Source organism: Tamandua tetradactyla, chromosome 11 (genome assembly GCF_023851605.1).
Source record: "Tamandua tetradactyla isolate mTamTet1 chromosome 11, mTamTet1.pri, whole genome shotgun sequence".
Classification (NCBI taxonomy): domain Eukaryota; kingdom Metazoa; phylum Chordata; class Mammalia; order Pilosa; family Myrmecophagidae; genus Tamandua; species Tamandua tetradactyla.
This window is the reverse complement of record NC_135337.1, coordinates 57414365-57486453: the sequence shown is the minus strand read 5'-3', so window position 1 is coordinate 57486453 and position 72089 is coordinate 57414365. Positions and strand designations below refer to the sequence as shown.

At 36.1% G+C, this 72089-nt stretch overlaps 1 protein-coding gene across 3 annotated transcripts; it reads right to left on the bottom strand.

Annotated features, from left to right (window-relative positions):
* Window positions 1–26594: 26594 nt before the first annotated feature.
* On the bottom strand, window positions 26595–45503 carry DEPDC1 (DEP domain containing 1). 3 transcript variants are annotated; one of them, XM_077120642.1, is made up of 12 exons: window positions 45101–45503; window positions 42508–42773; window positions 38911–39067; window positions 38254–38372; window positions 37691–37821; window positions 36337–36384; window positions 33845–33985; window positions 32513–33373; window positions 31891–32063; window positions 29938–30114; window positions 28803–28988; window positions 26597–28087 (listed from the first exon to the last, which is right to left on the bottom strand). In XM_077120642.1, exons 1-12 carry the CDS (start codon window positions 45146–45148, stop codon window positions 27947–27949), a joined length of 2448 nt encoding a protein of 815 aa, XP_076976757.1. In that variant the 5' UTR covers window positions 45149–45503; the 3' UTR covers window positions 26597–27946. The 3 variants fall into 3 exon arrangements, with proteins under 3 accessions (XP_076976759.1, XP_076976757.1, XP_076976758.1); XM_077120644.1 differs by lacking the exon at window positions 32513–33373 and having other exon boundaries at window positions 26595–28087; XM_077120643.1 differs by lacking the exon at window positions 26597–28087 and having other exon boundaries at window positions 28876–28988; window positions 29934–30114; window positions 45101–45502.
* Between the last annotated feature and the right edge of the window lie 26586 nt (window positions 45504–72089).

Sequence of the window (72089 nt, the reverse complement as noted above, 5' to 3'; positions counted from 1 at the left end):
CACTTTTCTTAATATATGGAATAATAGTATACTAGCTTTTTAATATACCTTCTGCTATTTCTAACATTTGTGTGATATTTTTGGGTCAATTTCAACTGATTGAATTTTTCCCTTCATTTTGGGTTGTATTTTTCTGCTTCTTTGAATGCCAGGTAATTTTTAATTGGATACCAGGCATTTTGAATTTTACCTCATTTGGACCCTATTTATTTTTATTATCATAAATATTCCTGAGCTTTGTTCTGGGGCTCAATGTTATTGGAAATGACTTGATTTGGAGGGTCTTGCTTTTCAGGTTTGTTAGGCAGGACTGAAGCGGTGTTCAGTATAGGGCTGATATTCCCCAATACCATATTATGTGATATTATTCCCCAATACTAAGGCAAAATTGTTTTATATATTCTACCTAATTCTCCATGAATCATGTGGTTTTCTATTCTAGCTGGTGGGAACTAGAATAGAAAATAGGTTTTCTATTTCTGGTTCTGTGGGTGTCTGACACTGGTACCTCTAATACGTTTAGGATTCTTTCCTGGTCCTGGGTGATTTCTTCACATAGAAGCGTTGGTCTTTATTTCAGCTGAATACTCAAGGAAGGTCCTCTGTAGATCTTCAGAGGTCTCCCTTGGTAAACTTCTCTTCTGTGGTATTCCTTGCTGTGAACTCTAGTCACCTTGTCCTCCTCCAATTCTCAGGTTCTTCTCCTTAACTCAAGGAGTCTGCCAGGCTCTGTCTGCATTCCCTTTCTGGTCACCACACCTGGAAACTTTTTCATGGGTGCTGCAATTGGATGGCTTACCTTGTTTGTTTTCTATTTTCCAGTGAACATTGTTCTTCCTTGCCTGATATCCAGTCTTGAACACTGTTGTTTCATTTTACTTTTTGGTATGCTGTACAGTGTGTGCCACATTTCATTCTTTCTCCACGTGACTATCCCATTATTGCAGCACCTTTTGTTGACTTTTTTGGGGTGGCGTGGGAGTGGAGGTGGGAAGTGCACAGGCTGGGAATCAAACCTGAGTCTCCCACATGGCAGGCGAGAATTCTACCACTGAAGCACCATTGCACCCCCTTGTTGTTTCGTTTTTTAATTGTTTCAGGCAGTAGGATAATTCTGGTCCCTAGTGCTCAATCTTGGCTGGTAGTGAAAGTTTGCCAATTGATAAATATTTGTTTTAAAATGAATTTGAGAGACTACTTGAGATGTATATAGAACAGCCTGTAATATGAATATTTGGAAGTGAGAAAATGAGATTCTAGAATTTCATGACTGAAAGAATTAGGGATGGCAAAACTCTAAGTAAGAGATGAATAATACAGGAAGCAAGAATCCTAAGGAAGACTATTGTTAATAGTGGCATCTCATTTGGACTATCCCATTTCCCACTTGGCTCATCAACAGCCTACTGAATTGTCTCCCAGCCACCAGTACTGCCCTGCTTGAATCCATCTCCACATTAAAATCATCCTACCAAAATTGAAATATGATCCCATTAGTAACCTTCTTAAAACATTTCAATGATATCCCACTGCCTTCATATTAAAGTGCAAACTTTATACCTTATAAATGTTGACATTATCTGCTCTGACTTACTTCTCCGGGTTCTTTTCTTGACTTGTGTACTTCATTCTTTCCAGCCAGACTGAAATATTAGCAGTTCCTAGAGTGTATGGTCATCCTCACCCTGAGCCTAGGGGTATGCTCCTCTACACTGTGTTAACTTTGATTTCCTCTTTAGTATCAGCTGATAAGCATTTCTCCAAGACTGAGTTTGTTGCCTTTTGATAACTTCCTAAAGAACACTAGGTATTACCCACAATAACAATAAAATTTAATTTTTTAAGGGAATTAATGAAAATTCCACTGAATAGGCTTTGGGGCAGAGAGGGAGGGAGGGAGGGAAGAAGGGAGAAAGAGGGGTGGAGGAAGGGAAGGGAATAAATTATGTCCTCTTTTATATTCAATGAGCAGATATGCCCAAGGATGGATTTGCTGTTTCTTAGCAGGTCTTGTTTCCTGTGTTCTCCCAGTGTGAGCAACTTGCAAACTCTTGGGATAGCTTACTCATCTTTGCGTCTCTAAAGTGTGTAAAATGTCATTATATAGTACAGGCACAATAAGTGGTTTTTGAATAACTGAAAATGCAATGGCCTGGGCATTCCCTCTTAAGTAGAGTCATGTGAACTGTTTCAGTTATCTAGGACAGTGACCTCTAGTGTGGATAGTGCAAAGTGATCCCTAGGCATTTTTAATGAAAATATTGGAATTTCCATATATATTTATTGAACCTCATTCCTTAAACATTTGTATTTTCTGTGTATTTTAAATTTATTCAAATTATAGTTCAACAAGCAGTACATACACAAAATTTATAGATAAATAAACATATACTTATTCTGGGTGCATACTTAAAATTTTTTTTACACATAGGGGCACATGATCAAAAAGCTTGAAACTATTGCTTTAGGGAATATTAATAATTTGCATCTACAGCGATTGATAAACTGTTACCTGCTCTTTCGAACTTTTTGGGCTTTGCATATACTAATCCATTTTTCTGAAGCTTCCCATTCTCATATCCCTTCCCCACTAACGTCTGTCAACTCCCTTTCTACCTGTACTTTCTACTTTCACACTTTTGGCTTTACCGAATCCAACTTCAAATTCCAACTTTGATTTTGCTCCCTACTTCCCTGGTTCTCTTTTCCTTCCCCACAGGTCTAGATTATGTGGTATCAATCATTCATTTATTCATTCTTTTCAATATATTATCTGATCATCTAATATGTGTAATATACTGTGTATATGGCAGTGAACAAGACAAAGCTGCTTCCATCATGGTAGTTCATTCTACTGGAAGACAGACAATATAACCAAAAAATGCACAACATATATATTTTCCTTATAACTTTATACTCCCCTGTTATGGCATTTGTTACATGAAATTGGCAATGTATTTGTCTCTTTCTCCAACCAGTCAATGAGGCGTCTCAAAGGTCAAGACTAGAATATCGTATTTAGTTTCTTGTCCACATTTTCTAGCACAGTGTAGCACACATGTCACATATGAGTGAGTGAATGAATAGGATAAGTAGATGAAAAGTGTTGTGAACTTTTCATACCAGGGATGTCTGCCAAGGGAGTTATTTTGAATAAATAGGTCTTTGGGCTTAAAGGAAAGTGTGTAATAATAATAGATTAGGTGCTCAATATATGCTTTCTAAAATTTTAACAATAATCTAATGACAACACCAAGTTTTTCAAGTTTTTTCCATTACATTTAAGAAGTTAGCAGTATTACTTCCTGAGTTCAAAGAAAAGAGAAGCTAATTATGTGTCCGCTTGAGCATTGCTCAATAGATATGTCACAATATGGCAAAGGTAGCTCCATGATCTTTATATGAAAAGCAGAAACAATGGCAGCAGCAAATTGTGGACCATATCCCTGGCAGCAGGATTCTTGTATGCATCCCCAGAATTTAGAAAAATGCCTAGATCCTAGTGGGAAAATGAATTAATAAATAGAGTAATGAAAAGCAGCTTATTATCCTTTTCAAGTCTAATTCATTATCAGTAAAATAACTCTGAGGGCATAGCTGACAAAAGGAAGTCTTGACTTTAAATCAAGTTTGCAAAATGAGAAGTCACTTTGGGAACATCTGCCAGAGTAAGTTGCTTCTCAGAAGGCCTCTGTTTGGAATCAGCAGAATAGTACAGTGGCATAGGGGAAGAGAAGGATAAAATCCATGCATAAAAGAAAATGTTTTAAGGGCATAGATAAGTTATAGGGCTTTAATTATATTTTATAATTAAACATCTAGCAAGATGCTACATAAGAGATCAAATGTAATTATGAAAAGGTGAAATGTAGGAAAAATCAATTGAAGGTGCCCAAATCAGACATGTTGAATTACTTATTTCCAGACTCTGCTTATCTTGAATATGGAAAAATAAGATAAAAGAAAAATAAAAGAGATTAGGAGATTCTGAGAACCTACCATGCAAGCTACAATTAGTATGCAACTGCTGATAGTGGCATGAAAATGTGCATTAAAGCTGTGAAATATTCCATGAAACTGCTGCAATGACTTTTCTTGGCATCAATCCATTAATACAGAGATTTACATACAATTGGATGTGCTAGCGATAGTTATTTTTCCCGTTGTGTATGCTTCATAATCTTTCTTTAGCTAAATTAATCATATCTGCCCAGGCTGCATGCCACTAAGGTAATTATCTGAAGAATCTTGGCCTTAAAACATACTTTATACTGTAATATTCATACTTCTGAAATATTTTAATTTTTTCCTGAATCATTTACTACTGAATGAAATTTCCATGTTATTGTTTTTGCATGACAACAAGTTTTTGAACACCTTATGTATTAACTTTTTTTTTTCCTGGTATATTGCATTCTGGCAGCTAGCAAACTAGAACTTATGTATTAACTTTTGTATTTATCAGTTAAGAGGTGTTCTATTTAACTAGGAATTTACTTTTTAACAACTGGATTTAGAAGGGTTACAATTATACTGTAATTACATTTAACTAGTACATTCAAAATGCCTATCTTAGATGACTATGTCTGCATGACATCCAAACTAGCAAACCATAGATTTGAAGAGATTTAATGAGGTTAGAATTTGAAAGGGAGTAGAAGTAGCAATGGGGGTGTCATTTCTTCTCTGAAGGGCATAATTGAATTTCTCCACTTTGGAATGCGTGAAAGTGATTCCACCCAATGACTGGGCCATTGGACCCTTTCAGAGAGGCTGGAAAGAGAAGAGGTGAAGAGAAAAGAAAATGACAAGAAGTTCATTCTTACTTCTTCCCCTACATCCAAACTTGGTTTAAATGCAAAACATTAGCTGGATTTGCAAAAACAAAAGAATGGATTTCTTGATCTTAACTGATTTAACCAATCCGTACAGTGAAAATGCTATCAATTGAATAAACATTTCAGTCATATCAAGACGTCCTATTTTGTTTGGTTAAACTGACTCCTAGAAGTCAAGACATTGATCTTTAAATGCGCTTAGAGTCAATCTAGTTCAAATCTCCCATTTTACATGTTAGTAAATTAAGCTTAAAAAAGCCAATTTACCTTAAAACTCTCTATCAGTGAAAGCATAAATTCTCATTGCTTTTACTCTAAATTCAGTGGAAATTCAAATGACATTGAAATAGGGCACAACAACTAGATTTGAAGTATATGAAAACATATTTTAAAAAATATTTGTCAGTTTTATTCATTCTCTCCACCAGGAAATGTTTACTTCCAACAGCTCATAGGTGGCCCATATGATGCCAGACAGAATTTTTCCATCTCCTTTTTTTTTTTTAATTAATTAACGGAAAAAAAGAAATTAACCCAACATTTAGAAATCATGCCATTCTACATATGCAATCAGTAATTCTTAACATCATCACATAGATGCATGATCATCGTTTCTTAGTACATTTGCATCAGTTTAGAAGAACTAGCAACACAACAGAAAAAGATATAGAATGTTAATATAGAGAAAAAATAAAAGTAATAATAATAGTAAAAAAAAAAACAAAAAAAACAAACAAAAAAAACCAGACAGACAAAAAACAAACAAAAAACAAAACAACAACAACAACAACAACAAAAAAAACCTATAGCTCAGATGGAGCTTCATTCAGTGTTTTTACATGATTACTTTACAATTAGGTATTACTGTGCTGTCCATTTTTGAGTTTTTCTATCTAGTCCTGTTGCACAGTCTGTATCCCTTCAGCTCCATTACCCATTATCTTACCCTGTTTCTAACTCCTGCTGGACTCTGTTACCAATGACATATTCCAAGTTTATTCTCGAATGTTGGTTCACATCAGTGGGACCATACAGTATTTGTCTTTTAGTTTTTGGCTAGACTCACTCAGCATAATGTTCTCTAGGTCCATCCATGTTATTACATGCTTCATAAGTTTATCCTGTCTTAAAGCTGCATAATATTCCATCGTATGTATATACCACAGTTTGTTTAGTCACTCATCTGTTGATGGACATTTTGGCTGTTTCCATCTCTTTGCAATTGTAAATAATGCTGCTATAAACATTGGTGTGCAAATGTCCATTTGTGTCTTTGCCCTTAAGTCCTTTGAGTAGATACCCAGCAATGGTATTGCTGGGTCGTATGGCAATTCTATATTCAGCTTTTTGAGGAACCGCCAAACTGCCTTCCACAGTGGTTGCACCCTTTGACATTCCCACCAACAGTGGATAAGTGTGCCTCTTTCTCCGCATCCTCTCCAGCACTTGTCATTTTCTGTTTTGTTGATAATGGCCATTCTGGTGGGTGTGAGATGATATCTCATTGTGGTTTTGATTTGCATTTCTCTAATGGCCAGGGACATTGAGCATCTCTTCATGTGCTTTTTGGCCATTTGTATTTCCTCTTCTGATAGGTGTCTGTTCAAGTCTTTTTCCCATTTTGTAATTGGGTTGGCTGTCTTTTTGTTGTTGAGTTGAACAATCTCTTTATAAATTCTGGATACTAGACCTTTATCTGATATGTCATTTCCAAATATTGTCTCCCATTGTGTAGGCTGTCTTTCTACTTTCTTGATGAAGTTCTTTTATGCACAAAAGTGTTTAATTTTGAGGAGCTCCCATTTATTTATTGCCTTCTTCAGTGCTCTTGCTTTAGGTTTAAGGTCCATAAAACCGCCTCCAATTGTAAGTTTCATAAGATATCTCCCTACATTTTCCTCTAACTGTTTTGTGGTCTTAGACCTAATGTTTAGATCTTTAATCCATTTTGAGTTAACTTTTGTATAGGGTGTGAGATACGGGTCCTCTTTCATTCTTTTGCATATGGATATCCAGTTCTCTAGGCACCATTTATTGAAGAGACTGTTCTGTCCCAGGTGAGTTGGCTTGACTGCCTTATCAAAGATCAAATGTCCATAGATGAGAGGGTCTATATCTGAGCACTCTATTCGATTCCATTGGTCGATATATCTATCTTTATGCCAATACCATGCTGTTTTGACCACTGTGGCTTCATAATATGCCTTAAAGTCAGGCAGCGCGAGACCTCCAGCTTCTTTTTTTTTCCTCAAGATGTTTTTAGCAATTCGGGGCACCCTGCCCTTCCAGATAAATTTGCTTATTGGTTTTTCTATTTCTGAAAAATAAGTTGTTGGGATTTTGATTGGTATTGCATTGAATCTGTAAGTCAATTTAGGTAAGATTGACATCTTAACTATATTTAGTCTTCCAATCCATGAACACGGTATGCCCTTCCATCTATTTAGGTCTTCTGTGATTTCTTTTAACAGTTTTTTGTAGTTTTCTTTATATAGGTTTTTTGTCTCTTTAGTTAAATTTATTCCTAGGTATTTTATTCTTTTAGTTGCAATTGTAAATGGGATTCATTTCTTGATTTCCCCCTCAGCTTGTTCATTACTAGTGTATAGAAATGCTACAGATTTTTGAATGTTGATCTTGTAACCTGCTACTTTGCTGTACTCATTTATTAGCTCTAGTAGTTATGTTGTGGATTTTTCCGGGTTTTCGACGTATAGTATCATATCGTCTGCAAACAGTGATAGTTTTACTTCTTCCTTTCCAATTTTGATGCCTTGTATTTTTTTCCACCTCCTTTAATGATTAATAATAAATAAATAAATAATAATAATTTTTAATTATTAAGAAGAGTCCAGGTCTTCTCTCCCAATAGAGCTATATGCAACATGTGAAACAGAATGCCCAGAAGGAGTTTCCAAGTAAAGTTTACTTTTCAGCGTGGGAACCAGTTTTCATGAACCCAGCTTTTAGAACGCAGTGGAGCCAATTAGAATTAGGCTATAATTAAGGTTAAGCTAGACTATAGATAAGGCAATGTTTACCAAACCTACACAATCATAAGAATCACCAAGGGTAAAAATACTGATTCTCTCCCTGAAGATTCTGACCCATTGGATCTGATTGGATAAATGAGAAAAGGTTGAGAAACACTAGAATAGGGCAGGAGGGCTAGTGGAGGCAAGCAGATACAATTGAGGGTAGATGGTTGTATCAGGGAAGGAAAAGTTAAAAGAGCAGGAGTTAAGAGAAACAGGTCAAACAAAGAGGCAAAGGACCTGTGTGTCATGTCAGAGCATGCCTCAAAGTTGAGGTCACTAAGTGCCATTATTGGCTCTGACAGATCTGATGCTCTATAAGTACCTTGGTGATGGTTCCTCAAAAATTGTCGATTAGGGATTGACTTCGGTATGTCAGGTTAAACTCCTCGTGGATGTCCATATCCTGGCCTCATTTACCACTTGATCCATATTGCTGGAAACCTTATCCAGAAGAATTCTTTTCATTAAAGATGATTTTTAAAGGTTATTTTTTAAAGTCTCTGGCTGGCATGTACAAGTATCCCTTAAACAATGGTGGGACTACTTCATTCTCTCAAGTGCATTTTAGCCTCTGAACCAGGTGGAAAAGCAGAGGCTCTGTGGAGGTGCTCTTGCTGTCAGATGCTCAAGGGAGCATTAAATTCTGGTTTAATTTTCATAAACATCAGATGGCTGATCCTCTGAGATTTTTTCCTGGTACAGAAGGAAGGACCTGTTTAAATTATTTGATCTCCTTGCACCTCGGTTTCCTCATTGTAACAGTAATATAAGTATACCTACCTCAACAGTTCATTGATGGAAACTGTTCAGATAGTGTCTAGCATCAAGTGCTCAATAAATGTTTATTATTATTATCCTCACTTCAGATGAGAGTAATTAAGAGGCTAAGGATAAGAAAGAAAAGAGACATTGGACTATGTGGAAGATTGATAACACTAGTGACCCCAACTTATGTCCTATCTGTACCATTTCCCTCTACAGTGTTTTTTTACAGCTCTTCCTATCAGGGGATGGAGTCTATTTTCTCACCCTTTGAATCTGAGTGAGCTTTGTGGCTTCCTTAGACCAATAGAATGCAGTGGAAATGATGTCTGCCAGTTCCATGGCTAACCCTCTAGAAGCCTTGGGCTTTTCCACTCTGACTCTTGGCACCTTGTGTTTGCTGCAAGAAGAATCCTGTTTTTTTTCCCATCCACCTGCTGGGGGATGAGAAACCACATGAAGCAAAGATAACTCAACTCAACGGAGGCCATCCTAGATTGGTTAAGACCAGAAGAAACACACATCTGAATCCAGCTGAAATTGCTAATGTGAAGAATTAGAATTGTGAGCTAAATAAATGGTTAGTGTTTTAAATCTCAAATTCTGTTTAATATAAAAATAGTCACATGATAACAACTATAACTAAAGATAAGGGAAAGATATTGGGTGGTAAATATTTGCTTATTTGCTACTCTGAACCACATGCTAGCAGTTGGCTAATATCTAGAAAATATTAACATAGAATTTTATAATTGGGATAGGCCTTAGAGATTTCTTGGTGGAAACTCCTTGGTTTATAGATGAAGAAACTGAGGCCCCTTTAAAGAGGTTAAATGACTTGTACAAGAAATCATGTGGTGGGCAGGCCATGGTGACTCAGCAGGCAGAGTTCTCGCCTACCAGGCCAGAGACTTGGATTCGATTCCCAGTGCCTGCCCATGTGGAAAAAAAAAAAAAGAAATCTTGTGGTTAATTGGAAACCTAGATTTTCAAGGTGATGGTTAATAGAAAAGCAGAAACGGGGTAAATGCATGTTGATTTTTGAAACATAATAAAAGGAAAGCACTCAGAAATTTTTCTCCTGAAAGAGAATTGCCACCTCAGAGAGTATGAGTGGTTCAGTATGAACAGTAGACACGTCTCTCAGATCTTTCCATCAAAGTAGTCTTAAGGCTGGATGAAAATGAATACATACTCTAAGGGTTTTCTGAAGAACCAACTTCCTTTAAAATCTCCTAAAAATTCACACACCCAATCACACAAACATGTTGATATAAATGCATACTTTTTCCTCCAACATTTTGTGATAAATTGATCCTGCAAGAAGATGTGTCCTTTATATCATGTGGCTTCAGTTATGCCCTGGCATATGAACTTCCATCTGTTGGAAAAGTAGATTCGATCAATATGGTAAAGGAAAAAAGCATTTTCTATATAGGATAAAGGATAAAGTTCATAGGGCCTCAGATTCTCAATTTGAGGAGACTTATTGTGAATTCTCTCTATTCACTCACTCCACAAATATTTATTGAATCCATCTATATGCCAGACACTGTTCCAGGCACTGGGGATATCACAGCAAGCAAAACAAAAAGCCCCCTCTCAAGGAGTGTATTAGTTTCCTGTCGCTGTTGTAACAAGTTACCACAAGTGTAGTGGTTAAACCACACACATTTATCCTTTTACAGTTCTGGAGGTTGGAAGTCTAAAATGGGCCCCAAGGTAGTTTTCTTCTGGTAGGACTAGGGGGGAATTATTTCCTCATCTTTACCAACTTCTATGCCATCAGCATAGTATGTTCTGTCCTTCTTAGTTCTGCTTTTATCTTTATAGTTCCTTCACTGACTCTGACCCTCCTGATTCTCTCTTATAAGGACCCTTGTGGTTACATTGGGCTCACCCAGATAATCAAGGATGATCTTGCCATCTCAAGATCTTTAACTTGGTCACATCTGCAAAATTATTTTTTCGTTTTTATCATGTAAGGTAACATTCATAGGTTTTGAGGGTTAGGCCATGGACACATTTAAAGCCCAATATTCACTCTGCCATGGAGAGCTTACATTTTAATAAAGTTATTTTTATAGGACAAAGTCCAAGTTCTTGAACATGACAGATACAATTTTACAATTTTCTTTCTTCCCAGCCTCATCTCCAGTACTATACTCTAATGTGTAGTTTCAGCAATCCTGACCTGCTTCCTCACCTCTCTCCCTAAAACACATGTGCTGTTCCTCACTCCTGTCCTTTGTGCATGTCTGGACAGCCCTTCTCTTCTGTACCTTTCTTTACTACACCCCTACCTTCTTTGGCTAAGTATTGAGCTGTGACTAAATTTCTAATCTGAGAAATGGTGCTCCACCTATTTACTTCCAAAAGACCCAGTACAAGGAACCATTACTGACTTTTATACATGATATTAGAATGGCCTATTTAGGTGTTGTCTGTCTTACTCCTTTACTTCAAGAGTTCCTTAAAGCAGGCATTTTCCTAGCTTTTTTTTTGTAACTGAGAAATCATGTTTTAAGGGATGATTTTGATTACTCAATCATTATATAGATATTCCTTTTTGCTTTCTGGTATACTGGAGTAGACAGAGGAAAATTTCTGAAATCTCTAAATTGTAATCCAGCTGCCATGATCTCAGATAATGATTGTATAGCCCTTATCTTCAGTCCCTGTGGCTGTAAAAATCTTGTTACTAACCTTCATTTGTACCCAGTTTTCCAACTTTTGAGTCTTGTAAGTACTAAAGAGAGCCCCTAATGTTTATTAATTCCATTAATTAATTCTGGGTCAGCCCAGAACCCACCCCAAATTCAAAGTTATCTTGATAACTGAGACTGGATCCAACCAAAGTGGGCCTGCCTGACATGAACAGCAGCTTAGATTTAACATACTAGTCACCAATATCTCATTCTGCCATTTTCTTACGCACGTTCGGTGACTAAGCATGCAATCAATTTGCGCATGCTTAATAATTAGATCACCTCTAATTACATCATCTGGGGCCACTGTGCTCATTATCCTAAACCCTGCTCATCTTTTAAAATAAGCTATCAGAATTACTGTAGTTCAGGAAGACAGGTTTTGGGCCACTAGGCCATCTGCTCTCCCACTATATGCCTAGTAATAAACTCTTTCTCTCTTTGATACCCCGATGTCTCAGGAATTTCTTATAGAGCTCATCAAGCAAAAGAATCCATGGCCTTTGTCTGGTAACAAGTTCCTAGCATAGTACCTGGCACAAAGTATGGGTTTAAGGAATGTTAAGTGAATTTATCCCTGAAATTGTGTATATATTAGGTAACTGCAAGAGGAAGAAAGGAGGGAGAAGTTGAAGGGGTTTATGTTTTGAATTGTTAAGAAGGTTTGGTGAAGAGTAGATTTCTCTGCTGAGCCTGGAGAAGGAACAGCAGAAGGGAAAAATGAGATGAGACATGCATGACTCATGAGCAGTGATGATAATGAGCCTGAGGCACTGAGCTTTGGGGCTGCTCCTCTCAGCTGTGGTGCTTTTGATGTGTAACTGCTTTGATCCCTGCTGGGAGCAATGGCCCATGATGTTCTGGAGTGATGAGAAACTGCTTTCTCTTTGGATTCACAGGATCCAGGGTGTGTTAGAGAAGAAACACGTAGGAATGGGGTTGGTTTTCTTCTGGTGGCAAAATAAAAGCCCTCCCTAAGGTAAATAGTCTCTCCAACGTGGTTGAGAGCTAAAGTAGTAGAAAAGGGTGCAGAATGAGGACATTGCAAAGTGCAGGAGAGAAAAGCAGAAAGCGATATAAAAGAGGCCAGATAAGATAGAAAAATGCAGAAAGGGCAGCAGCACACAGGTGAAGTCAAGGAAGCTGTATGCTAATTGCAGCAGTGGGATGTTGAGGCCAGGTGTTGAGAGAATTTGCTTGTGTCTTGGACAACACCTAGGAATATAGGTGGGGACACTTCAACCTCTTAGACTGAGGAATGGACAGCACTAGTTGACAAGCTCATGATGGAGGGGGGAGTTGGGAGGAGAGAGACAGAACCTCACTGCTACCATCCCCTGGGTGAGAGGCCAAGTGCAAATACCATCTGTATAATTTCAGAAACATGGACTTTGTCATTAATTATGCCAACTTAAATCATCTTTATTAAATTTATATGAGATGTTATTCAATTATTCTCAAAACTACTTTTTGAAAAAGAGCTTTTGATTCAGATTTTCTAAATTTGAGCAATAACCAGAGCCTATTGACCATCTTATACCTGGTGTAAAATGTGTCCTATTTTCATCTCCCCAGGTTGGCAGAGAGAGAAAGTTGTGAACTGGCAAAAGAAGGGAGCTTGTGGAGCAAGCTTTGGGCAGTTATTGTTAGATATGATATATATATATATATCATAGGGAATTTGTTCACGACATGTTATTTTTTATTATTTTTTGGTTCATGCTCTGGGAGTTGAACCTGGATCCTGCATGCCAGGAAAGAATTCTCCCACTGAATTACCCATGGACCCTTATTTTCCTAGTGTTTTTATATGAAAAACGCAACATATATACATAATAAAAATTAGAACACTACTAAGGATACGCACATTGAAAAAATAAGACTCCTTCTTATTCCCCAAGTTCAGTATCCACTGTTTATCAGTTTCTTTGAATCCTTGCAGAAGCATTTTGTGCTGGTACAAATATTCTATACAGCAAAAACAAAAATTAAAAATATTTAATTTTGAAAGACTTTAAAAGGAGAAGAGAGCAAGAAACAGTTAACAAGGACACTTTATTTTCCCCCAGAATCTAATAGTACATTTCTCAGCTCTTAGATTTAATGGGTACAAAGGCAATAAATGGTCCTGAGATATTTTGCTTTAATTTTAAGGGAAAGGGAAATCTTGATTCAGGGCATACTGCATGTCTCTGCCTGGCACTTTACACACATTACCTTGTTAGAATGTTCAAAGATGTTGTGAAAGAAATACTATTATCCTTATATTATAAATAAGGAAACTGTGTGTCAGAAAGGTTAAGTAAACTTTCTAATGTCACACAGCTGCTAAGTTATAGAGCCACAGTTAGAACCAGATTTGTGTGATTCCAACATCCATACTCATTCCATATATTTATAGATCCTATATGTGTGATATTTTTATTATAAATATGGATATAACATTTGATATCAGCACAGTGGTTAAAAATTCACTAACTAAAGTATCTGTAATTCAGCCTTCTTAAATTTATGATTAAAATAATTTTGCATTTGGCATTATACAGCCATAAATATTCAGTACAGCTAAATCCCCTTTAAGAAGAGACCCTCACAGACTAAAAGAAGCTGCATCCGAGCAGGCCTGCAGATGGCACTGCTGGCTGTGAGTCAGTGATGATGTATTATGATTCATCCAAATCACACTAATAGCTTTCTTAAAAATAAAAAATAAAATGAACACCTCAGAATTATTTGATTCCAAAAGCTAAATTTCAACCAACATTTGAATGATTTACAAATTGTGTAATTCTTTCTAATTTATGTTTGATGTTGAAATTTAATTTTCAATTAAATGAACAATTAATATAAAGCTTAGTAGCATTCCAGCCCAGCACCAGGTAAAACATAAGCTTCACTATAGTGTTCCGTAGTGGCAGAGACACGAGAATATCAATTGAGGCAAGAAAGGGAAAGAGGTTTGGGTTATTTGCTTGAGCATCAGGTGCTGCCTGACAAATCAAATCACTTGAGAGTCAGGAGACAGATTAAGGCTGCTAAAATCTAAAGACTGATGAAGTCTTCAGAATTTCCAAGTAATAAATCAGAAAGCTAATGAAAACCCACAAATTCAAGTGTCTGAGACATTGTACATAATGAATAGCCGGTCTTTTATCACTGTATTTTTAGCTTTCTCACACATTTTTAATAAAAGCTATTGCTAATCTCTAACTCTAGCTAATTATATAGCTTAATAAGAGAGAATTACTTTCTCATAATTAGTTGAGATTAAAGTTTGTAGACAGAATACTTTAAGATTTTCATAGGGTTGAAATTGGGTGGTAAGATAATAAGTGATTTAAACTTTCATTTCCAAATTATTTGTAATAAATGGGTACTACTTTTTAATAAGAAAAATCAATAAATATTAACATTTAAAAATAAGCAAACTTCTCTCCCTCTCCCACTTACCCTCCCTTTGACCTTCCCTCCCTCCCTCTTTCTGTCACATGTATACACAATGCTCTCTGCCTCCCCTCCACCGCCACCCTTTTTTTTTAATGCAAAGGACTCCTTGGAGTGAATATGGCAAGTTCTGCACAGATTCTCATTCAATACTGAGTCACCATTCCCCAAACTTGCCAGGAATATTAGCTGCATTCCTCTTTAGGAACTGTGCTTGGCTGAAGGGCGCCCCTTCACTCAAGGTTATGTTCCCCAGGATCAGCCCATATCTAGTGACTAGTTCATTTAGAAGTACAAAAGCCCAGCCCCTTGCCTCAATTTTAAACTGTGAAGGATTCTGCCAGCTTCAGAGTTTCATGAGATTGGCTGAGGCTGCTATTGCAATTGCATTGCAGTCAACTTTTTATCTTGTATCATTCTAGCAAGGATTGTTCCTAAGTGCATCCTCTAGTAGTCATGGTCAGGTTCATGTGTCAACTTGGCTAAGTGGTGGTACCTTATTTGTCTAGTTGGGCAAGTGCTGGCCTGTCTGTTGTTATGAGGACATTTCATAGAATTAAATCATGATCATGTCAGCTGCATCCACAGCTGATTCCATTTGTAATCAGCCCAGGGGCGTGTCTTCTGCAATGAATGTTGCCTAATCTAATCACCAGAAGCCTTTTAAGGAGGATTCAGAAGAGACAGGCTCGCTTCCTTCTTCAGCTGGAGAGCCTCTCCTATGGAGTTCACACAGACCCTTCATCGAATCATTAGCTTCACAGCCTGCCCTGCAGATTTTGGACTCTACATTCCCACGGTTACATGAGACACTTTTATAAATTTTATATTTACAAATATTTCCTGTTGATTCTGTTTCTCCAGAGAACCTGAAGTAATACAGCCTCCTACATACAAATATCTGTCTTGGTATTGTGGAGAACATGACTTAAGACACAATTATGAGTAGTCTTAGGATCACTGACTCTAAAATGGGATTTGGAGTGGGTTCACCCACTGAATGGCTTACATCATTGGTGATTGGTAGAGTACTGATAGTCCCTGCCAAAACTTTCACTGGTGATGAACTGGCACCTATCCCTAGCCAAGAGAGCAAATCAAAATCAATCTTACTAAATTATCTCAGTGGCATAGTTTATGACAAGAAGTCCATTGTTATTCTTATTTTCATTCCTCTCTGTAAAATGTATTTATTCTCTGGATGTTTAAATATTTTTTTAGCTTGATTTAACTTGGTTTTTATGTCCCTTCTTTGTAGTTTTGTTTCTTCATTTGGGGTGATTTAAGCTGTTTGTGGATGTATGGTTTTTATTTAGAAAAATTCAGCCATTATTTTAGACCAATAATTTTGTGTCTTTTTTTCTCCTTCCTGGGCTACAAATACACACATATTACTCAGCTTTACATTTCCCTAGCTCATTGAAGCTCTGTTCATTTTTTCCCCTCAGTTCTGCTTTCTCTGTATTTTATTTTGGACAGTTTCTATTGTTGTCTTCAGGTTCACTGATCCTCCCTTCTTCTGTGTCTAATTTGTTTTTAATCTCATTCCTTGGAGTTTTCGGTTTGGATAGTGTGCTTTTCAACTCTAGAATTTCTATTTGTGTCTTTTTTATGTTTCCCATTTTTATCACTATATTCTGACATTGTTTATGTCTTAGAGTATATTTATAGAATTCTAATGACCCTTTTAAAGTTCATGCCTGTTAATTCTATTATGTCTGTAATTTCTGGGTGTGTTTCTATTCATTGATTTTTCCTCTGGTTATGGGTAATATTTTTCTGTTTCTTTGCATGTTTGGTAATTTTTGATTGGATGCTAGACATTATGAATTTTATATTGTTGAGTGCTAGATTTCTTTAGGAGTGCTGAACTTTGTTCTGGCACACAATAAACTACTTACAGATTAATTTGAACATTTCAATACTTGGTTTGAAGATTTATTAGGTTAAGTGCATCATAGCTTTTACTCTAGGGATAGTTTGCCCTATTAGTAAAGCATAACCCTACTAGGAGTGCTACCCAATGCCCCATGTATTATAAGCTCTTTCCATTCTGGCTGGTGGGAACATGAACTATTCCCAGATCTGTGTGTGGTTCGGTAATTGTTTGGCTTACTGCTTTCTAGTCATTCTTTCCTTGATTTTGCCAGTCTTCACCTGAGTTCTTTCACTCCATGTTGATTAGTACTTTAAAAAGTCTGTAGGAGAGGATTCTGCCAATCTCTGGGGCTCTTTTTCTTTTTGCATCTCCCTTAGTCGCCATGAACTCTGATCTCTGGCTCAACTCAGTGACATTCACCAGGCTCCGATTGTGATTTTCCCCTCCTGTGCTGTGGCCCAGAAGCTGCCTCCAGGAAGTAATCTGGAACAATCATAAGGCTTTCCTTTATTTCCCTTCTCAAAGGGATTATAGTCCTGCACTACTTGTAGCACAATGTCTGGAGTTATTTCATGCATTCATAAGTTTACATATTTATATATATTGTCTGATTTTCTAGCTGCTTATGGCAGAAGGGTGATTTGTGTAACAATTAGTCCTTCAAGAGTAAAAGCAGAAGTTAATTAATGTATGAGAAAATATTAGCTAGAGTTTTTTGTAAACTTTTTTTATTGTATGATATAACATATATACAAAGCAAAGAAAGAAAAAAGCAACAATTTTCAGAGCACTCTTCAACAAGTAGTTACAGGATATATCCCAGAGTTTGTCATGGGCTACCATATCATCCTCTCAGATTTTTCTTTCTAGCTGCTCCAAAATAATAGGAGGCTAGAAGGAATAAATATTTTTTATCATCACAATCAACTTTTTTGTGTGTGAAAAATAACGTATATACAAAAAAGCAATACATTTCAAAGCACAGAACAACAATTAGTTGTAGAGTAGATTTCAGAGTTTGATATGGGTTTAACAATTCCACAATTTTAGGTTTTTAATTCTAGTTGCTCTAAGATACTGAAGAGTAAAAGAAATATCATTTTAATGGTTCAGCAATCATATTCATATGTTAAACCCTACTTTCTCTGTATAACTCCACCATCACCTTTAATCTGTCTAGCCCACTCTTTTTTTTTTTTTTTTATTTTTTATTTTTTTATTATTTTTTTTTATTAACGGAAAGAAAAAAAAAGAAATTAACACAACATTTAGAAATCATACCATTCTACATATGCACTCAGTAATTCTTAACATCATCACATAGATGCATGATCATTGTTTCTTAGTACATTTGCATCGGTTTAGAGGAACTAGCAAGACAACAGAAAAAAATATAAAATGTTAATATAAAGAAAAGAAATAAAAGTAGTAGTAATAGTAAAAAACAACAACAACAAACAAACCAACAAGCAAACAAAAACAAAAAAAACCCTATAGCTCAGATGCAGCTTCATTCAGTATTTTAACATGATTACTTTACAATTAGGTATTATTGTGCTGTCCATTTTTGAGTTTTTGTATCTAGTCCTGTTGGACAGTCTGTATCCCTTCAGCTTCAATTACCCATTGTCTTACCCTGTTTCTAACTCCTGCTGAACTCTGTTACCAATGACATATTTCAAGTTTATTCTCGAATGTCCGTTCACATCAGTGGGACCATACAGTATTTGTCCTTTAGTTTTTGGCTGGATTCACTCAGCATAATATTCTCTAGGTCCATCCATGTTGTTACATGGTTCATAAGTTTATCTTGTCTTAAAGCTGCATAATATTCCATCGTATGTATATACCACAGTTTGTTTAGCCACTCTTCTGTTGATGGAGATTTTGGCTGTTTCCATCTCTTTGCAATTGTAAATAACGCTGCTATAAACATTGGTGTGCAAATGTCCGTTTGTGTCTTTGCCCTTAAGTCCTTTGAGTAGATACCTAGCAATGGTTTGCTGGGTCGTATGGCAATTCTATATTCAGCTTTTTGAGGAACCACCAAACTGCCTTCCACAGTGGTTGCACCCTTTGACATTCCCACCAACAGTGGATAAGTGTGCCTCTTTCTCCGCATCCTCTCCAGCACTTGTCATTTTCTGTTTTGTTGATAATGGCCATTCTGGTGGGTGTGAGATGATATCTCATTGTGGTTTTGATTTGCATTTCTCTAATGGCCAGGGACATTGAGCATCTCTTCATGTGCCTCTTGGCCATCCGTATTTCTTCTTCTGGTAGGTGTCTGTTTAAGTCTTTTTCCCATTTTGTAATTGGGTTGGCTGTCTTTTTGTTGTTGAGTTGAATAATCTCTTTATAAATTCTGGATACTAGACCTTTATCTGATATGTCATTTCCAAATATTGTCTCCCATTGTGTAGGCTGTCTTTCTACTTTCTTGATGAAGTTCTCTGATGCACAAAAGTGTTTAATTTTGAGGAGTTCCCATTTATTTATTTCCTTCTTCAGTGTTCTTGCTTTAGGTTTAAGGTCCATAAAACCACCTCCAGTTGTAAGATCCATAAGATATCTCCCAACATTTTCCTCTAACTGTTTTATGGTCTTAGACCTAATGTTTAGATCTTTGATCCATTTTGAGTTAATTTTTGTATAGGGTGTGAGAGATGGGTCTTCTTTCATTCTTTTGCATATGGATATCCAGTTCTCTAGGCACCATTTATTGAAGAGACTGTTCTGTCTCAGGTGAGTTGGCTTGACTGCCTTATCAAAGATCAGATGTCCATAGATGAGAGGGTCTATATCTGAGCACTCTATTCGATTCCATTGGTCGATATATCTATCTTTATGCCAATACCATGCTGTTTTGACCACTGTGGCTTCATAATATGCCTTAAAGTCAGGCAGCGCGAGACCTCCAGCTTCGTTTTTTTCCCTCAAGATGCTTTTAGCAATTCAGGGTACCCTGCCCTTCCAGATAAATTTGCTTATTGGTTTTTCTATTTCTGAAAAATAAGTTGTTGGGATTTTGATTGGTATTGCATTGAATCTGTAAATCAGTTTAGGTAGGATTGACATCTTAACTATATTTAGTCTTCCAATCCATGAACACAGTATGCCCTTCCATCTATTTAGGTCTTCTGTGATTTCTTTTAACAGTTTTTTGTAGTTTTCTTTATATAGGTTTTTTGTCTCTTTGGTTAAATTTATTCCTAGGTATTTTATTCTTTTAGTTGCGATTGTAAATGGGATTCGTTTCTTGATTTCCGCCTCAGCTTGTTGATTACTAGTGTATAGAAAAGCTACAGATTTTTGAATGTTGATCTTGTAGCTTGCTACTTTGCTGTACTCATTTATTAGCTCTAGTAATTTTGTTGTGGATTTTTCTGGGTTTTCTACATATAGTATCATATCGTCTGCAAACAGTGATAGTTTTACTTCTTCCTTTCCAATTTTGATGCCTTGTATTTCTTTTTCTTGCCTAATTGCTCTGGCTAGAACTTCCAACACAATGTTGAATAATAGTGGTGATAGTGGAAATCCTTGTCTTGTTCCTGATCTTAGGGGGAAAGTTTTCAATTTTTCCCCATTGAGGATGATATTAGCTGTGGGTTTTTCATATATTCCCTTTATCATTTTAAGGAAGTTCCCTTGTATTCCTATCTTTTGAAGTGTTTTCAGCAGGAAAGGATGTTGAATCTTGTCAAATGCCTTCTCTGCATCAATTGAGATGATCATGTGATTTTTCTGCTTTGATTTGTTGATATGGTGTATTACATTAATTGATTTTCTTATGTTGAACCATCCTTGCATACCTGGGATGAATCCTACTTGGTCATGATGTATAACTCTTTTAATGTGTTGTTGGATACGATTGCTAGAATTTTATTGAGGATTTTTGCATCTGTATTCATTAGAGAGATTGGTCTGTAGTTTTCTTTTTTTGTAATATCTTTGCCTTTTTTGGTATGAGGGTGATGTTGACTTCATAGAATGAATTAGGTAGTTTTCCCTCCACTTCGATTATGTTGAAGAGTTTGAGGAGAGTTGGTACTAATTCTTTCTGGAATGTTTGATAGAATTCACATGTGAAGCCGTCTGGTCCTGGAGTTTTCTTTTTAGGGAGCTTTTGAATAACTAATTCAATCTCTTTACTTGTGATTGGTTTGTTGAGATCGTCTATTTCTTCTTGAGTCAAAGTTGGTTGTTCATGTCTTTCCAGGAACCTGTCCATTTCTTCTAAATTGTTGTATTTATTAGCGTAAAGTTGTTCATAGTATCCTGTTATTACCTCCTTTATTTCTGTGAGGTCAGTAGTTATGTCTCCTCTTTCATTTCTAATCTTATTTATTTGCATCCTCTCTCTTCTTCTTTTTGTCAATCTTGCTAAGGGCCCATCAATCTTGTTGATTTTCTCATAGAACCAACTTCTGGTCTTATTGATTTTCTCTATTGTTTTCATGTTTTCAATTTCATTTATTTCTGCTCTAATCTTTGTTATTTCTTTCCTTTTGCTTGCTTTGGGATTAGTTTGCTGTTCTTTCTCCAGTTCTTCCAAGTGGACAGTTAATTCCTGCATTTTTGCCTTTTCTTCTTTTCTGATAAAGGCATTTAGGGCAATAAATTTCCCTCTTAACACTGCCTTTGCTGCGTCCCATAAGTTTTGATATGTTGTGTCTTCATTTTCATTTGCCTCTAGGTATTTACTAATTTCTCTTGCAATTTCTTCTTTGACCCACTTGTTGTTTAAGAGTGTGTTGTTGAGCTTCCATGTATTTATGAATTTTCTGGCACTCCGCCTATTATTGATTTCCAACTTCATTCCTTTATGATCCGAGAAAGTGTTGTGTATGATTTCAATGTTTTTAAATTTGTTAAGACTTGCTTTGTGACCCAGCATATGGTCTATCTTTGAGAATGATCCATGAGCACTTGAAAAAAAGGTGTATCCTGCTGTTGTGGGATGTAATGTCCTATAAATGTCTGTTAAGTCAAGTTCATTTATAGTAATATTCAGGTTCTCTATTTCTTTATTGATCCTCTGTGTAGATGTTCTGTCCATTGATGAGAGTGGTGAATTGAAGTCTCCAACTATTATGGTATATGTGTCTATTTCCCTCTTCAGTGTTTGCAGTGTATTCCTCACGTATTTTGGGGCATTCTGGTTCGGTGCGTAAATATTTATGATTGTTATGTCTTCTTGCTTAATTGTTCCTTTTAATAGTATGTAGTGTCCTTCTTTGTCTCTTTTAACTGTTTTACATTTGAAGTCTAATTTGTTGGATATTAGTATAGCCACTCCTGCTCTTTTCTGGTTGTTGTTTGCATGAAATATCTTTTCCCAACCTTTCACTTTCAACCTATATTTATCTTTGGGTCTAAGATGTGTTTCCTGTAGACAGCATATAGAAGGATCCTGTTTTTTAATCCATTTTGCCAGTCTATGTCTTTTAATTGGGGAATTCAGTCCATTGACATTTAGAGTTATTACTGTTTGGATAATATTTTCCTCTACCATTTTGCCTTTTGTATTATATATATCATATCTGACTTTCCTTCTTTCTACACTTTTCTCCATGTCTCTCTCTTCTGTCTTTTTGTATCTGACTCTAGTGCTTCCTTTAGTATTTCTTGCAGAGCTGGTCTCTTGGTCACAAATTCTCTTAGTGACTTTTTGTCTGAGAATGTTTTAATTTCTCCCTCATTTTTGAAGGACAATTTTGCTGGATATAGGAGTCTTGGCTGGCAGTTTTTCTCTTTTAGTAATTTAAATATATCATCCCACTGTCTTCTAGCTTCCATGGTTTCTGCTGAGAAATCTACACATAGTCTTATTGGGTTTCCCTTGTATGTGACGGATTGTTTTTCTCTCGCTGCCTTCAAGATCCTCTCTTTCTCTTTGACCTCTGACATTCTAACTAGTAAGTGTCTTGGGGAACGCCTATTTGTGTCTAATCTCTTTGGGGTGCGCTGCACTTCTTGGATCTGTAATTTTAGGTCTTTCATAAGAGTTGGGAAATTTTCAGTGATAATTTCTTCCATTAGTTTTTCTCCTCCTTTTCCCTTCTCTTCTCCTTCTGGGATACCCACTACACGTATATTTGTACGGTTCACATTGTCCTTGAGTTCCCTGATACCTTGTTCAAATTTTTCCATTCTTTTCCGGATAGTTTCTGTTTCTTTTTGGAATTCAGATGTTTCATCCTCCAAATCACTAATTCTATCTTCTGTTTCTTTAAATCTGTCATTGTAGGTATCCATTGTTTTTTCCATCTTTTCTACTTTATCTTTCACTTCCATAAGTTCTGTGATTTGTTTTTTCAGTTTTTCTATTTCTTCTTTATGTTCAGCCCATGTCTTCTTCATGTCCTCCCTCAATTTATCGATTTCGTTTTTGAAGAGGTTTTCCATTTCTGTTCGTATATTCAGCATTAGTTGTTTCAGCTCCTGTATCTCATTTGAACTATTGGTTTCTTCGTTTGACTGGGCCATATGTTCAATTTTCTGAGCGTGATCCGTTATCTTCTGCTGGCATCTGGGCATTTAGTCAGATTTCCCCGGGTGTTCGACCCCACAGGTTGAAAGATTTTTCTGTGCAATCTCTGGGTTCTGTTCTTCCTATCCTTCCCAGTAGGTGGCGCTCGTGGCACACGCCTGTCTGTGGGTTCCACCAGCGAAAGTTGCTGTGGGTCCCTCAACTCTGGAAAACTCTCGCCGTAGGGGAGGTTCGGCAGCCGAAGCGTCTTGGAAGAATGCCAGCCGGCCCGGGGTTCCAAACGCGGGGAGGGTCGCCGGCCGTCGCAGCACAGGAGAGCGTCTGGCCAAATTAGCCAGTCGGCCCGGGGCACCAAGCGTGGCGGGAGGGCGCCAGCTGTCGCAGCCCGGGAGAGTGCACTGTTCCCAGCCGACGGGGGAGTCACGTGTTTGGAAGGGATCCCCCGGTCACTGTTCTCCGCAGTCTGGGGATTTCCGACCCAACTATCTCAGTTGTTCCGGGGGGCCTCGTGTGGTGGGGGCACCAGCCGCCGCGGCCTAAGGGGACCGCCTGTCCAATTCTACCAGCTGGCCCGGGAAGGTGGAAGGGAGGGACTCCAGTCGCTTGCCGTCCCATCCAGGAAAGCCCGTGCCCCTTGGTGATCTCACCGGAGCTGGTTCTCCCAGATAGTCAGCCGTTCCAGGATGGGGTACGCTGTCCCTTTGATCTCCCTCGTGGCTCCGGAAGCTGCTCTGTATTATCTCCACTCCCCCAGTAGCTGTTCTGGAGGAGGAAAGGTGAGGGCGGCAAGGCTGTCGAGGCTGGTGGCGGAGGAGCACGGTGAAGGCGGGGGAAGAGGGCCCCGTGGTGGTTGGAGAGCAGCCGGAGCAGGAGGGGGAGGAAGGGGGAGAAGGATGGCGGGCGGCTCGGCTGCTGCAGGGCGTGGGCGCCGCGCGGCGGGCCGGCGGAGAAAGAGAGGGGAGAAGGATGGCGGGCGGCTCGGCTGCTGCGGGGCGTGGGCGCCGCGCAGCGGGCCGGCGGAGAAAGAGAGGGGAGAAGGATGGCGGGCGGCTCGGCTGCTGCGGGGCGTGGGCGCCTGTCTAGCCCACTCTTTAGGTGTATTTGGGCTATGGCCATTCCAACTTTTTCATGTTGGAAGGGGCTGTCAATAATATGGGGTAGGAGATGGAACTAGCTGATATTCTGGAGAGGCTGGGTCCTCTAGGTTTCAGGACTTACCTGGTTCAGGGACCCATCTGGAGGTTGTAGGTTTCTGGAAAGTTACCCTAGTGCATGGAGCCTTTGTAGGATCTTATATATTGTCTTAGGTATTCTCTAGGATCGGCTGGGTTTTGGTTGAGGTTTAGCAAGTTATGATAGGTAGCAATGTCTAACTGAAGCTTGCGTAAGAGTGACCTCCAGAGTAGCCTCTTGACTCTATTTGAACACCTTCAGCTACTGATATTTTATTAGTTATACTTCTTTTCCCCCTTTTGGTCAGGATCAAATTGTTGATCCCACAGTGCCAGGGCTGGACACATCCCTGGGATTAGCTAGGTTTTGATACAAAAATTGTTTTGACAATATGCTAAAGTCAACACTGCTTTCACTTGTCTTACAGACTCTGCATTTCTTCAATGTACTTTCTGAGGGGTTTTCAGGAGAGAATAAAAACTAATCTGTACATCTTTTTTTCCAGTCCTGAGATATTTAAAGATTTTGAATGCTCCAGTTGCTTTATTTTATTGTATTTAGAACTGTTTTTGTTCCAGTGAAAGGATTGACCTAATTTATTTCATTCAATTTAGAATATTAAAACTAGCTATCCTAAGTTGGAGTTCTGGGTGGTGATAATTTCTGGTACCAGAACTACAATTTATAACATAATCAGAGATCTGATTTGGTGGAACCTGTGCATTCCCCCAACTTGCTAAACTATTTCACATCTTCTTTCTTCAAACATGCAAATCTACCTCACCCTATTTTACTTTCAGCTGTTGACTGCTTATTTCCTGAAAAAGCTAAAGCAATCAGAAGAGAATTTCTGCATGCAATTGTTTGTTTGCTAAAGCTGCTGGAAGACAATGTCCCAGAAATGGGTTGGGTTTTACAATGGGGATTTATCTTACAATTTACAATTCTTAGGCCATGAAAAATGTCCAAATTAAGGCATTAGCAAGACAATACCTTCTCTGAAGAAAGGCTGCTGGCATCTGTGACACCTGTTACATGGCTGGCATCTGCTAGTTCTTCTCCTGATTTCCATTGCTTTTGGCTTCTGGCTTCAGTAGCTCCCTCTCTCAGCATCTCCAGGGGCTTTTTCTTTCTAAGCTCTCTTAGCTACTGAAGATACCCACTCTTACCTGCATCATTTTTTCCCTCTCTACTAGATAAATTTTCAGCTGCAGTCAGAACCTTTGTCTTATCACTAAAAAATAGTTAAGACCACCAAATGTTTCCCATTTTGTTTTGGCTTATGTATGCCCAAAGCAACTGAGATGACATCTTTGCTAAGATATCTTCTAGTGTAATAATTCTATGTAGGCCTAGTAATAATAGGACTGAATACTCTATGCTAGGTCTGTACTAGCAGATTGCATACATTATTCTATTTAATTTTCACAACAGCCCTAAAATAGAGGTATTATCATAATCATCATCTTAAAGGAAATTTAGAGAAGTAACTCGTCCAAGGTTACAGAGGAATACATAACAGGTTTCAAACCTGACTTCAGAGTTCATGTTTTTAAAGTTATACCATGTATTATTTTGTCTTTTCAATTGAGGTAATTTATTACAAGTATAAATAAAACTTTTAAAACACATTTGCATTAATAAACTCACAAGTCAGAAAGGATGCTTTCACTTATTTAGTTCAGAAATACACATGCACATAATATGTATGATGGCATATTCTATTTTCCAAAGATGGTCATGCCAACATCTCCCATCCCAAGTTTTTTCTCCAATTTTTATTCTAGGAACATATATATATATATATATACAAAACCTAAAATTTCCTTATACCCATGTTCAAATATATAATTCAGTGCTGTTAATTATGTCCACGATGTTGGGCTACTAACACACTATCCAACCCGTTTCCATTATACCATACAGAAATTCTGTATATTTTAAGTCTTAGCTCCCTATTTCCTATCCCGTGCCATTTCCCCTAGTAACGTATAACCTAGATTTTGACTCTGAGTTTGCTTATTCTATTTCATATCAGTGAGACCATACCATATTTGTGCTTGTGTGTGGTTTATTTCATTTGAGGTTCATTCATGCTGATGAATGTATTAGGACTTCATTACTTTTTATGGCAGAAAAATATTCCATTGTATGTATATACCACATTTTGTTTATCCATTCATTGGTTGATAGATTCTTGGATTGCTTCCACCTTTTAAACCATGTATTCTGTAATCTCAATTTCATGGACACTAAGGCAGATGAAAGTTTAACATGGCTTTTATAATATATATATTTAATTTCATTAAATAAATACAGAAACAGAATTGTCACACAAGTCCACAATAATTGTTAGCTCAATTTGTAACATAATTCACATCATTGCACAACTTGCAACAGGTTAAGCTTTAGCATACAAACACCTTGGCAAGAACTCTAATTTAATCCAATAATTTTAAAGGTAGGGCTTTTGGGTTAATAAAAATATAAAGTCAGTGTGCCACCACCTTGACTTTACTTAAAGGTTTATAAAAACCATTTAAGGCACTGATTTTCAAATCGGCTGAACACCAGATTCATCTATGTACTACCTCTGAAAACTTGGATTTAATTGGTATGAGGGAGTGTCTGGGCATACAGATTGCTTTAAAACTCTCCAGGTGATTTTAATGAACAGCAAAATTTGAACGACTAGCTTAGAGGCCTGCCCCAGAGGTCAGTCTTCAGTGGAAGGATTCCCCATATCTTAATTTCACTGGATGAATTGCTTTTTTAAGCACCTGATAGGTAAAATCTCCCTGGATTAGAAAATAAATACCATAAGAGTGATTTTTTATCTTGCTTGTCAATGTCTCCCCATATCTAGAACAATGACAACCATATAGCTATTGCTAAATAAGTACCTTTTGAATGAATACATGATTGTTTTATCTAGATCTACTAGTAGATACATGAACATAAGAATTGAAAAGATATTTCTTGGAAAAAATGAAATTATTGAAGCCACTGGGATATATGTTTAAGGCAAAACCAAAATCTTCCTATTTACATACATATGTATATGGCTTAAAAAACACACACATATATGAATAGATCAAAATTAGAAAAATACACAAAGGAGTGCAACATTTAGCAGTTGACAATTCACTGAGTTTTCAAATATTTTTCACATTCTTACTCTAAGAAACAAAGAGGTAACCCTAAACAACTAATACTTTAGCTAATAAACTTTAGCACATGTGCAGAGAAGTTCTTTTCTTTTAGAAACAGAATCATAGCTTAAAGAACACACATCAGTTTAAATATTCAAGTAAATAAAATCTGGCACACATCATGATAATGTTTCCAAATAGTTGTATAAAAGGGAGATTATTTCTGGTTAAGTATTTGTTATCAAGATTCTCACTATTATCTGCTCTTAGTTGAGATCCAATAGTTTGTTAGCAGTCTTACATTGAAAATGTGTTAAACTATTTTGGCATCTCCTTACATATAGTTTAGTTAGGAAGGCCTTATTAATAATAAGCTTCCTTTTTTGATAGTAGCAGTATTCTCAGGAATGGCTTATTTATCAAAGTTCTGCAAGAATCACATAGTTTTTAATTCAATTAGTATCTTAGACTATGAAACTTTGGTTTTCTTAAAATCAGCATTGGTTGCTTGATTGTAGGTTTGTCACAAAAAAGTACTGCTTCACTCTCTGTAGTTGGAAATCTTTTCTGATATATCAAGGGATATTCCTTCTGAAACTTAAAAAGAGATGAACAATTAGAAGGTAATTAATACTATTACCCTAGCTGAAGCTAGTACTCAATTTGTTGCCTTTCTCAAAGATGTATTACAGAAATAAATCTCCTTTTACCTTTTCCTTGCCTCTTTCTCACATACCTAAGACACTGTAAACTCTCTTAGATCCCAGCATTAACATTCCAAGAGTTTCTTATGTTACTAATTCTGTGCATAATTCTTGATCGACTTCCTTCCCATTGGTGAAGCCTATGAAAGTCACAGGGATCCACTATATTTCATATTTCTTTAAGTGAATCAAACCTGGAATTAGAATTGCCAGAACCATGGCTACTGTGTTTTGATTTAGAGGTAAAATTTTAAATGGTAATGATGAGTCATGGAAAGATACATATTATAATCCAAATTTAATAATTGCTTCCTCAGGACCATCCAAGCTATAATCATACAAAACACAAGTAGTAAAGGAGAATATTATTATTATTGTTGTTGTTATTCTAGATATCAAGATAAAAAGTAAAATTGGGTAGGTACTCATATTTTAGAAGTAGTTTAATGTACACATACAGTGCAGCATAATATATAGTCTGTCTGTAGATCCAAATTTAAAATTCAATATATTAAAAGGAGAAATTAGATTCTAAATGTTATTAAATGACAATCAGCATAGGATATTAGAAAATAAATATAGGATTGAGAACTTGCTCATTCTCTTACCTGTTTTAGTTTTTTCCTTTTCTCCTTTAGAGACAAACTCTTATTTTTAATAATATTATCTAAAAGTTCAGCAATTGCAGCTTGAGAGGTAGAAACTTTTTGTTCATCAAACTCCTGAGCACTAATCTGCTTACAGTATGAGTAAGTTGGGAAAGGAGCAAGCAGTCCATCTGCAGGATTTTTAATCTGTAGTGAACAAAATGATACAGTACAAATCTATTAATTATGCTTGTGCTTTTATTTGGTAAATTGTTGTTCACACTTTATTATACCCATTATTGTACCACCAGTCAAATATTTAAGACTTTCATTTAACTTCTCTTTGGCCTGTTTTCTCCTCTACCTAGCACATAATAACACTGAAGGTAGTGACTATTTTTATTATTATTAACCATGGGTTTTATTGCTATAAAACAATAATCTAAGTGATAGTTTAATTAACCTTAAAACATTAATGTTCTTAGTTATATTTACCTACTGTTTTGGGGGCTTGAGGGTATGGGAAAGGCCTATAACATGTTGATAAGAGAAAGAAATTATAGGGGAAAATTTTAAGTCAGAGAAATATTAGAATGGATTGTATAGGAAAAAACATGGAAATATTGCTGGGCAGTCAAAGATCAAATATAGTAGGCATCTCTTCTATTTGGCTACTCAGCATCCCTTTTCATTTTCTTGTAACAGTTTTCTACCCCTACTAATACCTAAGAACAGATTCTCCTCTAATCTATGAAGACCAGTGCACACCAATTAGAGTATGTCCTCTTTCTATCCCACTCATCTTCTACCTTTCACTCATCTGAAAGGTTGAAGCCAATCAGAGTACATACTCAAGACTTTTCAAATTGGAGGTGCAGGGAAGGCTCTCTCTTACTTTGGATTGCAAATATAAGGCTGTGTTTCAATAGCTTTATCAGCCACATTTACTCAGGCACCTTGGAAAGCAGCCATTTGTCAAACATAGGACCAAAATGGAAATAAGAATCCTATTGCTATTTAAGTTCCCAGATTCTGCCTATATTCTTGACTTTTAAAGATTGATTATGTGACCTGATAAAGTCTTCCTTTTTGATTAGGCTAATTTGAGATGAGTTCGCCACTTACAACTAACTAATGTAGAGAATTAGTTACCTACATGACCCTTTCTTAAGTAGTCAAGATGTTTCTCCACTGCAATTTGTAAGTAAGAGGGAACTTGAAGAATTTCCTGATGATGATCCATTAAGAAGGAAATTAATCTTGCAGCAAGAAGCTCATCAAGATCGACTTCTTCAGCACAGCACAGGACACACCGAGAAAAAGTGTGTATCATCTACAAATATATTGAGAAATGTGACTTTAAAAACCTAAGGTTTCATATTAATCAAAATATTAGTGATTTCTAGTAGCATTAAACTGAGGCACTGAGATTAAGTGATAAGCAGATTTTGGTTTTAAAATAAGGAAAATAATTTATTATCATTATAAAGGTAAGAATATCTGTATGCTAAAGTCCTTTTTAGAAATGATTTGTTAAGTATTTTCTTAATATAATTCCAAGATATTACACAAAATCTTAGATTTTTCTTTCATTTTATCACAGTTCTATTGGCAAATACTGTAAGTTCCATTAATACCACACAGATATAAGTTGCTTAAGCTTAAACTATGTTATTGAACAATGGCTTATTACATTAAATTAATTCCACAAAAACACAAACCAGAAGAATATATAACATAGAACAACTATACTCATCCAATGGTTGCAAAGTTGATACCATGTAGCTCTTAAAACTCTGGAAAATCGTTTTTAATGCTGATTCTATCAGTCTTTAAATAGCAATTTAATACACACATTGTTCAATTTTATCACAAGGATTCTTCTAATTTTGGGGTAACTTTTGTGTTTCAAAACCCATCTACTCTCTCACTTATACCTATATGACCCATTAAAACACATGATAATCAGAATATTAGGAATTCTATTTTAAGTGTTTTGTACATAATAGATGGTCATTCATATTTTTAAATTGAAATTCAAAAAATTTTATTCCTCCTCTCAGGCAGGTTTTTTTAATCTCCTTCTAAGGCTCAGTCCTCACTTTTTTTGCTTTTCTTTCTCTACATTCTCAGCTTTAAAGAGCTCATCTACTCTCATAGCTACAACTACTATCTCTATGTGAATTATTCAGAAAATCTGTATACTGCCTTGACCTTCATCAGGCTTACATTTCCAACATTTTTTGGACAAATTTCACTTGGTTACCCTATAACATTAAACTTAAAAAGTATAAAACCAAAATTACTACTTTTCTACCCGTGTCTCTCAAAATAACTTCTATAAACTTTCACAGGCCTTTTAATGGTGGCCATAAATATTCCAGAATAATTCTTTCTCTTTATATAAGGTTTGTCATTGTTAAAATACTGTCCTTGATAACGACTGGAAAAATAGAACTTAGCCCCAGATCCTTTGCCGTTAGGAGAGCCTCTTGGGAATTGAAGTTACATTCTGAGGAAGAAGCTCTTGAAAAACAAAATCAGAGATAACTTAAGTTTCCAGTCAGTATCGGCATATAAATGTCTTTACCCTCATTCTCACTATTTCTCCACATTAGGACTAAGGTTGCTTGACATAAGTGTCACTCAATTTCTTGCTCACAATGACCTGTCATAATAATTTATCAAAGACAACTTTCCCACTGCTATACTCTCTGAAAGACTTTGACTTACTGCATATGGATTCCCATTAATTCTTTACTTCTATACTTATAGCATCCTTTCTATAGTGCCTATTAGTCTTTTCCCTACCCACCAAACAGAACTGGTAAAAGGGCAATATACTGTGGTCTGACAGGTTGTCACCAAGTGATACAGGATGAATAAAGAAGCAAATTCCTAATTAAAGATAAAAACCAGGATGTGAAAGAGTAACAAATTGGGCAAAAAGGATGAATATACCAGCATTGTGCTGCTATGAAAGGTTACACTTAAAAATCTAGGATTTCAAGTCCAAGATACTACTACAGTGGTACTTTTAGATAGTTTGGCTTATTCCTTTTGTCTTTTTTTAACTAGGGCTTTTTCTTTCCTTAAGAAAACAACTTACCAATGATCTTGTACCCATTGCATCGTGAAGTTGGGGCATATCAACATTTTGACTCATACGTGAAATCATGCGCATTAAAAGCTGAAGCTTTCTACGATTTGGTGGGGGAAGTAACAAGCAACATAATTGTAGTGCGTCAATGGCAACCCTCTCTAAATGAGGCTGCAACAAATCTAGAAGACAAAGTTACAAAAAAAAAAAAATCACCAATGCCATTAATTGTTTTCATGCTACCAGCATACATACTTAGCACATAAAGACGGCAAAATAATATTTTAGTATTCCATTTCTTTTGATTATTTCTAGAAATTTCCACATTCCTTAAAAGCACGTTAAGGTTCTCATTATTTCTTTCACAACCTAATTTAAGGACTAAAATTCTTCACTTATTACAAATAAAGTGACTCAGAATAAGTGAAACTGAAGGAAAAGAAAATTGGTGCTTTAGGTAAATGGAATAAATCTTGGTTATGTAAGTAAAAAGTCTTTTACAGTAAGAAGCACATTCCTTTTGGGGGCAAAATAGTAAAGCAATTTCAGAGAAGAAAAGCCAGGTAAGCAAAACACAGAGTTAGTGAACATCAAAAATTAATATTACATGCAATGAAAGCATCGACCTTACTTTGTGTGCCAGTCAACAGAGAAGTTGGAGGAAAAGAATTTTCTGAAAGTTCTATTGTACTTTTGCAGAGTCTTTTATTGATTGTGGCACTAGACTCTCTGGGTTCACATTTCATAGCTGTTGGCATACTTGTGCTGCCTTGTCCAAAATGATTGATATGATTTGGTTTCATAGTAATTTCAGCCACTGGTATATTGATAAAGCAATTATCTCTTGTGCCACTTCTTAAAAGCAAACTCTGAGATCTACAAAGCTGCTTTGGTTTGCATTCCCCAGTATACAACTCCTCTTGGTCTTGAACAGTCAAATTAGAGGTTCTTTTAAAACCAACACAGGGTGGCTTTAGAATATTTTCCTCTGAATGAAGATTCAATAGAGATTCTTGTTTGGGATTAAACTCTAAAAATTGTTTATTAATTTGTTCTCCTATGTTCAGAACAGATTGATGGAAGACACTGGAGACCTCTTTACTTGAAATCCCTGGCATATCTACAATTCCTTCCAAAGAATGGCACCTTGGTTTGATTTTAGAGGGCAGAGCATGCATACTACTTAAACCTATTAAATTATGACAGCTTCCTCCCATTCTGTCAGTAACACTTGCTCTTCTGTTTCTTAAATTAACTAGTTGCATTTTCCTAGCACATCTTTCTTGAAATCCTTGATCATTTATCTGTAGTCTCTCAGCAGACTCTGATTCTTCTTTATTTTGGTCTTTTCGAAGCAGACTGAGAAGAAGGCACTCAGTTGATTTGAAGGAATTCAAACTGTTTAGGTGAAGGACCTTTGAAGACTGTGGATCATCTTGGATTTTATGTATCCCACTGGGTCTATCTGAAATTGTGACGTAGCCACAAACAACTACCAAGAAATGAAATAAAAATTAAGATGCAACTGTGTGACAGTAGACAAAAATAAAACAAAAACAATAATAAAGTTAAAAATAAAGCAGTACCATAGTGTATATTGTTAGTATAGTACAAATAGCAGTTGCTTAATTCAGAAGCCACTTAAGATACATGCAAGAAACACGTAGTAGTTATAAATGTGCAAGACTGACTAGAGGTTTTCTCATTTGTAGAAAAACTAACTTAAAATTGATTTCAAGAATCTGAGTAAATGTACTGGGCAAGAATATGTTTTAAAACATCTGTTCTCAGGCTATAAGTATTAAAAACCTCTTAGTTAGAGGCAACAATATTAGTTTTGAATTTTAAAATACTTCACAGCCTGCCTCCTTCATGCTTATTTATATTTTAAATCGTTTAATTGTGGGAAGTTTGAAAACTTTAATAAAATTAATGTAAATGATAAGTAAATATTCATACATACCCAAAATATTGACAAATAATTCATAATACTCAAAGGTAAGCAGAGGTTCAGGGAGATCTAGAAAATAATCTGCAATTGTTCTGAATACATCTCGTTCAAAACCAACATAAGTTGGGCTATTCATATCATTACTTCTTGGCCCTAAGAAGTAGAGGGAAAAGAACTTAGGCAAGATATATTTTATTTTTAAATATACTTATAAAAGTATAAAATCCTGCATTTCATGTAGGAAAATTATGCTTTAACAACAAATTCTGTGAATTTAAAATGTTAATGGGTGTTGCACATCTTATTTATTCTCATCTTTTTCACTAGAAATCACTGCAAGCAATTACTAGCATTTTGTTTTATTTTAATACTTATATACTTGAAAAACTGAATAAAGTAAAATTTAAAAAGCATTAAGGAAATGTATCTTTAATGGAACTTTATTGTAATTCATTTTATAAAGCAAAGAATATCTGGATAATGCAAATCATTCCTCCAAATTTTATCTTATGAATAAATTTTGCCTGACATGAGGCATACTCTTAATAATGAATTTAAATAATATCTTTATAATGTTGTTTCTTTAGCTTAAATGACTATTGAAATAATCATGCCAACTCATTAGTATCTTCCTCAAAAGATCTGATATCATTTCATAGATGATGAACTTGCCCAAGATCACCAACCCCTTGAGGCAAGGCTAGAATTAGAACTTAGAGCAGTATAAAGTGAAAATAATGAACAAGATTTTGAGGTGTAACAACATTTAAACTACATATACCAGAATTACCCAAATATGCCTGTTAAAAACATGAACTCCTCAACAAAAACCAGAATCTATGGAGGTAGAGTCTGGAATTTCTACTTTTTAAGAAGCTACTTAGGTAATCTTTTTGAATACTAAATTTAAGAATTATTGACCTAGAATCACTAATTTATTGGTTTCTAAACACTGATCTGGAAAACTTCAATCTAAGAATTTTCTGGGCCATGGTTATTAAAAAAAAAAAAGGAAAGAAAGAAAGATCCCCAATCTACTAAATCAACTGAATCAGAATCTCTGGCATGGGGGTCCAGGAATTTATATTTTCAACAGTCTCCCTAGTTACTCTGATATGCATTAAAGTTTGAGAGTCACTATGCTATCTTTCAAGTTAAAAATCTTACTTTTTTCAATCTCAAATACTCTCTTACATCTGTCTCTAAACATTTGTATGGTCACACAAGTAAGAACATACATAGATAAAAGGGATTAAAGAAAACAAATTACATATATATTTAATAGCTTAAAGCCTAATATTGATTTTATGTAGAGCAAAATAAACACATCTTTCTAAGGAGGAATTAGAGATATTCTTAAAACGTATAATAAAAATGTGATTCGTTATTATAAAGTTTGCTGAGATAGAAAATACATATTTATCAGAATTTTAAAATATGGAATTTATAATTAGAGAATCTAGGTTTGAACTCTAGCTCCTAAGGTCTTAGCAGAAAGACTCTCTAAGCCTTAATTTTCTCTAGAAAAAATTAGGCAGGTATACTGATTACTGATTTCTGTATTTCATAAGATAACTGTGGGGATTAAATAAGAAGTTAAATAAAAATCTTAATACTGTCTCTGGGTAAATACATTATTAAACTGGAATCTAATAATGTATATATTTGAAATCATTTAGGTATAGGTATAACATGGACTGAGAAGAGAGGGAAGATGCAAATCCCTAAAGATGGCGCATCAGAGAAATCCCTGTCAATAGGCTTATGAGTTGCTAATCATGAGCCAAGGTAGAAGAAAGACGGGGCAGTTAAGTAGGAGAAATTAGAAAGAGAAATTGTCAAAAACCTTAAGTGAATGATCAAGATCTTTAACTTGATTTGATAAATGCAACATTTCTGTAACTTAAATTATTCACTTTACTGTTATTTGTTCTATGTTATTTTGTCACGTGGACAACAAGTGAACATGTTACCTGAATATTAATAAAACCCCATTAATATTTTTTAAATGCTATATTTTTCATAAACATAGAAGTCCCGTTAAAATATCTTATAGAAAAGCAGCATATGATGAAGCACATGAATGGTGAGGCTGTGTACAACAGCAAGAGGACTGAACTTTATGAAACTTCATTTCTGCTTGAACTCTTTTCACTTACAAGCTGCTTTACTTTGTATATACCATTTGAACTCTGGCTCTCATTGGGGCAATTGGTACATATTATACCTGAAAATCCTTTGACATCCTCGAGCCTGTAATTTAATAATTTATATGACCTGAGCCATAAATGATGGGCTTGAATTCAAAATCAGATTCTGCATAGAAAAGGTTGGGGATATATAAAATATTCCACACACAAGAAATATAATCAGTTATGCTAGCCTTTCATTTAAACATCAAGGGAAAGGATAGACTATAATCTTATCAGTACGTTTACAAATTAATTTTTAAATTTCTTTGGTTATTTCTAAATACTTTAAATATAAAATATTTTTTAACTTACAATTTGCTAGGCATCTCATGGCAGATAATACCCAGTGAGGGAGGTCATCTACACACAGAAAATGAACATTGTTTAGTAATTCACCCAACTATTATGGGAGTATATTTTTAAATTTCATATTTATAATGTGTAATTATATATACATATATAGACATATATATAGTACACATGTGTTTTATCAGCATTAAAAAAAGTATTATAGGGCGGGTCATGGTGGCTCAGCAGGCACAGTTCTTGCCTGCCATGCCAGAGACCCGGGTTCAATTCCCAGTGCCTGGCCATGCAAAAAAAAAAAAAAGTATTATATGTTTAATAAGACACAGAGTCAAATCAACATTTTAAAGCACAACTTTAACAAGTTGAAAGATAGCGATCTTGAGTTTGACTCTTTCTACAATAATAAAATGATGATACCCCCAAATCAAAGATTAATTTTGAAGGGTTGGAAAATAAACTCTTAATATTTATCTTAATCCATGACGAACATCTTTTCTTCATCCCAGTTTCTGCTCTGGCCGTAGCCAGAAATGAAATGAAATGTAATGAAAGAGGTGGACTGGTCCAAAGGCTACATGCAATACAATATAATAAACTTAAAAAGTGTCAGTTTTGAGACTTACATTTTACTTCTATAGTTAAAATCTTAAAGTTTTTGCCCACAGAAAAAACACAAAGTAATGCTGTTTATTAATTCTATAAACAACAATTTTCTCTAAAAAGATTAGTCAACAATTGAGAGTAGATTTGATATGTTTCTTTACAATCTAAGTTTTCTAATGCATCAAGATTGAATATTTCTGATTATTCTATCTTACATCTGAAACCAATATACCATATATTATATATAATGCAAATAAAAAGTCATTGCCCTGTAGAATCTGGTGTTGAGAGTTTGGGTTTATTTTATTGTGCATTATTGTGGATTTATATATATTTTGTGACCTCTGCAGGTTTGCACATAACTAGTCATATAAGCTCTATGAAGGCATGGGCCATTTTTATCATGTTCATCACAGTGTCCGGCCCTCAATAAAAATATGGTTAATCAATAAAGTTATTTTACTTGTATACCTTTTGGATATTTAACCTTGTTATTTTCTTTAAATCATGCATGAATCTATCTTAGGAGCTAAAATAATACTTCTTATAATAGCTTAAATAATATTCACTTAAAAGCCATTCCATGGTGATTGCTAAGTACCTAATGATGGTCTAACAATACCCCCTGGTGCTCCCTCAATTAAAACACTCCTTACATTTTGGTCTCTCCGTACCCCCACTATAAATGCCACCTTTGTTACCAAGTTTTAAAAGATTATGACTTCTTTTATTATGTAAATTTAGTAATACCAACCAGATTTGTCTTGCAGTATAACTATTCCATGTTTACTTGTATTGGTCATGTTGTACATTATATATTGAGGAATAACTTGTCTTGGATTTATGACTTCTTCCAGAGATGGTACACCTAAAATGGTTTGCAGGCTGAATAGAAGACAGAACAGAAAAAATTTGCCCCCATAAAATAGGTTAAATAGATTCTAGATATAAAAGATTATGACTGGCAAATAAACAAACAAAAGCCATCAGAATGTTTTGTTTTCCTCAACAAAATTTCTAAGGCTTATTTTAGAATCTACTTTCAAATATATTAATCTCAAAAACCTTCTAAGGTTTCCAAAATAGACACCAAAATAAAGTTACAACTTTGATTCAAGAAAAAGCAAATCATACTGAAACATTCTATTTCTACTGTGCTAGAGCTACAACAAGAACATTTATTAAGAAACACATGCATTGGTGGTATTCTAAGCTTTGAGAACAAATCTGTTCTTTTCATTTGCATATTTTGATGAAAACTCCAAATTAATAATCTAAACACCCCAGAAACTTAGTTATATCTTAGTTTTAGCTTACTAGATCAGAATAATGTATCTCCAAACTTCTTCAACATTTTCCTGGCTTATTTCTCTATTATCAACTGAGTTTTCTTGATCTTCATCAACCAATTCACACTTTATTTTCTCTGTAGTTTGCTGAAAAGAGAATTAGTTTGGTTTAGTTTGTTATGCTCAAATTAAGAAAATGTTGAAAAGACACCACCCCCTAATACTTAGTAATTCTGTTATTATCAATGCATCCTGGAATTACAAGGTAAGTGTTACCTGAAGAAATAATGTAATATAAGGCGATGTTACTTTCAGTTTTGTGGTTGCCCACATACCACAAATCAACTTAAAACCAACATGTTTAAATTATGTAAATACTATTTTAAATACTTATTATCATTTTTATCAGATTCTATGGGTTCTGAACAAATTTATATGTAAAGTTTTAGAATACAATGTAGGTTGGAAGATTTTAGTATTGTCTTCAACTATTAAAGCATCACTTACTTTCTTTTTTTTTGGCATGGGCAGGCACCGGGAATCAAATCCAGATCTCCAACATGGCAGGCGAGAATTCTGCCACTGAGCCACCATAGCACTGCCCAAGAATCACTTACTTTTAATGATTCTATTATTAAGCACATTAGTTATATTTAAACTAGTGACTAGTAAAAGAATGTTTTACCTGAGAGAAATGTAATCCATGCTTTTTAGGAGTTCTTCGAGATAAGTTTCGTAATTTAAAAATATTATCTTTATCTTTAGATAAGTTCTCTATGTTGTTTTTCCTCACTTCTGGATGCCTTCGTGGAAGAGTTTTAAGTGGAGAAGTTGTGGGAAATCTGGTTTAAAAATAACACACAATTAAATAATGTGAGATCAAAAACAAACTTTTAGAGGCTATTTCAAAAAATCACATAAACAATATGATTTATTACATTACCAAGGACTGAAATTAATTTTCCCATTAAACCCATTAAACATTCTAAGATATTTTAACAGTTTTCTGCTTTCTTTAGTATTTTTGCACATATTTTAACTTTATTTCTAGATAACTCTGGGTTATTATCAGGTTCAATTCCGTTGGAGAACTATTGCTTGTGCACAAAATAGCTCTAGAATGCCACATTTTTTTGAATTCCTTTGACTAGTTACCTAATTTATATGCATTTTCTATCTTTTAAATGAATGTGCGTGTTCTTATTTCTAGGGCTTGGTTTTTGTTGCTCCCTCTGATGATAATATTCTTTCCTCCCTTTATTTATGACAAAATTTTTGAAAATACATAAAAGTAGGAGAATGATATAAGTCAATATCCATCTATTCATATAACATCAGCCAAAACAGTTTTTAACATTTTCCCACAAAGATTTCATTATCTTTTTTTAAATGACAGATTCAAGACACATATTCATTGCTTATTCCACTTCCCTCCCTCTTTTCTTAAGGGAAATCATTAAACCCATAGCTACTGTATTTCCTTCTTGTCCATGTTTACATTTTTAATAAATATACATAAACAATATAAGGTTTGGAATTTTTTCCCTTTATGGTATCTTCTAAGCTTTTAATGATCTCAAAAGTTCTTTCTTACCCCAGTGTCATAAAAAGTATTCTATTTGAAGAGTCTTATGTTTCATTTTTAGGTATTTTCATCCACGTGTAACTTATTTTTTGTGATGTGAGATGAAGATCTAATTTTATTTTTGCCTCTTGATCTGTGAAGATATCTCAATCTTATATAAGTTCCCATATATGTGTGGGCTTATTTGTTTCTCCCAATAATTTGTTTTAAATTATTTAATTCCAGATATCAAGTAAGGCAATTCTTCCCCTTTGTTCTTCAAATTCCATTTGGATTCATATCACTAAATCAATTTTAGAATCTGCTTGTCAAATTCTATAAAAACATATTGGGGCTTTGAATGAAAAGATACAATTTTTATATTAATTCAAGAAAAAATGACTTATGATACTATCTTTTTCGATTTACTCTCATCAAAAACATTATAATTTCCCCCAATATGGTCTTACACATTTTTTGGTCAACTTTATTTTTATGTACATTATAGTTTTGTTACCAGTGTAAAAGATTGGGGACAGAGAGACTAGCTGAAGAGTTACTGCAAAAATCCAGGTAAGAGAGAATAAGGGTCTTAAAAAAAAATAGAAGGGCAGGCGATGGTGACATAGTGGCAGATTTCTTGCCTGTCATGCCAGAGACCTGGGTTTGATTCCTGGTACCTGCCCACGTGAAGAAAAAAGAAAAATGTAAATCCAAACTGTTTGGGCAGGCCACGGTAGCTCAGTGGCAGAGTTCTCACCTGCCATGTTGGAGACCTGGGCTCGATTCCCAGTGCCTACCAGTGCAAAAAAAATAGAGAATTTACAGTGGAGAGAGAAGTGGACAGACCAGAGAACTTTTTAAATATCATGACAGATATGATTTTGTAATTAAATCATATTTGAAGGGGAGAGAAAAAGTACCATTTGGTCAAATATGGAACATAAGTTGATGATGACATTCATGTTAGGGGGAGAGAGATGAGAACAAGTCCAGGATCTTGAGGATGAGAAACAATTAAAGGGTGGACAGCAGCAAAGGAGCCCAGAAATATGACTGAGGAATGTTAAGAGAGGAAAAGAATTGTAAAGTGTCATTCAAAATGGTTTATTTATAGGCATGTTATTGCAGTTTACCTGTTTTGGGTGCTGTGCTGGTTTGAAAGGATGCATGTCCCCTAGAAAAGCCATGTTTTAATCAAAATCCCATTTCATAAAGGCAGAATAATCCCTATTCAATACTGTTATGCTTAAAACTGTAATTAGATCATCTCCCCGGAGATGTGATTTAATCAAGAGTGGCTGTTAAACTGGATTAGATGATGACATGTCTCCACCCATTTGGGTGGGTCTTGATAAGTTTCTGGAGTCCTATGAAAGAGGAAACATTTTGGAGGATGAGAGCGATTCAGAGAGAGCAAGAGAAGAACAACATAGCCACGAGAGCCCACAAGCCAGCGACTTCTGGAGATAAAGAAGGAAAATGCCTCCTAGGGAGCTTCATGAATCAGGGAGCCAGGAGAGAAAGCTAGCAGATAATGCTTTGCTCGCCATGTGCCTTTCCAGCTGAGAGAGAAACCATGACACCATGTGCCTTCTTGGATGAGAGAGAGACCCTGAACTTCATCAGCCTTCTTGAACCAAGGTATCTTTCCCTGGATGCCTTTGATTGGACATTTCTATAGATTTGTTGTAATTGGGACATTATCTTGGTCTTAGAACTAAACTTGCAACTTATTAAATTCTCCTTTTTAAAAGCCATTCCGTTTCTGGTACATTGCATTCCAGCAGCTAGCAAACAAGAACAGGTGCAGAAGCAAGAATTAATTTGTAAGACATTTCATTAGACAATCACTAATGTTGTAGGGAACAAAAAACCAAAACAAAACATGGAAATTAGAATCCAAAGAGATAGTTTAACAAGTTACATAATAAAGAATAGTGGATGCATGAGAGAAAAAACAATTATGCTAGCCTGGGGGGTTTGAGAAATTCTTCACAGAGGAGACCATCACAGAGCTGAGATGAAAAGAAATGCATACATTTATCAGTCTGACAAATATATAGTGTTTCAAGGTGAAAGAACATTTCAGACAGAGGGAACAATTTTGTTGAAATATGGTCTTAGTTTCCTCATCTGTAAGAAAGGGTCAATACTTATTCTGCTTGGCCATTTTGGGTATTAAATAAGAAAACATATGCCCATTTTAGACCAGGGTTTCTGATCCGTAGTTGCTTAATATGTATTCTTTTTACCCAGCATTATATTTCTTTTGCTATTATTATATAAAGTTAGCTGTTATTTGTCTTACCACATGCATTAAGATTATTTGTTACTTAAGGGCAAGGGCTCATGAATTTATCTTTGCAATTCTAGAACTTATGAAGCGAAAGGCTAGTAATGATCTGTCCCTGAAATGTTACAGGATTTTCAAAATATACAGAAGTGATCATTCTTACTCTTTCTCTCCCAATTTCCTAATTAGATAAATTATTTAACATTTTAAAAGTTTGAATTTTATAGCAATTAACTTTAACCTTACTATTTTTCTAAATGGTTTTCATTGTATTAAGAGCAGGAACAGTTTCTCGAAGAAAATATTACTCCTGATGAAACTGATGTTTTAGGAAAACTACAGTAAAAATAGAAAAATAAAAAATAAAAATGAAATTTTATTGTTAAGCAATTCAGTTTTACAGTTACATATTTGTATAGTACCTGAATAGGTGATTATTGTCATCAAGATTTTCTGATCCCCATCTACCCTTGATGTCTTCAATGACATGATTCTTAAGAAATTTTCTCAGCAGTTGGATAGTCTGTTGCCTTGTAACTTCAGGACCAAAATTGTTATTATTTCTTAGTAGGTCATAAAGCCAATCCACTGCTTCACCTGCTGTGAAACAATTACCATACTTTTTAAAGTGTTGCCTGTGTTTCTTCAGAGGCATTCCTGCCCGAAAAGATGTGGTAACTTCATTCCACTGCAAAAAGGAAAAAAAAAAAAATATATATATATATATATATTTAAATATAAACAATAAAGGGGAAATTTCGTATAGATTTGAAATAAATTAGATGAAGAAAATTCTTTCCTTGCATTTGATTATGGTGTAAAAATTCATGAAGAAATCATTTACCTTATTTCTGCAACATGAAGTTTTACAACCCATGACTAATTTTTAATTAATTCTAGTACTTTAATAATATTTTTATGTAATAGTTTTTAATTAAAAATATTCTATTGACTGGTCAGTTTATTTAGGAAATCTAGGAAGATGTAAAGAACCTGCTTCTTGGTCCTTAACAGAGAAAGCACTTACTTAAAAAATTTTTTTTTACCTCTGTTAATATTAATAATATGCTGGTTGCATTTGTGGCCAGGCACCGTGCTTTCAAGTATTATTTGACTTTAATTCTCAAACTCCTATGAATAGGTATGATATATTGTATGATAAAGAAAATAAAGCACAGAGAGTTAATAATTTAGCCAAGATAACACAGCTAAGTGTTGAACACAGGTATTCAAACCAAGTTTTGACTGTATTAGAATCTACTCTCAACCACCATGCTGGCCAAAAAACTCATTGCAGGCAGTAGTTTAAGTGGTAGAAGATCTTTAATATTAAAATAGCTATGTAATTATTAAAGGATCTCTTACATGAAGATTCCTATAGTGAAACAGCAAGACTAGATAAATTAAGCTGCAAGTCCATTGCATATTTAATGACATTGTGACTTATCTACATTTAAAAAATAATGATATTTTCCAAACTGTCGCCAAATCAGCCAAACTTTCAGGTTTGTGGCATCTTTAACAGTGGGGTAGGGAGGTGGTGGTGGTGCAGAATAAAGATGCCCTTTTTTTAATTAAAATGATCCTACATTAGAGGTCAAGAAACCTGGTTTGTAACCCCAGCTGTGCCACAACTAGCTATTTTATCACATATGCACCATTACAAGCAAAATTTACAGGCCAAAAAATATAGTGACTATTATCTTTGAACCACACATGTCCATTCATATATTTTCTCAAGAAACATACATTGAGCTGCAACTCTGTATTGGCCTGGGGGCATAATAGTGAGAATGACAAGAGCTGTCCCTGCCATTAAGGAAATTACAGAACAGCTTTTCTAAAACGCAATATAAGGTAGTGGTTTCAAGAGTTTCCTGGCTTGAGCTCTTACCACTTATTGTTTCTATGACTTTAGACAAGTTTCTTTCCTTCTGCATCTCAGCCTCTTTACTGATAAGGACAATAAAGAGACTGAGGCACCTACCTGAGGCTTGTTGTATGTATAAAATGATTTAATACATGTATGAAATGATTTAATACAAGTGCTTATCAGCAAGTGTTCAATAAATGCTTTCTTCTTTAGTGTGCTTTTACTACTTTAATCTAATTTAATACATTTTAAACTAAGGTGATAGGGACTGCACTGTTCTAAAAGTTCCTTCTAGTCCTAAATTCTATCATTTATAATGACTAACACAATCTTATTGAACAGGAGACTCCATATCAATTCACCATACCAGCAAGACCTAACTTCTCCCAGTTCTGCCACTTACTAGTTAATGTAATTTTTAGGAGAGACATTTAATTTATCTGAACCTCAATTTCTTCATTCGTAAAGGACGGCAAATTATACATTCCCCCCTTAAGGGATTTCCTGAGAAGATAGTGTGTGTGAAAGTGCTTTGTAACCTATAGAATAATGGACAAATAAAAGCTAGTTTTATAGAGGATCCAAATGCACAGGACACTGTACGACATGTACATGGATGCACATGTCGAAGGTCACTGAAGGATACTTAAAAAAACATTTCTGTGTTTACTTTTGAAATAGGAAATCTAGTGCTATCAGGTGGTTACATCCTAGCAAAACGAAGCTGTCACATCAGGAAGTGCTCCTTTCTGACCCCACAAAGCATTGGAACTCAATTGTTCTCAGATCCTGGGGTGGGGGTGGGGGTGAGTAGAAAATAAGGCGATTTTAAGGCTAAAATCGGAATGTCCCATGACGTTCCTGGAGGATACCATCTCCAAATATACGAGTCGCCTAACAATGCTGCCTTCTCTTGTCTTTAGACTTACGGGCTTCAGAGGGCCAGCGGTAGGAAAGCAGGAGAGGCGGGCCAGGCAAGGTCCCGCGATCCCGGTTTACGCCTCTGACCCTCCTTTCCATAGAACCAAGGGTCTGTGAGACCCAGCCCTCCGCCCAGGATAAAGCAACAAACGGCCCCACGTAAAGTGGTGGGCGCCACACTAGCCCCGGCTGGCAAGTCTTCTTGTCCCCTGCTGCCTTACCAGCTTGGTGGCCCGATAAGGTCCAGGAGGCACACCGCGATTCTCCATTCCGCCCACCGGGCCCAGAGTTCTATCAGCGCCCGGTGCCGTCCATAGCGGCGGAAGGCGACACGCCGGTCCCACTGCCCCCGCAGCGGATCAGCGAAACCGTTGGCCGCGCCGCGGATTTGAATACCCCAGAAAACTGCTCTGATTGGCCGCGCCTGGGATCACGTGACGATGCCGCATCACAGAGGCCGGAGCCTGAGATTCTAGAGGCGACTCGGCGACGCCAGAGGCTACCGGGCTAGTGGCGGAGCGCGGTGGGTTCCGACCCGAGTGGGCAGTCCTGACCCGAGGCCGTGGCGGACGGCGTCTCTCCAGAAGTCCAGGCCGGTGGGACGGTCTCCGGCACTCACCGGCTACCTTGGCGCTGCCCTCGCTCTTGCGGTAATTGGCGAGGCGAAGTTAGCTACCACGTTAACAAGGGACAAGGGTGATGATGAAACAGCATTATTTGAGTCTAGACTTTGGCTTAAGTAAATTTGAAATTTTAAAAGAAAAAAATCCCTACGGGATCTCCCGCGGTGTAAGCGTGTAAAACAAAGCATTCCCCGATTAGCTTTCACCTGACGAGTGGCTTGGTAGTTTTGTTTTAAAAAGCTTATGGTTGTCTGTTGAAGTGCCGGTTCTTTCGTGTAGGGGTCATTGTTTCTTTCCTCCCAGTGTAAAAATTAGGGTAACGCTCCCCTTAATTCGGTGGTAAATGGGACATTTGTAGAGTCCCATAAGTACACACAATGTGGGACTGAAAAATTATGTAAACTTGCCGAATTGCTCTCCCTAAGAAAACCTACCATCCATCTTTATGAGAATGCTGGCTATAATTAAATTATCTTCACTTAAAAATTCGATGGGATCTTAGAAAATAAATCTGCAACAAACGTTACGTTCAGAACGTTGAAAAGACTTGCCCAAAGTCTCAGGTCCAGTTGGCAGAGCCCAGACTTCATACTCTTAATAAATGCTCTTTCTATCGCCTGTCTGAAATATTTGGTGCTAGGAATCCCTTAGTACAGCCGACTGAGAAGTTGCTTGAGAGATCCGAAGGTGAGGAAGAAATTATTTCGGAATTAAACAATTAGAGAAGAGAGGACTTAGTGAAAGGGAGTAGGGAAAATGTTCTAGGGAGAGTTTAATGGCCTGGGAAGTTTACCTTGACCATGGAAATAAAGGATAGTTCAGGTAGAGTTACATTTATTTTCTGAGTAGACCCAGTGGATATAATTTTCAAAGAGCTGTTGGTAAAAGAAGAGTCAGCTCAATTTTGCATGTGTTAAGAAAAAGAAGTAGAGTGAGAGATGTTACAAAATGTAGTCGTTTTTTTAAAAATCTGGTTTTATAATACAGTGTTCTAGGATTTTGTTTTTTTCCTTTGTAGACTTCCCTTGAAAATGAAATGGAGATGAGAAAGTGGAAGATATTTTATTTTGCATTTTTGCCAAGTTCTAGGGTTGGAAATCATCTCATATGCAGTTTTTGATACTTCTAAGAGATACCTTGATAGAGAAAACTATGAATGACAAAAAATTAATTTAAAATTGCAAGATACCATCTGAAAGTTATTTTAAAGGATAACTCTAAACGAAAATCCAAACTTTTAGAAGGGAGTGGTTGGAGAAGCTAAGAAAACATGCAGTAAGTTGTAGGGGCCACATCTTGGGAAAGCTTTGGAGGCTGTTTTGCTTTTTAGTTACTTCCACTGTGTTTGCCGACTCATTCTACATCATCTACCTTATGAAAATATCCGAAATCAGGTTTTTGTCAAATGTGGGTGTTCTGTGTTCCTTTAAGATAACTTTGCAGGGCTCTGCTTTTTGTAATCATTTATTAATTTTAGAAGTTAAATTAATTAGCTACATTTCATACTTTAACTTTATCATATGTTAGGATCACCTGGGGTATCTGTTAAAATGCTGATTCCTAAAAGAAAAAAAATGCTCATTCCTGGAATTGGGAAATGGCACTTGAAGTGTAGGTGTATATGTGAGGTGGGAGGGGGAGTATAGAATACATTCTTAGATGTGGAGGTGCTCTGTAGATTTCATGGGGCTGTGATACCTACAGTCTGCCTACCTATGGATTTAGGAAAGAATTTAAGTCTCGGTTACATTGCTTACTCTCAGTTGAATCTAAGCCTAAGGTATGCAATGAATCTCACAAAAGAAAATGAAATGAATATATCATTTCTTAAATATGTTGAGACACAAATTTTTTTCCCACCTATATAGAAATTATCTATCCTAGCAGACCTTCTCTACTCTGCCCATCAGTTTAATCTATTCCCATGAGAATATAAATTCCATGACAGAGACTATCTACTTTTTACCCCCAACTGTTATCTGCAACTCCTAAAGCAGCACATGGTAGAAATTGAAATGTTTGTTGGATGGGTAATTTCTTTTTCATGTGACCAAAAAAGAAAGTTGGGTGATCCAATCTAATTATCTTTCCTTTTTTGAAAACTTTTATAAAATCTGCCTGCATGTTTGTAAGATTTTTTTATCCTTGAAGTTTAGCCATTCTACCAGGCTACATCTAGTTATGGGTCTTAATTTATGAATCTTATCTAGTATTTGTTCACTCTGAGAAAATTTCCTCTATTTTCTTTTTAAATTGCTTCAGTCTGTTTTTCCTCCCTAGCTCTGAAACTATTATAGATTATTTGATCTGAATATATCTTCATTTTTCAGATGTCCTTCCTACTATAATTTTCATTTTATTAGTTTTTCTGTCAAGTTCTGAGAAATCCTCCAGCTAAGTTTCTAATTCACTGATTCTGTTTGCTTTTTTTTTGTATGGGCAGGCACAGGGAATCAAACCAGGGTCTCTGGCATGGCAGGCAAGAACTCTGCCTGCTGAGCCACCATGGCCCACCCTGATTCAGTTTCCTTTTACCCCCAGTTTTTCATTCATTCCCAAGAAGGTGCTTCTATTGTCTGATTATTATTTATTTCTGTATATCTGCTCTTGATTTAGGCTTGAGAATATGAATTAGAGTTTCTCTATTTATCATAACTCACTGTAAAATGCTCAAAACTGAACCTCTTTTGACTGATGATTCTTTCCTTGAAAACATTGATTTTTTTTTTTTTTTTTTTTTGCATGGGCAGGCATCGGGAATCGAACCCTGGTCTCTGGCATGGCAGGTGAGAACTCTGCCTGCTGAGCCACTGTGGCCTGCCCTACATTGATTTTTAAAAAGAATGTATTCTGGGCATATTTTTTTTAATTGTGTCAGTACTTGGGCCCCAGTAAAATATTTTCCAAATAGTTAACTTTTTACTGTTTAGCCTGTTAATTTCCCAGATCCTACCTTGTCAAGGGTTCAGAAGACTGTTGTGGTTTAGGCTTCTCCGCCTGATCATTAGAAGTGTAGTTGACATTTATTGTTTTGTCAGGCATTTAGCCCCCATATCTTTTAGGAATAGCATACATTTGGGAAACTACTGCTGTTACTCTTACACATATTTTGAATGGGCTTTTCTGTCTTCATATATGACTTCTCTCCTTGTTCTCAGAGATTACCTAAGAATGAACATTCAACCCAACTGAATCATAAATTCTGATTTTATGAGTCATGGGACCCCTGCTGGGTACTCTGGAATTTTTCAAACCCGATTACATGCAAAGACCTTCTCTTTCTAATGATCAGACTGAGAAGAGATGAGCCAGCAACCAAGAGTTAAAGGTGAATGGAAAATCCTAGTTAGGTATAATGCATGGGCACCAAAGAAGGTGTAGAAATGAGACCTGGAGAGTTTCAGTCTTTCTGAGGTTAAGTTACTTTCCTAGAATTTGATTACATGATTCACTAATTTTTTTTTTTCAACAAGACAATTTATTTGGGTTTTGATTACTTACCATCCGAAAAATATCTAGTAATAGGAAAAGTTTTTAAGAATACTAATGGCATATATTTTTTAGGAGAGTTGCCATTTAGCTCCTTGGTAAGGTCTTATTTATTATAATACTTTTTTAGAATTCTATATTGAGAGAGAACAGAGGAGCCACATTAACCACATTGGGGAAATTTTCAGTGAAACATTTAATCAGTTTGACGTTCAATTAGATCCTTTCTCAGATATGACATTGAGCATTTATGCACATACATTTCTTGCTATCTAAATCTATTTTGTTCCTGAGTTTTATAAACCAGAATTATGCACAATGAAGGTCTGTCTGGTGCATATGTATGTCTATATATCTTTATTATTGTCTTCAGTTATCTCCTATTCTTTTATATGTGTACTTAAAAACATTGGAGCTCACTGATGAGCTTTCTGCACCACCATTCTCTTCTCTTTAGGTATCTCCTCCTTTACGTTTTCATCTGTGTTAAGATTACACAGTAAGAATTAATTATATAAAGCTTTCCAGGAACTTGAACTGTTACTATTTAGAGGATCATTCCATGAACTCATATTCCTTTTCCTAAACATCCTAAAATCTGCTTTTCTTGGACTACATGTCCATGGCAGAGACAATGCTCAATGTTAAACCTGTTCTGTTTTCCTTCTTGACACCCAGGCAACTCATTTCCCAGGTTCCCCTGTGCTGAGGTTTGTGGCCATTTAACTGAATTCTGAGCTCTGAATTGTGGCTAGAAGTCATGTGTATTACTTCAGTCCTAAGCTTAAAACTTCATGTTTGATCCTTCACAATCTCTCATTTCAGTGATAAATCATGGAGGTCCTCTGTGGAGGAGGTCATTGTTACAAGACGACTGGAACTTGAGTCTCTGAATGACATGTAGAGTAAAGAACCCCACTGACCCTAGAGTATGAATGTGAATGAGAAACTTTTATTGTGTCAATATTTTCAGTGTTGTTTATATCATCCTGACTACTACTAAAGCAGTTCACTAAAGTATAGTTAGTTATATTCTCAGACTCAAAGACCTTTGTTGCTTCTTGCCTAAAGTTGTTTGCTGTATCAAGTTCAGTCTCTTAGTTTGTCTTCTTGTTCCCTTGTCTTCATTCTTCAAAGATAGTAACAAACTTCTTTTCTTATTCTTTTTTTATTTAGGATTTGTTCTAGTTCACAAGCTGCTGGAATGCAATATACTAGAACTGGGACGGCTTTTAAAAAGGGGAATTTAGTAAGTTACAAGTTTATAGGCCTAAGCTTATGAAATTGTCCAAATTAAGGCATCAACAAGAGGTTACCTCCACTCAAGAAAGGCCAATTGGTCTGTAAAAGCTCTGTCAGCTGGGAAGTCATGTGGCTGGCATCTGCTGGTCCATTGCTTCTGGGCTCCATTGCTTTCAGCCTCTCTTCCTGTTGGGGTTCCTCAGTTTACTTTTCAGGTCTGTCTTTCATCTCTTGGCTTCCCCTGGCTCTCCAATTTCTGGCTTGCTTAACATCTCATGGTGATATCTGCTGGGCTCCAAGCATCTCTAAACATCTGTGTCTCTGTTCTCCATGTGTCCACATCTGTTATCAGCTTTGCTGTGAAGTTTCACTTGGCTCTGAGGCTTCTGTCATTTCTGGCTCTCTCCAAAATGTCTCCTCTTTTAAAAGATTGAAGTAATCTAATCAAGATCCATCTGGAATGGGTAGAGTCACATCTCCACCTAATCAAAAAATCATATCTCCAAAAAGATCATCTAATCAAAAGTTTCCAACCTACAGTACTGAATCAGTATTAAAAGAAGCAGCTGCTCCCATAAGATTGGATTAGGATTAAAGCATGGGAGGAAGAGAGTGATACCTACTGCTGTTATCTTCCATACTTTTTTTCTATTGTATGTGTGTGGAATATAGAAAAAAAACATTTGGGATTGAGTAGATTAGGAAGAATTCCATTAGGTGATGAGTTTTTTCATTCAGAATTACATTTAGCCAGTTTCTGAGATAATCCCCAATGATACACACTTCCTGGTATTCATGTTCTTGTGTTGTCTCATCTCAAATGAAATAGGGCTGAGCGCTGTAAATAATAAGATATTGCAGAAATGACAGTGTACCTTGCTCTTTTGGGTCTCTTACTCTGGAAGGAAACCACTGTCATATGGTAAAACTATTCAAGCAGTGTTTTGAAGAGATCTTTTTGGTGTAGAACCGAAGGCTCCTGTCAACAACATGCCCTGGCTAAGTGAGCCACCAGCTACCAGTTTCAGTCAAGCCTTTTGATGACCAGCCCCCGGTGACATCTTGATGGCAACTTTATGAGAGTCCCTGTGCCAGAACCAACAGTTAAATCACACTTTGGATTTCTGAGATAATAAATGCTTTTAATTGTGATTTCAGTCTTTTTCTTTCTTGTACAACCTGTCTTTCAAAATTCTGTTCAAATTCCTTGTCAAGATAGATGGTTTCTCTTAAGATAGCTAATCAAAAGGAAAATGAGATAGAAATGGTAGTTTCCACTAATAAGCTAAGAATAAAAATTAAAATTAAAATAGATACCCTGAATTGAAGATGGGACTGTACCCACTACCCAGTCAACTAAATAATTCTGCTTCATGGATCTCAAATGTATTTCAGAGCCTCCCACTGAATCTCACTACAATTAAGAAAAGAAACAAATAGAAAAAATGGAAGAAAGAGCTGACTCAGCTGCCTGACAAATTGATGGTGGTGATCAGAGAGTTTTGGCCAAGTTTCCAATGATATAATTGGAAAAGGGATCCAAAGGGGGGATTGGAAAGTAAAATAAAATAGCTTCCTGCATTGACAATCACCTGGGCAGACACATTTCCAAGAAAGAATTTTCCAGAAGACAGGAACAATTAATTGGTGCACAGGATTTCTGAGAAAATGGAACAATGGATCCTTAGAAAACTGAAGATAAGCAATACGTGGTGATAAGCTAGTTGCAATCCAGAGAGATAGCTTATCAGATTGGACACACCAATATATATCTGCTTCCCAATGTGTAAGACCGTCCCCCCCCCCCGATAAAATGGACACTTGATATTAGCCAGTCAGAACATTTTCTCACTTTGTATTTGCCGTTATAAGCTTCCCCTCTCTGTGGCTCTCCTTCAACTTTCTGAATGTGATGCTGCCCAATTCATATATCACGTAAGAAAGTTGTGAGATCCTAAATTGCATGAAAAGTTTTTCTTTTAACAAGCAGCATTCCTGGCCTCTACCTACTAGAGTCCAGTAGTACCATTTCCCATTCATGGCAACCAAAAGTGTCTCCAGATGTTGTCAAATGCCCTCTGGGAGGCAAAATCACCCCTGGTTGAAGACTGCCATTCAAGATGGGCTTGATTAAGTGTGTATTCAAGGTTAGTGGTATGGGTTCTTCCCAGGTGGTTCAAAGAGAACTGCAGGGTGCGCTCCTGGTGGCTACAGGTCATCGGTGGTGAGGATGATGGGTATAGTCATCCATCCAGAGACTGTAAACCAATACGGAGACCTATTACACATGAACCCCTGAAGCACCAATTTCCTTGGCCTTGGCTTAAAAAAAAGCTAAATTTCATGGAAGGGGAAGACTTAATCTGCCTAAGGCAATCTACAAATTCAGTGCAACCTCAAAATTAAAGCAGTCTTATTTTTTATTTTTTATTTTTTTGCAAAAATTGAAAAGCTGATCAAATTCATATAAAATTGCAAGGGGCCCCCAATAGCAAAATAATCTTGAAAAAGAAGGACAGAGTTGGAGGACTTAAGTTTTTATTTCAAAATTTGCTACAAAGTTACAATAATTAAAACAGTGTGGTACTGGCATAAGGATAGATATATAGATCAATGGAATAGGATTGAGATTCCAGAAATACAGCCATACATCTATGGCCAGTTGATTTCTACAAGGATGCCACGTTCATTCAATGGGGAAAGAATAGTCTCTTCAACAAAATCGTGCTGGGACAACTAGAAATCTACATGCAAAAGAATGAATGTGGATGCTTATCACCACATAGAAGAATTGAAAATTGATCAACAACCTAATGTAAGTGCTAACATTATGAAACTCTTAGAAGATATAGGAAATATCTTTAGGACCTAGTAGTAGGCAATGGATTGTTAGATTTTATATCAAAGCATGAGCAACAATAGAAGAAACAGATAAAATAGACTTCATCAAAATTATTTTTTGTGCACCAAAGGACATCAAGAAACTGAAAAGATACCTACAGAAGGGGAGAAAATATTTGGAAACCAAATATCTGGTAAGGATTTAATATCTAGAATATATTAAAGATTTCTACAACCCAACCACAAAAAGACAATCAGCCCAATTATAAAACAGTCCAAGAATTTGAATACACATTTCTCCAAAGAAGATACTAAATGGCCAAAAGTATATGAAAAGGTGCTCAACATCATTAGCCATTAGAGAAATGCAAATTAAAATGACAATGAGATACCTTTTCACATCCAGTAGAATGGCTGTTATTTTAAAAACTAAAATAACAAGTTTTGATGAGGATGTGGAGAAATAGGAACCCTTTTGTGTTATTGATGAGAATAGGAAGCTGCTGTGGAAACAGGGTGGTGTTCCTCAGAGTTAAATATGTTGTTATCATATGTTGCAGCAATCCCACACCTATGTATATACCCCAAGATATTGAAAGCTGGGACATGGACCATTACTCGTACACCAGTGTTCATAGTCACCTTACTCAAAACACCAAGAGGTGGAAATAATGCAAGTGTCCATCAGCAGATGAATGGATTAAAAAATGTGATATATCCATACAAAGGAATGTTATTCAACCATAAAAAGAAGTGAAGTTCTGGCACATGCTATAACATGGATGAAACTTGAAAATGACATTTTTAGTGAAATAAACCAGTCACAAAAGGACAAATATTGTTTGATTTTTTCTTATATGAAATACTTAAAATAAGCAAATTTAGAAACAAAGCAGAATAGTGGTTACCAGGAGTAGGAAAGTGCAAATAAGAAGTTACTGCTGAATGAGTATGAGTTTTGGTTTAGGATGACGAAAAAAGCCTGGAAATAGAAAGCAGTGAAAGTTACACAGTTGTGCCAGTTTATTTAATGTCAAGGAATTGTCCATTTAAAATGTTTAAAATGATTTTTATGTTAAGTATATTTTACCAGAGCTAAAAATAATTTTTTAAAAAAGGCAATTATAGGTGTTTTTTGTAGTAACAAGGGAACATAGGAATTGAACAAGTGTCAGGAAAACTGTTGTAATCTCAACTCCTATCCTATAATTAAAAATTTCTGATGCAACATTTTGATCATTCATTAATGAGATAAATATTTGATTAAGTATTTGATAAGTATAACTGTTATCATATTGGCACAATGATCCAATGTCTCTCTAGAAGATTGAAACTACTTGGGGAATGGTCATACAAACAAGCAATTAAAATACAGTAATACAATTGCAATAATGGAGGTATGTTCAAAATGTTGGAACACAGGAGAAAGAAAGACCCATATATGCTCAGGGGGGACAGGTAAGGCTTCATGGCTGAGGCTTAATGGAAACCAGAAGAAGGAGCAGGATTTTGCAATTTGTCTGGCTAACAATAATCCTGAAAATAAAAATAGCAATGATAATGTTGACTCTGAGAAACTTCATGCATATATGGGAATGTCTTGGTTTGTTAAAGCTGCTGGAATACAATATACCAGAAATGGAATGGCTTTTAAAAGGGAATTTATTAAGTTGCAAGTTTATAGTTCTAAGGCAATAAAAAATGTCTAAATTAAGGCATCTGGGGAAAGATACCTTGACTTAAGAAAGGCTGTCACATCCAGAACACCTCTGTCAGCTGGGAGGGTGCATAGCTGGTGTCTGCAGGGGTCGTTGGCTTCTCATTTCAAAAGCTTCCCCAGGGGCATTTTCTTTCTACCTCTCCAAATGTCTGTTGGCTCTGTTGGCTCTGTTGGCTCTGTCTGTTCTGAAGCTTTTTCTAAAATGATTGCCTCTTAAAAGGCCCCAATAAGCGACCACCTTGAATGGGTAGACACATTTCCATGGAAATCACCTAATCAAAAGGTCTCATCCACAATTGGGTGGGTCATATCTCCATGAAAAAGACTTATATAAGATCCTACACAACAATATTGAATGAGGATTAAAGAACATGACTTTTCTGGGGTACATCTTTCAAACTGGTACAGGGGGTAACACAATAAAAAGATGAAGGTGAATCATTTTCTACTTTTTTTTTCCCTGTGATTTATGCGAATGCTTTCACAGAATTGCATATTTCTTTAATGAAGTGTTGAACAGTTTGCTAGCTGCTGGAATGCAATATACCAGAAACAGAATGGCTTTTAAAAAGGTGAATTTAATAAGTTGCTAGTTTACAGTTTTAAGGCCGAGAAAATGTCCCATTTAAAACAAGTGTATAGAAATGTCCAATCAAAGGCATCCAGGAAAAGATACCTTGGTTCAAGAAGGAAGGCTCTTGAAGTTCAGGGTCTCTCAAGTGAGAAGGCACATGGCGAACATGGTCAGGGTTTCTGTCTCATCTGGAAGGGCGCATGGTGAACATGGCATCATCTGCTAGCTTTCTCTCCTGGCTTCCCATTTCATGAAGCTCCCAAGGAGGCATTTTCCTTCTTCATCTCCAGTGGTCGCTGGCTAGTGGACTCTGCTTCGTGGTGCTAATGCATTCTCTGCTCTCTGAATCTCTTATTCTCCAAATGTTTTTTATAGGACTCCAGAAATTTATCAGTACCCACCCACATGGGTGGAGACATGTCACCTAATCCAGTTTAACAACCACTCTTGATTAAATCACATCTCCAGTAAGATGCTCTGATTACAGAGCATACAGTATTGAATAGGGATTATTCTACCTCTATGAAATGGGATTTTGATTAAAACTTGGCTTTTCTAGGAGACATACATCCTTTCAAACCAGTACAACTGTCTTTAGAGTTCTCCCTTTAATGGCACATTAGTGTACTTATTTAGGCTTTCTTGCTCCTAAGCCATACCAGATTTAGAAGTCTTCTAGTACCTTTTTCAGTTGCAAATACTGTATTTTAGAAATAAAAAATATTATTGAGAAAAGACTGTGTAAGCCTTCTGCTTCAGATTATTAAAAAAAATAGTTGAGTGTGTAGGAGGTATACCTGTTAATCAGAAAGTTTAGTTTAACCAGAACACTTTTGGTTTTAACATTGTTTAAAATCTTTCTAAAATAAATCACTTTCCTTTGATGTCTTGTTAATGTTTTAAAAATGTATATTAAAATTATGTGAAAATAGGGGGATTGTGGGAAGATGGTAGAGTTGGAAGTTCCATGAATCAGTTCCTCCACTAAAACAATTATTGTACTGGCAGAAGCTGTCTAAATTAACTATTCCACTCTGAAGTTTAGTGAAATACTGTTTAGAATCCAGGAAAAAGCTGAATAAAGAAGCTGATGAATTGCAGCAAATATTGGGGAATTTTACCCACCATTTAGTGGCTGTGATTCCCCTCCTCCAACCACATAGGCAGCAACAGGGACTGCAACCTGAGCTCCTAGTACAGCTTACTGGTGCCAGGGTGAGCTAAAAGGATCTTGTCCTCCAAAATCTGATTATGTGGTCTGATCACGATCACAATTGTTGATCAGCTACTTCTCATTGCTGGGGAGAGGGTGGCTCTTACAGCAGCCAGTGTTCCAAACCCCCTCTGGCAAAATGGTAGGAGGAGTCTTAAAAAGCCAGTACCTATTTTTTCCTTTTCCATTCTATGGGAGGAGAAATAATTTAGAAAAACCACTAATCAATGACTCCAGCCCTCAACAACAACAGCAGCAACCATCCCAGAGTAGTGGAAACTTAGCAATCTTAGAGGAGTGGAAAACTAGATTTCCATAATTATAACAGCCTATCACTCAGAATTTCAGTTCTCAACAGTAACAAAAATACAAACGCATAAATAAATAGGTAAGTATGGCCCATTCACAGGGGGAACAAAAGAGAATTTTCCAGAAACCACCCTTGAGTAAGCACATACATTGGAACTATTAATCAGAGACTTTAAAACAACTGTCTTAAATATATTCATTGAGCCAAAGGAACCCATACAAAGAACTAAAGACAAGTAGGAAAACATTATCTGAACAGAATGAAGAAATAGAAATGATAAAAAGGAACTAAGTAGAAATTTTAGAATTGCAAATTACAGTAATTAAAATCCATCACTAGACAGATTCAGCAGATTTGAACCTGTAGAAGAAAGGATCAGTGAATTTAAAGACAAAACAATTTAAATTATTAGCATGAGGAGCATAAATAATGAAAAATGAACAGAGTCTGAAGGTCCTGTGGGACATAAACATCACTGGAGTCCCAGTGTGTCCCAGAAGGACAGAAGGAAGAGAAAGGGGCAGAAAAAGTATTATATGAAATAATGGCTGAAAACTTCCCAATTCTGATGAATGACATGCATGTAGACATCCACAAAGCTCAATTCCATCCAGAATAGACTCTAAGAGATTTAGACCAAAACATATGATAGTAAATTGTCAAAATCCAGAGACGGAGGATTTTGAAAGCAGTAAGAGAGAAGTGCCTTGCCAGATACAAGGGATCCTAATAAGATTAACAGTGGTTTTCTCATAAAAAAAACATGAAGACCAGAAGACACTGGGATTTGAAGTCTAAAGAAAAGCAATGTCAACCACGAATTATATATCTGGCAAAATTTTCCTTCAAACCAAGGGAAAGATTAGACATTTACAGATAAGCAAAAACTGAAAGAATTCATTACCAGAAGACTTTTCCTAAAAGAAATGCTAAAGAAAGTCTTCCTAGGCAATAACTAAAAGCCATAAGAAGAAAGAACATTAGTAAAGGTAACTACATAGGTAAATATAAAATCCTGTATTATTGTATTTTGGGTTTGTAACTGCCTTCCCCCACCCCCTTTATGATTTAACAGGCAAATGTGTAAAAAAAAAGTTAAAAATCTATGTTAATGGGCAAACAATGTATAAAGATGTAATCTGAGAGAATAACAATATAAAGGATCACTGAAGGAGATTTAAAGGAGTAGAGACTACGTACACTAAACTATGTTGGTACTTGTTGAACTAGATTCTTATTAGTTTAAAACCTTAATGGTAAATTACAAAGGTAACCACTAAGAAAATACTTAAAATTATAAAGAAAAAGAAAGAAGAAAGGAATCGAAATGGTACACTGTAAAAAAGCAATGAATTTATCTTAAAGGCACTTATGGAGTAATTGAAGTACAACAAACATGCAAGACATCCAGAAAACAAATAGCTAAGTGCAGGAGCAGATTCTTCTTGGTAATTATCTTAAATGTCAGTGGATTAAACTTCCCTATTCAAAGGCAGAGACTGGCAGATTGGATGAAAAAAACACATGATCCATCAATATGCTGTCTGTAAGAGATAAAAAGACAGAGGTTGAAAGTAAAAAGGTAGAAGAAGTTTTCCATGCAAGCAGTAATGAAAACAGAGCCAGAGTGGCTATACTACTATCAGAAAATATATATATTTTAAGTTAAAAAATTTCACAAGAAAGGAAGGATATCATATACTGATAAAAGCTTAATCTAGCAAGAAGTCATACTAATTATAAACATAGATGCATCTCACAAGAAAACCCCAAAATATATGAAGCAAAAATGGACAGAATTGAAGGGAGAAATAGTTAGTTCTACAATAATGGTTGGAAACTTCAGTTCATCACTTTCAATAATTGATAGAACATCTAAGTGGAACATTAATAAGGAATCTGAAGACTTGAAAAACACTAATAACTAGTTAGACCAAGTATACCTTATTTAGAACACTCCATCCCTAAAACAGCAGAATATACATTTTTCTCAAGAGCACATGGAACATTTTCTAGGATAGGCTATACATTAGGCCACAAATCAAATCTTAATAAATATAAATATATTGAAATTATACAAAGTATCTTCTTGGATCAAAATGGAATAAAGGTAGAAATCAATAACAGAAGGGAAACTGGGAAATTAACACATTATTTAAGAAACAGTAAGTTAAAGAACTTACAAGGGAAGTTAAAATATCCTGAGATAAATGCAAATGAAAACATAAGAATCCAAAAGCTATAGGTACAGTGAAGGCAGTGTTCAGAGGGAAGTTTAAAGATCTAAAATGACTGCATTTCAAAACAACAATATGAACAATTATATGCCAACAAAATAAAAAAAAATAGATGAAATGGACAAATATCTAGAAACAAAAATTGCCTAAACTGATGTAAGTAGAAATAGAAAATCTCAACAAATCTATAACAAAGAGATTGGATCTGCAATTGAAAGCCTCTCAACAAAGAAAAGTCCAGGACTGGATGGTTTCACTGCTGAATTCTACAAATGATTTAAAGAAGATTTAAGGGCAATCTTTCTCAAACTCCTCAAAAAACAGAAGAGGCAGGATTGCATCCTAACTCATTCCATGAAGCCATTATCACAAAAAAGAAAATTATATTCCAATATATCCTTTATGAATATAGATACAAAAATTGTCAGCAAAAATACTGGCAAAATTCAACGTGTATTAAGAGATGCATCATTATCAAGTGGGGTTTATTCCAGGAATGCAAGGATGGTTCAACATAATATTATTCAATGAAATGCACCACATTAATAGAATGAAAGGACAAAAAAAGCACATAATCATCTCAACTGATTGCAGAAAAATTATTTGACAAAATTCAACGTATTTTCATGATAAAAACACTCAGTTAACTAGAAATAGAAGGAACTTTTTCAACATGATAAAGGGCTGTTATGAAAAACCCACAGCAAATATGAACACTATGGTGAAAGACTAAAGGCTTTCCCTCTAAGATCAGGAACAAGATGAAAATCCCCATTGTCACCACTGTTATTCAACATTGTATTGGAAGTCTAACCAGAGCAACCAGACAAGAGAAAGAAAAAGCATCTGAACTGGAAAGGAAGGGGTAAAATTATCCCATTCATAGATGATATGATCCTATATATAGAAAATCCAAAAGAATCCACAAGAAAGATACTAGAATTAAACAAGTTCAGCAATATTGTAGGATAGAAAATAAGCACGCAAAAATCTGTTTGGTTTCTACACACTAATAATGAACAACCTAAAGAGGAAATTAAGAAAATAATTCCATTTGCAACAGTATCTAAAAGAATAAAATACCTAGGGATAAATTTAGCCAAGGATGTGAAAGACTTGTACATTGTAAACTGTAAAATGTTGCTGGAAAGAAACTTAAAAAGACCTGAGTAAATGAAAAGACATCTCATGTTCATGCAGTCTACAAATGCAATGTAATCCCTCTCAAAATTCTGGCAACTTATTTTTTTCATAATTGGAAAAGTCAGTCTTTAAATACATGTGGAAATACAATGGGGCCCCAATAGCCAAAACAATCTTAAAGAAGCAGAAAGAGTTGGAGTACTCATACCTCCTGACTTCAAAACTAACTACAAAGCAGCAGCAATTGAAATAGTGTAATTATGATGCTTAAATAAGCTGACCATACAAGTTAGATTAGATAGTGTACTATAGAAAATATCAATTTTGTTTGTATTGAATAAACATCTCTTCCTTTGGTCTCACACAGAAGTTGAAGTTCTAAAATACAATATCATTCTTTACCCTTTAGTCTCATTTCCCTTAGTCCTACCCAATCATTCATACCTTTAATTGAAGTCTGATCACTTTTTCAGTGTTTTTAATAGTGGTTGTATGTGTTAATGCTGACTTTTATAGCTGCAGAATTCTAGCTCTGAATTTCATGTGTCATACAAATACACAAAGTTCCAGGGAATGACAAAGTTATACACAAAGAGCTTTACATCTCAGAATTTAGAAATAATAGTTACAATTCCAGGATAGATGTGAATGCTGTAAGAGCTTACATTCTAGGAACCTTTATAGTAGACCTTCATCTGATAACTTATGATCTCAGATTCAATTCTCAGTTTGCATATTATAATTAGTCCCTATTAGTGTGGCTTATAGCATTAACTTTTTGTTTCTGGCTTATTTCAGTCAACATACTGTAGTCCTCAAGTTTCATTCACCTAGTTGCATGCCTCACAACTCCATTCCTTCTTGCAGCTGACCAATAGTCCTTTGTATGTATAAACTAAAGTTTCCCCTTTCATTCCTCACTTGATGTACCTCCATCCAATGCAAATCAGGAACACTGCTACCATAAACACTAGTGTGCAAATGTCATTCATGTCCATATTCCACCATAAATACCAATGTGCACATGTCCATTTGTGTCCTTACTTTTGTTGAGTATTTGATGATTGATTCAATCTCTTTACTTGTGATTTGTTCATTGAGGTCTTCTATTTCTTCTTGATTCATTGTTTGTTCGTGCTTTTCTAGGAAGTTGTTCATTCGTCTAGGGTGTTTAGTTTTTTAGCATATAGTTGTTCATTGTATCCTCTTATTGTCTCCTTTATTTCTTTGTTCTCCCTCTCATTTCTGATTTTATTTATTTGCATCCTCTTTGTCAGTCTAGCTAAGGGTCCATCAATTTTATTGATTTTCTCAAAGAATCAACTTCTGCTTTTATTTATTCTCTATTATTTTCATATTCTCAATTCATCTCTAATCTTTATTATTTCCTTCCTTCTGTTTACTTTGGGGTTAGTTTCCTGTTCATTCTCTAGTTCCTCCATGAGATTAGTTAATTTCTTAATTTTTGCTCTTTCTTCTTTTTTAATGTAGGCATTTAGGGCAAGAAACTTCCCTCTCAGCACTGCCTTTGTTGCATCCCAAACATTTTGATATGTTTTGTGCTCATTTTCATTTGCCTTGAGTTATTTACAGATTTCTCTTTCAATTTCTTCTTGTCCCACAGGTTATTTAAGAGTGTATTTTTTTAGCCCCCATATATTTGTGATTTTCCAGCCTTCCTCCTGTTATTGACTTCCAACTTCATTCCATTGTGATTTGAGATAGTGCTTTGTATAAGGTTGATATTTTTAAATTTATTGAGACCTGCTTTGTGCCCTGTATTAGTTTGCTAGCTGCTGGAATGCAATATACCAGAACTGGAATGGCTTTTACAAGAGGGGAATTTAATAAATTATAGGTTTATGGTTCTAAGTCTATAGAAATGTCCAAACTAAGGCATCTAGGGAAAGATACCTTCATTCAAGGAAGGCCGATGGGTCTGCAACACCTCTGCCAACTGGGGAGGTACACTAGTTCATTGCTCTTGGATTCCATTGCTTCCAGCCTCTGTTCCTGTGGAGCTTCCTCACTTTACTTCTGCAGGGCTGGCTTTCATCTCTTGGCTTCCCTTGGCTTTCTCTAAGTTCTGGCTTGCTTAACATCTTGTGGCAATGTCTGCTGGTCTCCAAGCATCTCCAAACATCCACATGTCCACATCTGTGTTAGCTCTGCTGTGAACTTTCTGTTGGCTCTGAGGCTTCTATCATTTATCTAGGCTCTGTCATTTCTTCAAAATATTTCCTCCAGCAATCTAATAAAGTCCCACTTGGAATGCAGGGAGTCACTTCTCCATCTAATCAAAAGTTAATACCCACAATTGGGTGTGCCACAGCTCCATGGAGATAATCTAATCAAAGGATTCCAACCTACATTATTAAATCAGGATGAAAGGAAATGGTTACTCCCACAAGATTGGATCAGGATTAAAACATGGCTTTTCTAGGGGTACATAATATATTCAAACCGGCATGTGCCCCAACATGTGGTCTGTGCTGGAGAATGATCCATGAGCTATCAAGAAAAAGTGTATCCTACTATTGTTGAATGCAGTGTCCTTTAAATGTCTATTAAGTCTAGATCATTTATTGTATTATTCAAGATCTCTGTTTCCTTATTTATCCTTCATCTAGGCATTCTATACATTGATGAGAGTGATGTATTGACGTCTCCAACTATTATGGTTGAGCTGTCTACTTCTCCCTGCAGTGTTGTCAGTATTTGCCTCAGGTATTTTGTGGCACTCTGGCTCATTGCATAGATATTTATGATTGTTTTGTCTCCCTGATGAACTGTCCCTGTTAGTCATAATAAGCATATAGGTGGACCCATTTTTAAAAAATCCATTCTGCCAATCCATGTCTTTTGAATAGGAAGTTTAATCCATTAACAGTTAATGTTTTTACTGTAAAGTAATGGGTCCACCTATATGCTGCTTAAAAGAGATTCACTTAAGATGCAAGGACAAAAGCAGGTTGAAAGTGAAAGGCTGGAAAAAGATATTTCATGCAAACAACAACCAGAAAAGAGTTGGGTAGCTACAAATTAGACCTCAAATATAACATAATTAAAAGAAGCACAGAAATACACTATATATTAATAATGGGGAGGGTTTTGTGGGAGTCTGACTTTGGGGGAATAACTCAAGAAGAGCCAGTTTGACAGCTGGCCAGCAAGAAAGATGACCAGAGAGAAAACAAATCCAACCGAAAGAAAGAAAATGACCTCCATAATAAACTAAGCATGAAAAACAGATCTCTAGACACTAGCAGATTCACAAACACCAAAGACAAAGAGAAAATTCTAGAAAGCAGCAAGAGAAGAGCAATCTATCACATACAAGAGAAGAGAGTTTTATTTTTTTTAATAGTCATTCACATGAGGTAGTATCTTTTTATATTTTCCTTCATTTTATCTGCTTTTTTCCCCTTTTATCTTTTGTCTCTTCAGGTAGGGAGATAGTAAGGGACTCTAGGGAATTCTAATCTTCATATTACATGTCCTTTTACAGGATTCTGCTTGTTCTAGTTTGCTAGCTTCCAGAATGCAATATACCAGAAACAGAACGGCTTTTAAAAGGGGGAATTTAATAAGTTGCTACTTTACAGTTCTAAGGCCGAGAAAATGTCCCACTTAAAACAAGTCTATAGAAATGTCCAATCAAAGGCATCCAGGGAAAGACACCTTGGTTCAAGAAGGCCGATGAAGTTCAGGATTTCTCTCTCAAGTGAGCAGCACATGGCGAACATACTCAGAGTTTCTCTCTCATCTGGAAAGGCACATGGTGAGCATGGTCAGGGTTCCTCTCTCATCTGGAAGGGCACATGGTGAACATGGCATCATCTGCTAGCTTCTTCTGGCTTCCTGTTTCATGAAGCTTCTCGGGAGGCATTTTCCTTTTGATTTGGTTGTCCCCACTGCTTGTGAAAATATCAGAAATTCTCCAAATAGGTAAGTTGACTATTTCCTCCTTTCTCCCCAGTCCCCCAAGAGGAGTTCAGCAATTTGATTTTGATGTGTCTGCAGGATTTCTTTGGGTTTATTCTGTTTGAGTCCTTTGAATTTCACTGGGTTATAGATTTATGTCTTTCTCCAAATTTGGATTATTTTTAGCCATTATTTCTTCAAAAAGTTTTTTTAGCACTACACTCATCTCCTTCTGGAACTCAGATGACACAAATATTAGTCTTTTTGTTATGATTCCATAGGTTCCTAAGGCTAAATTCAATTTTTTCTATCTTTTTTCTTCTCTTTGTTTTTCAGATTATATAATTCCTATTGTTCTATATTCTAACTCACTTATCTTTCCTTTCTCATCTCTGTTCTATTGAGCCCATCTGGTGAGTTTTTAGAATTTGTTATTGTGTTTTGTAGTCCTAAAATTTTCATCTGGTTCTTCTTTATGTGTGTGTGTGTGTGAGTGTGTGTGTGTGTGTATGTGTATATGGTGTTTATATGTACGTGTGTTTATTTATTTAGGTTTCTATCTTTCCATTTGTTTCAAGATCATTTGTGTTACCTGTTGGTACATATTTTATAGTAGCTGGGTTAAAGTCTTGCTAGATAATTATAATATTGACTTATCTTGGCATTGGCATCTGTTGATTGTCTTTTCCTATGCAAGTTGAGATTTTTCTAGTCCATTATATGATAAATGATTTTGGATTACATCTTAGACATTTTGAAAATTATGTCTTATTTAAATCCTAAATAAAATATTGATATCTTTGTGAGAGTAGGCAATTGAGTGAGTTGTTGTTCAGGCCACAAATTCTGCCAGCCTTCTGTTGGTTGTGGTTTCAATGTCAGTTGTGTATTCACAGTTCTTTTAGTGCTTTGGATCCTTCTTGTGTGTATCATCCATAATGGCCAGTGTTGTATTAGGCAGTTTTCAAAATCTTTCGAATGCAGCTTAGGGTCAGAGCCACACATTTGCTTCTTGGGCCTGAGAATCGAGTTCTTAAACAATTCTATGGTGTCACTTTCTCCACCTCCTCACTAGGCATACTCTACGATACTTTCCTGTTTCTTGGGACTCACCTTTTTGGTCCTCTGGCCAGAAAGCTGGATCTTTATTTACTAAACTCTGCCACATATTTCCCATGACTCTATCTACATCCTTTGCAAAGCAGCAAGTGGACAGAGGTTGGGGAAGGGTTTGCCTTATTCTCTTTGGACCATAGGTCCTCTGGCGAGGAAGTTTCTCTCCCTCAGAGTTTTAGGCTCTGTAGCTCCCATTACCACCTCCGTAATGGTTTCTCACCATTGCTGTCATTAGCCTGCTGATAGGCTAGAGAATGAGAGAATGGGGAAAAGGAAAGAAAAATGGAGTTCCCATACTCTCTCTGAGTGTTAAGAGGGCCCTTTCCCATTCCTTGAGTTCCTTGAGTCAGAACTAGAGGGGTCTCTCTTTTGGTACTCCCTGTCATGCTGGAATGTCTGTTTCTTGATTTTGTAACCAGCTGGTGGTAAGACAGAGATTTTCTTGCGCTTCAGCCCACCTATCAGGAAAGTCTGCCCAAAGTGAATGCAATCTGCATCCTTTTCCCTGTCTTTTTTGCTTGTTAGTTGTTCAGTAGTTCCCCTGTTTACAGGAGTTTGTTTGTCCCCTGTTTCCCAGGAGATGGACTTCCATCTCCGACATGTTTAAAGCCAGCAAAACCTTTGCCTCGATAATTTCTTACACTCTTTTCCTTGTCTCAAGCTATTTTTACCTTTGGGGAAATTTCAGGAGGAGGGGCAAACAGGAGAGAACTTTCCCAAATCAGTCTTTCATAGTCAAAATAGGGCCTGGGACCCACAAGTGGTGCAGACTGGCTCCACAGTGCCCTTAGGAGGGAATGAGGAAGGGCACTAAGAGCTTCTTGTGTGTCTCCCCAAAGCTGAGCTTTCTTGGCCTGCTCAGCAAATGCAGTCCTTCAACTGACTTTACCCTGCAGACCTGATGAAGTGCAGTATCCTCAAGTCTCTACTATTCCTGTCCCTGTCCAGTCCATTTAAACAATGGCTGCCCTCAGAGCTGGGTGCCATTATGTGAAATTGCTAATCCAAAGCCATGATCAGTGATTGGTTATGCCCACCCCTGATCTTGCGAAAGAGGATTTTTATGTCCTTTTCTGTCACAAGTGAGCTACCCAGAGGCTGGACTCCATGGCAGTCTGCTAGGAGAGAGGGGAGATGGGCACTGGAAGCAGATGTGTAGAAAGAGCAGTTGACTAGTTTTTACCATAATTTATCAGTGTCTTCCTCCTGCTCTTCCCTGGATGCTGTGTGGTGTTTTTCTGGCCTCTGGAGTTTTAAATTACTTGTTTCAGACAGTTTCTGCCTATTTAATAATTGTTCTGGTGGAGGGACTGAATCCTGGACTCCCTACTCCACGATATTCCCGCAATCCTGATTACTATTTTAATGTGCACATCCTTGTTTTTGATCTTTGTGTTATAATAATTCAAAATGAAATGAAAGCTTCAGTGTTTCTGGAGAGAACCCAGTAAAAATATTAAACTATGTAAAACCTATCACTAAAGTACAAAATATGTTTTTAATCAAGTAGTTTCAACCATTTCAGCAACATTTATTCCTTAAAAATTTGAAACACAGTAAATTTTGCCTTATACCATACTTGCTGTTCTAGCTGTTGGAATGCAACACACCAGAGATGGATTGGCTTTTAATAAAAGGGGATTTATTTTGTTAGTTCTTCAGAGGAAAGGCAGCCAACTTTCCACTGAGGTTCTTTATTATGTGGGAAGGCACAGGATGGTCTCTGCTGGCTTTCTCTCCAGGCTTCTGGGTTCCAACAACTTTCCCCGGGGTGATTTCTTTCTGTATCTCCAAAGGCCTGGGCTGAGCTGTGAGTGCCAAGATGAGGTATGCTGAGCTGCTTGGGCTATGCTATGTTGAGCTCTCTCATTTAAGCACCAGCCAATAAGTCAAACATCATTCATTGCAGCAGATATGCCTCCCAGCTGGCTGCAGATGTAAATTAGCCAACAGATGAGGTTCACGTACCACTCATGTCCACAGCAACAGAACTAGGGGCCTTCACCTGGCCAAGCTGACAACTGAACCTAACTACCACACTTGCTTTCCTTTGCCTTAAGAACAATAGATGCATTCTTATAAATGTTATAAGAAATGTAAATCATATATATTCATGCTGAAAGACCATTCTTTAATCTTAAATTAAATGAAAGGATTTAAACTAGAAAACCACTGTTTAGGACACAGGTTCTAAGGAGTAAAATGGAAAAATAAAGTGTTCATAGAAACGAAATAATTACCAAAATTTGAATTTATTTTTTGATTTTCCCTTTGCACAGCATGGATGTGGTACAGTAGGTAAGTGCAATGGAATTCTACTATAGTTGGTATTTTTAACTCATGATCCTTTAATATCATTCCATCTTAAATGCACATGAAAGACTTTAGCCTTATTGGGCTTCATTCATTAGAAGGAATTCTAAGTATAAGAAACATGGTGTCATGGACACTGTAAAATGAATTGGTAGGCTCTGAGAATCAGGCTAGGGCAAGAATTGATCTAGCTTCTCTTCCTTCCCTTGTTACCATAGTAAGAGTGAAATTAGGCCTAAGCTTAATAGAAGCCTAAGCTTCTAACAAGCATATGTTTCCTAGGGGCCCTTGATTGCCCAGAAAGTTTATATACTTTTTCTTTATTTAAGAAGATGCTAAGAACCTAATTAATATATAATTTTGATCAGATCCACAAATGAGTAAAAAGAGTGATTGTTCATAAAGAACTGTTATCACGCATCATTACCAATTATTAAGAAATATTTTTATACCTATATGGCCTTATAAATGAAGCTTTTTATGATGATTCGTAATGATGTCTGCCAGCAGCCTTCCTTCACTGCAACCTCATTTGAGAGTAGGTACATTTATCTCTCTGTTTCACTTACAGTTTTATTTCCACATCTCCATGGTTCACTTTGCCCTTGTTAAATGTCCCATCTTTGTTAGATATAAGTGCAATTTTATTCTTATTTTTCCAGAAAGTCACAGTAGTTTTCAAGTTTAGGATATTCAAATATAATGTCTCTGCTAGCTTGTTCTCAGATACATTTTGCTTTATGCTTTGTTTTCTTCCTTTTACCATTGGAAGTTTCATTTCTGAGTTTCTTCAAGTTAGTATGTCAATATTTTTCTACAGCATGGTCAGAGAAAAAGAAGCAATCTTATTTGGCTGTACAACATGGATGAATGACTGAAAGGATGGAAAATAGGCTGTGGAGTTTAAAGCCTTAAGGAAATTGAGAATGACTGAAAGGTGAAGGTGGAACTGAAAATTTCTTTGTGGACAAGAGGGCTTTGAGAGGTCATGAAAATTTAGTCCCAGATTCCTTTTCAGAACCTGGCTATTACAAAATGTATGAGTAGATGTGCATCTACTAAGTGTGTGCTTAAAGAAGAAAAATTATAGTTGTTTATATTACCTTGGCATGGCCACCGTCTCAAGGATGTGATGAGCTTGAATGTTGGGTTATGTCATTGGATTGCAGGTTTCATGAAGGAGGTGGCTAGCCTATTGTGACTGTTCCATTATTGCTTAAAGAATGAATGAAGGAATATGGCATAAACTGCAATACTGAGTGCTTCACAAAAGGTAACCTTGTCAGTCTTAGAGCTCTCATATGTATGTAAATAGAGGTTGTACCTCTGGAGGTTCTTTATGCATATTTGTGGTTGGGTGGTGGTTTGGTGCAATGTTAGAAAGAGAAATATTCCTGTTTAGCACTGGATCCCCTATAAGCATGGCCAATTTTAGAGAACATCATAATCTCAAGGATTTGGCTATCCTGAAATCGAGGGGTCATCAGGGATAACCAGAGCTGAATTTATGTTGTTTTTATTAGCATGAAATCTTCTATTATTAATATGAAGCAATAAGTAAGAACAGCCTATGATTTATGGTCTAAGACAAAAAATGAGTCCTAGCTTTTTCTCTCTGTTACTCTTTTACTCAGTTACTTAGATTCAATACCTTTTTATCTCTTTAAATCATAATTAATATAAAAAAATATGATGCATTTCTGCTCCTTCATCATTGCTTAGCCAAGCACTCACAATCCTTTATTATCCTATTCTGTATTATATCATAATTTTTCCATAAATTGGAGGTCTTAGATTTTCTATTTTTAATGAGACAGAATCTTATTATGGCAGTTGAATAAGCAACATTGAGTTAAATCAAATGAATCAGAATCTAAATTTGCATTAATATTGAAAACTGTACATGTTTAAGAAAAAATTAAATGACAGCAATAATAAATAATAAGGAATAACTTTTTTTACATTTATTCATTTAATATCCTCTAAAATTCAAGCTTAAAAATTGCTTAAAATTTTCATTATAAGGCTATTAGGAAAATTTTCTATTTTGATCATATGAAACATAGCAAGTATAACTCAGAGGTTTAAAATTTCCCAGGAACATTGCTCTCACTTATTTCAATTCAATTCAAAAGACATGTTTTGATATATAACTGAAAAAAGTGATAAGATCTTGAATCTTCAAGGATGCTAAACTTCAACTGGGACAAATGAAATAATTTCAGGACAATGCTGGGGTAGGTTTTTTTGTGTGTGTGTGGTAGGTGTTTTGATAAGGAAATGCTCAGGATACTATAGGAGCATATAGGAAGAGACTTTTTAACTTAGTGGAATATACTGTCTTGAGAAAAAAGGCACAATTCTTGGGTTCTTGACTCTCTAGAAGTTGGAATAGTAATAGAGATGACAGGTGTACACTGTGGGGTGAGAATTTCTATACTGGAAGGTTGGATACAAGATACCCTCATACAGAGATTTAACTCAAGGATAGGTCCCCATGATTACAACTGAGAAACTGCAATGCTAACCCATCCAATTGTGATCTAGGTGATTTAGCATCTCTGAAATGTTCCTATGAGGTAGGAACCTCAGATAGGTATCCTTGTGGAGATGGTGAGCTATATATATATCAACTCTTTCCTCCTACTACCACAGGCTCCAAAAGGTAGTGGAGAGGGAATCTGGGAAAAGGAGGCTCTGGTAGTAGAAAACTTAAGAAAGTGTAGAAATGGTACTTCAATTGGCTAAAGTTCCCTTAGTTGTGACATGTTTGTAATCAGTTCTGTCTCTGCCAATGTAGAGGAACTCCCTAGATGGAAGGAACAAGAGTTTTGGAGAATATGATGATGAGATAACCTCCTGCCATAGCAGCAGAGAAATAAGATCTGCTGAGGCCAGGCTCTCTAGTACTTCATGGATACCATTTTTGGAGACCTGCAAAGTTTATCTCACTGGCCTAGGAGTGGCATTCATGGTGCCCAGCAGGATGTACTCACAGTGGGCCTGGAGTTTTAGGCAGGGTGAGCTTGGGTGTTGAAAGGTTATCCAGATTCAGTCCAGTTTTAGGTAAAGTTGGATAGAGGGATCTGAGCTTCTTAGGACCATAGAGAACGCATTCCCTTCCATTTCTTCTTTTCATAATGCTTTGTCTCTGGCAGAGATTTTCCTGAAATTAGGTACATTTTAGTTTCCCATAGACAAACTTTAAGTGTGAAAGTGATGTTATCATGCAGAAAATATGATTCTGAGGGCACTGGACAATTGTTGCTGATGGTGATAGAGGACTTGTAGGATAGTACAGACATATAACATGCAGCCAGGTTATCAGAGAAGTTAACAAATCACACAGGGGCACATGTTTAGTTTGGTTTGGTGCTAATGGTAAGGTGAAAGTTTGCTTTGATATTTACCTCGAAATATTTTCTATTTTGTACCTTCAACTTGAGTTTAAATTGTTATAATTGTACTTAACACATGATACCATGAACCACAAGAGGAGCAGAAGAACTCTAGTAGTAATAAGATTGTTGAAGAAGTTGGAGATGGAGAAAGTTTCTTGGAGAAGGTGAGTTAGTTCTTTCTTGAAGGAGGCAGTAAATGCAGATTGGTGCTTATGTGATAATTTGCATTATACAGCTCATTTAACCCTGCCAAAGGCTTTTCACATTTATTATTTCATTTTATATAGATAATAATTCTAGGGCAGTTATCATACTAATTGGATTAATGAGTAAACTAAACCATAAAGAAGTTAAGCATTATCTAAGGACATATTTAGTTAGTTGAAGTTCTGAGACTTGGCCCCAAATCTGTGTCTTATGTTATTTTCATAGGATATAGTCTCTTTCCTGTTTTGTCTTTGATGATTCAAGTATAAAATAATAAAAACACATGACTTTTTCAATATTTTTGCTAAGTTAAAATGCAAAAAAAAATACAGACAAAATTAAGGAAATAGCTAAGTTGTTTAAAGTAGAATAGTTATTAAACAAAAACTGGTTATGACACTTCTGAAATAATATTCTCCAAATGATAGGGCAAAATGAAATCTCATCAACCATCAGGTCAACTTGGGCAGGTAAAGTAAACTAAATAATTGATTTTTTTTTTCATGCAACCTTTCAAAGTTCTATTCACAAAACTTCATAAAAGCAAATTTTTGGTTAGCTATCTGCTCTAAGTGATGTGTCATGGATTTTGCCCCCATCTTTTTACCATCCTGTGTATGGAGATGGAACTGGGTTTGGTGTTCTGCTCCTGGGCTCTCACCCTTGAGGCTAGAAGTGTTAAAGAGCAGCTGTGTCAGCAATTCAGCTCTAGATTGTTTTTTTCCAAAGCAGGAGCCAGGTAGCTTTATCCACAAATGAAGCTTTTCACAAGGTAGGATTTCAAGCATTGAAATCCCTTCTCTGATCGTAGTCTCTTCTTCCTCTGTCCATACCCTCCAATGTTTTTGCTTTTCCTG

What these genes read in the sequence shown, in the direction of transcription:
- DEPDC1 (XM_077120642.1), bottom strand. Translation starts at nt 45,148, where the DNA reads ATGGAGAATCGCGGTGTGCCTCCTGGACCTTATCGGGCCACCAAGCTG. An exon ending in CTTATCGGGCCACCAAGCTG is followed by an intron (nt 42,774 to 45,100) that starts GTAAGGCAGCAG and finishes TCCTTTTTGCAG; the next exon opens with TGGAATGAAGTTACCACATC. An exon ending in CATGAGATGCCTAGCAAATT is followed by an intron (nt 33,986 to 36,336) that starts GTAAGTTAAAAA and finishes TCTACTTCTTAG; the next exon opens with GGCCAAGAAGTAATGATATG.